This window comes from Oryctolagus cuniculus, chromosome X (assembly GCF_051225735.1).
Source record: "Oryctolagus cuniculus isolate XC-2025 breed Fujian yellow rabbit chromosome X, ASM5122573v1, whole genome shotgun sequence".
Classification (NCBI taxonomy): domain Eukaryota; kingdom Metazoa; phylum Chordata; class Mammalia; order Lagomorpha; family Leporidae; genus Oryctolagus; species Oryctolagus cuniculus.
Window position 1 is genome coordinate 90,760,310 of NC_142888.1, and position 71,122 is coordinate 90,831,431.

At 46.0% G+C, this 71,122-nt stretch overlaps 3 protein-coding genes and 1 pseudogene across 34 annotated transcripts; 1 reads left to right on the plus strand and 3 right to left on the minus strand.

Moving 5' to 3' along the window:
- Positions 1 to 6,367: 6,367 nt before the first annotated feature.
- ARMCX1 (armadillo repeat containing X-linked 1) lies at positions 6,368 to 10,630 on the minus strand. 2 transcript variants are annotated; one of them, XM_002720363.6, is made up of 5 exons: positions 10,315 to 10,630; positions 9,947 to 9,998; positions 9,379 to 9,524; positions 8,565 to 8,680; positions 6,368 to 8,304 (listed from the first exon to the last, which is right to left on the minus strand). In XM_002720363.6, the coding sequence occupies exon 5, from the start codon at positions 8,147 to 8,149 to the stop codon at positions 6,788 to 6,790; it is 1,362 nt and encodes a 453-aa protein (XP_002720409.1). In that variant the 5' UTR covers positions 8,150 to 8,304; positions 8,565 to 8,680; positions 9,379 to 9,524; positions 9,947 to 9,998; positions 10,315 to 10,630; the 3' UTR covers positions 6,368 to 6,787. The 2 variants fall into 2 exon arrangements, with proteins under 2 accessions (XP_002720409.1, XP_017205141.1); XM_017349652.4 differs by having other exon boundaries at positions 8,565 to 8,695; positions 10,315 to 10,479.
- Positions 10,631 to 12,082: 1,452 nt separating this feature from the next.
- Positions 12,083 to 40,671, minus strand: ARMCX4 (armadillo repeat containing X-linked 4). Of its 31 annotated transcripts, none has more exons than XR_011385522.2 (9): positions 40,394 to 40,671; positions 39,858 to 39,943; positions 39,274 to 39,364; positions 38,872 to 38,955; positions 38,482 to 38,534; positions 38,032 to 38,130; positions 27,681 to 27,871; positions 13,379 to 13,475; positions 12,083 to 12,653 (listed from the first exon to the last, which is right to left on the minus strand). XR_011385522.2 is itself a non-coding variant. In XM_070066900.2 (6 exons), exon 6 carries the CDS (start codon positions 37,986 to 37,988, stop codon positions 30,147 to 30,149), a length of 7,842 nt encoding a protein of 2,613 aa, XP_069923001.2. In that variant the 5' UTR covers positions 37,989 to 38,130; positions 38,482 to 38,534; positions 38,872 to 38,955; positions 39,274 to 39,364; positions 39,858 to 39,943; positions 40,394 to 40,671; the 3' UTR covers positions 29,806 to 30,146. The 31 variants fall into 31 exon arrangements, 6 of the variants coding, with proteins under 6 accessions (XP_069923001.2, XP_069922998.2, XP_089181053.1 ...); XR_011385505.2 differs by having other exon boundaries at positions 38,482 to 38,570; XR_016228507.1 differs by having other exon boundaries at positions 37,997 to 38,130; positions 38,482 to 38,570.
- Positions 40,672 to 47,005: 6,334 nt separating this feature from the next.
- LOC100343847 (chorion-specific transcription factor GCMa pseudogene) lies at positions 47,006 to 48,007 on the minus strand (annotated as a pseudogene).
- A 7,726-nt stretch (positions 48,008 to 55,733) lies between these two features.
- Positions 55,734 to 57,394, plus strand: LOC100344357 (ubiquitin carboxyl-terminal hydrolase 17-like protein 6). Its single transcript, XM_002720348.2, has one exon. The coding sequence runs from the start codon at positions 55,799 to 55,801 to the stop codon at positions 57,308 to 57,310; it is 1,512 nt and encodes a 503-aa protein (XP_002720394.2). The 5' UTR covers positions 55,734 to 55,798; the 3' UTR covers positions 57,311 to 57,394.
- Positions 57,395 to 71,122: the final 13,728 nt, after the last annotated feature.

Sequence of the window (71,122 nt, forward strand, 5' to 3'; positions counted from 1 at the left end):
GCTATGGCCTGGGATAGCAGTGGAAGATGGCCCAAGTCCTTGGAGCCTCTGCACTCACGTGGGAGACCCAGAAGAAGGTTCTGAATCCTGGCTTCAGATTGGTGCAGCTCTGGCCATTGTGGCCATCTGGGGAGTGAACCAGAGGATGGAAGACCTCTCTCTCTGCCTCTGCCTCTGCCTCTGCCTCTGCCTCTGCCTCTGCCTCTGCCTCTCTATAGCTCTGCCTTTCAAATGAATACATAAATCTTAAAAAAAAAGCTTGAAGGGAATATGAGTCTATTTTATAACTATTTCCTCAGCATGAGATGAGCACAAGCCATGCAGGAAAAATATGGAAAATTTGATCATTGACAGGCACTCAACTCTAAAGGAAAAAACACGAGCAAAGCTACATGAATTAGATGAGCTGTCTACCAGGTTCCTCTACTTTGATGGCACCAATGTCTAAGCTGGCTAAGTTCTCTGAGCACTGAATAAACAACCACCTATGACAATTTTGTTTCTGATGTAGACTGATCTTAGGGAGAGAATGTTCTGAGCAGCAAACAGAAGAATCTGGTCTGCTTGATACTTGCCTTTCTTACGGTAACAGAAACTGCCATCCTGTTTTGTTTTTTTTTTTTCCAGAAGGAAATCTCACCCCATTTGATAACATGCTAACTCAGAAGTGTTCAGTAAAGGGGGAGCTTTGCCCAAGCAAAGCTACTGCACCCCCTTCCCTTCCTTTTCCCCTCTTCTCACACGCATGCTCCAACACACACATGGCCCAAGCCCTTAACACGAAGCCAGAGAGGGGCCCATGTAGGGGGTCGGGGCGCAGAGATGTACCACTGAAAAGGGACCATTCCTCCTCCTGCTTAGCGCCACAGCCTCGGCGCAGGGAAGGCCCCAGGATGGTGGGGAGACAGCTCTGGGTCAAAGGCAAAGAGAGTCCCAGCTCTGCTGCTGGCTTCAGCCTGACACAGCATGGATGTTGTGGGCATTGAAGGAGTGAACCAGCAGATGGGGACTCTCCTCCTCCTCCTCCTCCTCCTCCTCCTTCTTCTCTCCCCCCCCCCATTTCAATTAAATAAAATAAATAAACAATATTTTAAAAGCTACCACTGAAAATAGTTATATCCTTAAATATCCGGTCTCAAGGGAAGTTAGAGCAATGAATCAAAGAAAGCTATAAGCATAAAATGTGCCTGACCTACATCCGTTTGCCAAGCCTACACTTGGCTAAGAATCTCTTTTGAAACAAAGCTGGTAAAATGCAAATTAAGAAAAAAGAAAACCCATTTCCTGAGCCTTGAAATGTGATGCTTTATAACACATCTGCACTCCATCATCATAAAATCGCCTTTCATTTCTAATTTCCTCAGTTTACCGGCAGCCGCCACCCTCCCTAAAAAGAGGACACTGCTTCTTCCCTGTCGCCTCCAGTGGGCTCAGTCATGGCCACCATCCTGGAACTCTGCCCTTCGCCAGAGGACTGAGAGTGACAACCTCCTGTGTGACAGCGCCAGGACACCAGCGTGTGGCCTGGCCGTGTCTCACCTGGCACTGTCCCCAAGTCCGAGTTGATTGGTGTAAGCGATGCCCGGTGTGGAGCACCGAAGTCCAGGCCGCACACTGGGCTGCGCTGAGCTGAGCGGAGCCCCTCAGTCCTGGCTCTGTTCAACAGGGGATCTGAAACATCTGTGCATCCTGTCACATCCCGGGTCTCCTTCTGACCACCAGGGTGACAACCACCATTTTCTATGAAGCGCACAGCATGTGGTCACGGGAATTAAATGCTCACCGGAAAGGCACAGAGGGACAGAACACCTATGCTGATCCTCTCCCAGAAGGAGGAGCTAAAGACAGAAGGGGGGGGGAGGGAGGGAGAGGAGAACGGGAGGAAAGAGGGGCCGGGAAGAGGAGCTGTGCCTGCCTCACCGTGCCAGGTTAACCTCATCTTTTTAGGATTTATTTTATTTATTTGAAAGGCAGAGTTACAGAGAAGGAGAGACAAAGAGAGATCTTCCATCCACTGGTTCACTCACCAAATGGTCGCAGCCCTGGCCAAAGCCAGGAGCTTCTTATGTGTCTCCCACGTGGTTGCAGGGGCCCAAGGACTTGGGTCGTCTTCCATTGCTTTGCCATACACGTTAGCAGGGAGCTGAACTGGAAGTAGAGCAGCCAAGATCTGAACCACCCCACAAGATGTTGGTGCTGCAGATGGCTGCTTAACCTACTAGGCCACCACGCCAGCCCCAGTTAACCTCACTTTCACCTCAAGTTAACCTCATTTTTACCCCAGAAATAAAAGTCATTTAAGAACTCAAGTTCAATATATACTAATGCTATTATTTGTTCAAGGCCAAACTGCTGGTCTTACCAGGCATGTGGAAGCACAGTTTCTCCATGCCTCAACTAAGCCTCAGTTTTAGGAACCCCTGAGACTTTGCTCTTTCCTCTATACTTTACTGTGTGGGTATCCACAAAGTTATTAGGCTCAACCTACAGAATGTCATCTGCATCTCTATCTTAATCAAGGGCTGGTTTTGTGCTGAGTATCTGTAGAGGCATTTTACAAGTGTTCAGCTCCATAACAGGCAATTTCAAAGCAACCCAAGTGTGGCCCAAGTGTGGAAGGCCACTAGCCCTGCCTCTTACTAGTAGAAGGAGCTTGAAGTTTTACCCACTTTCTCCAAGTCTCATTTCTTCTGAAATGAAAGTACAATAATACCTGCTTCACAGAATTACTGAAGGGATTAGTGGAGGGAACATTATGTAAAGGGCTGAACAGATTCTGACAAATATTAGGCACCACCCACCTCTTTCCTTCTATGATATACATGTCTTTGACATACGTGCATTACTTATCAAATTTGAATATTGTAACATTATTCTAAAAAGGATAAAATTCCTCAAAGGCCCCTAGCATTATTTGAAATCATTCTTATGGCAATGTAACTTAAATATTTATATACCTAAAAGCAGGCATAAATGCCTTTTCTTGTAGCTCTCATACAAAGTATGAAGCAAGCCAACTTCACAAATTAAAAATAAACTAAGCTACAAAGCCAAGCAAATTGAAATTAATATTAATTCCATGACATTGACCATGTCGCTTTGGTAGCCCTAAGTCATGATTTGGGCCATAGATATGGTACTGATGATAATACAGAATCTCTTGATTTAAACATTCCCTTCAGTAGGGAGAACATAATGACCCAATCTCAACCCTCTGCTTCTTTCCTAACTCAAAATTCTAAGTACAGAATGATGTATTATTGAACAAATGCAATCTTTGTGTATTAGATATGTTTTCTATTTTTTCTCATTGACCAGAAACCGAATTTTGTTGATCCATGCTGCTTTTATTATTAAATACATCATTATTTTATAGACCACTGTTACAGTCTGAACATAATTTGGCTCCCCAACTCATGAAGATGCTGAATTCCCAAGGATCTAAGTTACTGGTGCTGAGAGGGTGAGGACTTTGTCCAATTACAGGGTCTTGGAGGTGGGCCCAATTGGAAGTCCTTTGGTCATCAGAAGCAAGGCCTCAAAAGGGCACTTCTTGGGAGAGTATCGGTTATAAAAGCTGAGAATCAGGCCTAGCTGCTTTCTCTACTCCCTGGATTGACATGTGATCCTTCCTCTACATGTGTTCTGCCATACGTTGCTCTCATCAGGAGTCAAACTAATGGGGCTGCCTGATTTTTGCCTGTAAACCATAAAAATAAACCCCTTTCCTTCATAAAAATTTTGTCATGTGTATTCAATTATAAAAAAAAAAAAGCTGATGAATACAACCACCAGAAAAAAAATACTTCAAATTTAACTATGACACAATGCTAAGGTGATCTCAAGTGTAAGGTGCATCACAACTTTTTAGATATTAAATTGTGGGGGGGGAAATGTCCCTATTACAATCAGTTAATTACAGTAATTCTACTTGGTACCATGACAATATTTAACATAAGCCCAAAATTGAGGCCTCACCAGGTAACACATGAAAATACAACACATATTTATAATAAATGCATTTATCTCACTAAAATGAACACACAACATTTAAAATGCATTTCTAGGTCATTTGTGAGACACAGAAACATGTACATGTATTCCCGCAACTCCACCAACCTTCCTTTGAGAACCATTGACTTAGACTTCTAGACCACAAGAACATCACCTAGACACCAAGAAGGCTGTAAAACTTGAAGAACATGAAGGAACCACTTTGTAATTCTTCGAAGGAACAAATACCTTAACTCAGAGAAATTATTTTTCAAATGTATTTATTAAATAACATTAGTGAATGAGAAAATGATGACACCTTAAAAAAGATAAACTAAATATTATCAACACTGTGTTTTAGTGAACTAAGGGTGTTCACTTTTAGTAATTGACTGCTATGCTCCAACAATATTTTAGTATTTTGTATATATTTTCTCATTAATTCATTAATATGATATTAGTCGCAGCTTCATAATGTTTTTATCATGTTAACACATTTCCCATTTAGGTTTAAATATTTTCCACTCATTATGTGCTTTAAACATATCCATATAAATACCTCCTATTCTCCCATTCTATGCTAACCCTCATTTCCAACCTTACCTGTATTCAACATTGTTCTTTCTGAACAATTACACAAAAATTCACATAGATTGCACATAAGAAAACATAATTGAGAAAAAAGATTAAAATATTAAATTCATATATCATTATTTTACTCACAAATACCTTGCTTCACATTTTAAGATACAGTCTTTCAGAAGTGGTAATACAAATAAATATTTTATACTTTTATTTATTTTTTAAAAAATATTTATTTATTTTATTTGAAAGGCAGAATTAGAGAGAGAGAGAGGGAGAGTCAGAGAGAGAGAGATCTTCATCCACTGGTTCACTCCCCGAATGGCTGCAACGGCCAGAGTTGGGCCAGTCCAAAGCCTGGAGCTTCTTCTGGGTCTCCCACAGGGGTGCAGGTATCCAAGCACTTGGGCCATCCTTCCCTGTTTTCCCAGGCACATTAGCAGGGAGCTGGATTGGAAGTGGAGCAGCGGGGAGTCAAACTGGCACCATATGGCATACTGGCACTAAAGACAGTGGTTTTATCTGTTTTGCCACACTGCTGACCCCAATATTTTCTACTTAAAAAAATGGTATATACTTTGTATACAATCCTTTAACCAGCTTTGTCACTTAAGATTATATGCTGAATTTTTCCAAGTATATATTTGTAGATGCTCACCAATATTTCAATGTGTAGACATCTCTTAAATTGTTTAGCCAATTACTTATTTTGAGACACTTGGATTGCTTACTCTCCATCACCCTTCCAAACCTCCCGAAGATGCACAGCTCTGCACAGCCAATTATCTGCCATTTCCTAGGGGTTAACCGTCTGCAAGGGCAATTACTGGGTCAAAGGACGTGTCCATCATGAACGCTTCTGAAATGCGTACGCCAGTGGACCTTGTACCAACGTCCTAGATGGTTCCATAAAAGTCTCACTCCAACCAGCCTTGTAAAACAAATCTGATTCAAGTGCTACAAGTTGTTGTTTCTTCTACTATACGTTCCTATTATTTCAAGAGGATAACCACCCATTCACTCTCACACACCCCAGAGTTGGACAAGACACAGGAGGTCTTCCTGTCAAATGCCCCCCAGGACCCTGAAATCAAATTGGCCCTGCCCACGCGTCCCCAGAGCAGGTTCCAGCACCAGCTGTTCCAAGGGGCTCTCGCTTCTGTCCTGTCCTTCCCACGCCCACAGCCACCAGTGACATTTTATGCCTGTATCATATAGTGCCGGATGACAGGGCTAACTTGCAACTGATTTCCCCATCTCTAGTCACGTGGGGTGGGCTAGTCCCCACCCCAGCTCGGACCCATCCTGCTCACAAACCAGCCACTTCGGTTTCCTTTCATCCTGTCATTCCTCTGATCACAAAAGGCCGTGGTGTCTCTCAGGGGTGCGTGGGCAACAGCCAGACACCGCAGTTTAGCAGGCAGGGCTGTTGCATGGATGGGACTCACTCCCGACTCTGTCTCCTGTCACTCCCCTCCCCCACTCTGCACTCCAGGCAGGCCAGCCGCCTCCCTGGAGGAGGACTCCCATGGCTACAACCTTTCTTCCCACTCCTCCCTCCCCGAGTGCCCTCCTGAAGCCTCTCCTGACCCTTTCGTATCCCCCTGCTCTGCACAACTTGCCCTGGCACTGCTGTGCACGAGAGCTTCTGCCGCCTCTGAGCACTGATGGGAAGTACTGACAGGGAGCATCTGCCATGATGGGAGGCTCCCAGCTCCACTACTGTCTCCTCGCTGGCACACAGCTGGCCTTTCCAAGCAGAACACAAAGTCAAGGACGAGGACGGTGTCTGTTTTTCTGCTGCTTAAAACACACAACTTTATTGATGACACACAAGCCTTATATTAAGAAACTTAAACCAATACAAAATGTAGCTTTTTCAAGAGGTATAATTGGTTCACTGTTAAACTTTAAGTACAGGAGAGAGTAAAAATATCTCAATCTAGGTAGCAAGATCAACATCATTAAATGATTTATTTCTACAAGCCATAATATTCTTTTAGCATCCTCAAAATGGGTCCAGCCTAACTCTCCACCATCAGAAATAGCATCAATCACTGTTGATGATGTGTGATATTCATTATTCCAAAATAGCAGTTCAAAGCATCTCTTCGCCATATCAGCACAGTGAAAAACAAAGCATGTACAAAATATATGGATCCCAAGTGCAAACTAAGAAATTACCCTAGCACTGCCTGGGATGCATCCAAAATTACAGTTTGGTTAACACTTTCAGGACTTTGACTTTCACCACAAGATCACTGTGATTTGCTAAGGCTCTGATTTTCTTCACACACACTCCAGACTCTTTGAATAAGAAGAAAAGTGAATTTCTGCTGAATTCTTTCCTGGATGATGCAAGCCCTTCACTTTTTATATTGTCATTTATATTCTCGAAAAGAGTAAGGATATTAAGAAGAATCTCTCGATCCCACTCCTTATTAAAGAGGGAAATCAGTTCTGATGGAACTTTACAACTGACCAGCTCTCTTGTCATGGCTGGATTTTCAGTAAAGTTTATAATTAGTTTCATTATCTGTATCTTGGTGAAGTGATTTCCCAGGAATAACAAAGCAAAAAAGTCGGGAAAGGAATAGGAAAGTAAATGTTGGTAATGATTGGTCACAGTCATATTGGTTAGCAGTCTTAATCCAGCCATCTGCACAGCTGAGTCCAAGCGACAGACCATGGTGTCATCGCACACTTGACTGATATACGTCTTAATCTTGCCCTGATTTTCGGCATTCACACTCAGGTTATTAAGGGCATTGTAAGTCTTTTCCCTAATGATGGGGTCTTTCGTTTTTATCAGTTTTGCAATAATTGGGACACCACCCAATTCGCGGATTGCATTTTGGTTAAATGAATATGCTGCATTGTTACCCAGAGTGACCAAGGCGACTTCTTGAATAAAAGGATCATTTGTTCTCTCCAGGATGTTGAGGACCTTTTGAAGGTCAGGAGTACTCAGAATATCATCGATTTTATAGGGAAAGTTGAACTTGCCTCTACGGACAGGCCAAGTTGTAGCTGGAGCCTTGGTGCTCTTACTTCGGGTCTTTCCTTTGGATTTTCCACTTGCTCTGCTCCCAGATCTACCTCCACTCTTGGGAGGGTGGCAGCCTCCACCCCTGCCACCTGGACAGGGCAAACTCGGTGCAAGGGTCCTATTCCCAGAGATGCTACCCACCCGGGCCCCTTTGCCCAGCTTTGCACTTGCCTGTTCCTTTAGGGTGTTGAAAAGAGCCTTGGCCTTGGCTTCTAGGCCACCTCCGCTCTGGGATCCCAACTGTGCCTCCTTCTTTACAGCTGGGCCACTCTCGAGTTCAAGGCTCACCTCGGCCTCAGCCTTTGACTCACCCTGAAGTTTGGCTACAGGCTCCTCCCCAACGGCATCGCTGGCTACTATCTCAGGCTCAACCCCAGTCTCTGACGTGTCACTACACTCCTCATCGTCATCCCAGGCTTTCTCATATTCATCTTTTCCCCAGGTCAGTTTGTATACACAGTAGCAGGCACCAGCCCCGATGACCACACCCGCGGCCACGCAGCCAGCTTCCCGAGTGCGGCCCATGGTAGAGCTGGGGTGAGTCTCTTAACGCTGGCACAGAGCACGTTTGCTCTGGCCCAGAAGAATGAGCTCACGTTGGGGGACGGGGTGGGTGGGGCGCGGGGCAGAGTCCTCAGCTACCGCTGTCGGGCTCTGCTGCAGCTGCGATACAGCAGGACCTAGGAATAAAGGAAAGACTTCAGGCTTCAGGCTCCTCCTACTTTTGTGCCTTTACAAGCAGACAGAATGAACTAGTGACCTATAAACATGTGGGGATGCTGGCAGGGACCCAGGGTGTCTTTGGTATCTGGATCACTGGCTCCTTCCCTCCAATGAGAAGCTAATTGTGGAAATTCTCCCCACCTTCAGATTCTCCAACCTCATGCCCCACTGCCCCACCCCAGCATGGTACATTTAAAGCATCTGATCAGCTCCTTACCACTGCAGGTCTTCCAGATGTCCTGGGGGCAGTGATACCCTCATATGCACTAGCAAAGGTCCAAGCGGTTTCTTTCTTCTCTTTGGTGTCTCCAAGTGCACGGTTGTCCAGCAGACCTACAAACAAGAGGACTGCAAGGCAGTGCTGAGCTCAAGGAAAAGATAGACCTCACCCAGGACTGGGACACACAATCCCTTTTTCTGAATCCCTCGCCTTTGTCCCCGCGTTGCACCATGTTTCCTACCTTCTGTTATCCTCCTCTCCCCCACAGAACGTCTTCTCCTTGAAGGAGCCTCTCCTCCCACCCCCACCCCCTCCGAATGTGACGCCACACCTGTTTCCTTGCAACAAACTGGATGGTGGTGGAGCAGAGCAGTATCTAGAAACCGCACAGGCATGAAATACATTAAAGTCTCAAACTTCGACACCCCCACATTCCGAAAGGTACCAAGACAGCTTCCTCCCCGCCAGCAATTACACCAACTTCACTGCTCGCAAGCAATTTCCTTTCTTTCTCATCCTGGCGCCCGGCTCCACCAAACCTAAACACTCACAAACTCTGGGACTGAGTGCTGGGCTGACAGACCAAGGCCCCTGGCACTATAGCTATACAACTGGAGTAACATCCTGCCCCCCACAGCCCAAGACGTCCTTGACAATCGCCCCCTCCCAACCATTTCCTTCCTGGTCTTGTGCCTGCACAGCGCTTTCCTTTGCAAGCTGCGAGACAGGGTAGAGAGGAGAGGAGGGAGATGCGGCCCATCCTCCACCCCAGGGGTCCCCAAACTGTGCCACCACCCTGACTCGGACCTACTTGGTTCTGCACAACGTTGGTCTCCTTCCGTCTCCGGGGGTTGCTTTGGCCTTCAGGCGCAAGAATGCGGACACAGGGGACGCCGCGGCGACGAGCGGTTCAGCTGGACCGAACAGCCCTTCGGAGAATCCCGGTACCAGCTTTTCCTAATGGAAAACCCGGTTGTCAAACAGATTTCGCCGTTTTGTCTCTCACTCTACCCCGACTTGCCTAGACTCCTCAGACACAAGTCCTTCTGCTACACGGCGTCTACCCGCGCCGACCCGCTTCCCTAGTTCCAGAGATCGGCCATTTTCCCAGAAAAAAAAAAAAAACAAAACACCCCTTTGGAACCACTGGAAAGAGGAGGGGCGGGGCGAGGGAGCAGGGAAAGCCAGAGGAGCGAAAGATCAAATGATCTCTTCAGTCGCCCTGCCTGAGGAACTGCTCCCCCTGTGACAACGGTTCTTCCTGTAGGGAAGAACCTTTTTCGTGCAGCCGGGACGTTGCTAGCGAGTCAGTAATGAGAACTCTAGGTAAGGTAAGGCCCACAGCCATCCCGACCCTCCGGAAACCGCGGGGCACTGACCTGCGAGACTCGAAGTAGATTATTCCTTTGCCCTGAACGGCACAGCCCCCGACTGAAAGACAAGGGGGAATGCCAGTCAGACGGTCGCACGGCCCCGAGATGAGCGCAGGGGAACCAGCACGTAGGACACGCATCCCGCTGCTGGCCCTTCCCGATTCAATGCCCTTAATGCCAAAGGTTCCCCCCTCCTAGTATGGGTTTCCTGCTGGCATCCAGTCCCCGAAGCACGCCGCAACTTTTATTCTAGGAAGGGCCGGGGAGAGTGCAAAGGTGTGGAGGAAGCAACAGCACATCGTGTCCCGCTTCGGTCTCCACCCTCGGTGGCCGCACCGCTGGGATCCCGGGCGGCGCCCCATCCACACACAGACCTGCTGGGATCCAGGCAGCGACCTCCTCTTCCTTCCCCTTGCCACAAATCCGGCCGCCCTCCAGGCGATGGGGAGACAGCAACGGGAGCAAACGAAGACCAGGACCAGAAGGCGGCGGCACTCGTCGGCTCCGGCTCACGTGAGGGCCACGTCACCCATGAGATCAGGACCCCAGTTACCACTCCCACCAGCAGTGCGGCAGGAGCCCTCCCCATTCTTTCCCTGCCACACCAGGTCCTGCCACTCATTTCCCCCAGAAGTCACTTCTTGAGGTTGCAATCTGCCTTTCTTTGCATGATAGGAACAGACTGCATCTGCTCCCACCTCCTTCAGTCTTTCCTTCCTCTTAGAGGAATTACTTTTTTTTTTTTTTTGCTTCTCTACTCCCAGTCCAACTGCCTCTCTTCACTTCTCTAGCCCCTCACTCCCAGCCCTCAACGGCCAACATTTCCCCCTGAACTCCCATCCCAATGGGAGGGTTGATCTCAGAAAAAGAGACAAGCAGTGAGGATGTCTGACTTCCTTAAACTTTTCTGTTCACTTTTTGAAAAAAATCAGCAATGTATTACTTAAATAATGGGAAAATAAAACTGGTGCTATTCTCATTTGACTGGGAAGAATTCAGGAGGGAGGGGAAACCCAAAAGGTCTCATTCATTTCATTATATTTATTTGTGAAAACAAGGACACTATTTCTACTGGGTTAATAGCCAAGCAGCAGCTTTCAAACATATGAACTTCTTTTAAAAAAATTGAAAACTGGAATTTTTTACAGGGTCTATGAATTAGTTCACAAAGAGATGGTCAATTGTCTAATCTTTGCCTTTTTTCACAAGTGATCCATTACCTTTTCTACTTTGGACCAACTTGTAATTTGATAAAATAAAAACAACAGAATCCTGTCTTGTTCATTCAAAGAAAAACATGTATGAGAGCACTTTTACAAATTCATGGAAATTGAACGAAAAGATGTTAATTTGGGTGCACAAAACTGAAATCCATGCACAGGCTTTTCATAAAATGTGAACTTTTTGAAGACGCCTGGTATTTAATGTCCCAAAGGCGTGGGTGACTACTTGCTCTGTGAATTGCATGTGATTTGATAGCTTCTCTGAACACTTGTCCTGGGTTAGATTCCATTTTACTAAGGCTCACACAGCTGAGGAAGGGAGGGATGCAAAGATGTTCTGATCCCTAATGAGACGTGCAGAAAGGGCTGCCCTTCCACCCCTCCCACTTCCCACAGCCTCCCATCCCCTGGAGTCAAGCACCTACCCATTATGCCCTCCAGAAACATGCACAGATGTGTGACCAACATGATAAATGCCGCCTTTACTCAGGCGGCCAACCTAAGGAAATACTCTCGGCTCCTTTCCTCCCTCCTTCAGTCCCACTAAGCTAACCCAGCAGTGCCTGGGTGCACGTTGCTCTGAACAATGTCTGCTGCTACCACTTGGCTGACCTGTACAGCCTGCTGGGCTTCTAACTCCTGGTTCTTTAATTCCAGGGCCCCCAGGAAGACTGAGCTTGTGGCCATATCACTGTCTGCCACTCCATATTCACTTTGTTGCCCCTCAGTCAAACAGCCAATCCCTATTGGCCACACTGTTTAACCTAGAGTGGGCATTCTCACTTGGCCAACTCTGTGGATCGCCTAAGACTGCATCAAACTTGTGTGCAAATACATGTTAGTTTTAGTGGGAGAGGAATCATAGCTCGCATCAGATTCTCATGGGCATTTATGTCTTTAAAAAACAACTAAGAACTACTTTCTTTTTTAAAAATTTATTTTATTTATTTGAAAGAGAGAGAGAGAGAGAGAGAATCTTCCATTCTGTTGGTTCACTCCCCAAATGATCGCAACAGCCAGAGCTGAGCTGATCCGAAGCCAGGAGCTTCCTCCAGGTCTTCCCATGCAGGCTCAGGGACCCAAGGACTTGGGCCATCTTCTACTGCTTTCTCAGACCATAGCAGAGAGCTGGATCGGAAGAGGAGCAGCCAGGACTCAAACGGGCACACATATGGGATGCCAGCCAGCACTGCAGGCTGGGGCTTTAACCCGCCATGCCACAGCGCCAGCTCCCTTCCATAGAATCAGTCTCTCTCTCTCTCTCCCTCTCTCTCTCTCTCTCTCCACATTCTTTTGAGGAAACCAGTGCAAACAATGTGAAAAATGTATACAATAGCATGTGAAAGTGCACTGCAATGGCTGTTCTACCACCAACCACTTTTAACAATTTCCAGTTTTCCTCGTGCAAGTGTAACGAGTATACACATGCAAACTTGTCGAGTTACTTGTTGAACAACACTATATAAGGGGACAGGAACTTCTTGATGTATCTGCATACAGAAAAAAAAATCGACATTCAGTGATGTATTTGTAATAAATCTGTACTTTAACCTGAGAACTGACATCTTATTTGAAAGGCAGTGTGTTTGTGTGCCCATGTGTGTGTGTGTATGTGTGTGTATGACAGAGAGAGAGAGAGAGATCTTCCATCCACCGGTTCATTCCCCGAATGCCCTCAACAGCCAGGGCTAGCCAAAGCCATGAGCTCAGAACTCCATCCGGTTCTCCTATGTGGGTGACAGCGACCCAAGCACATTAACAGGAAGCTGGATCTGAAGCATTGAGTAGTTGGCATGTGAACCAGGTATGTGGGCATTCCAAGTGGTGGCTTAACCCACTGTGCCATAATACCCACTCCCATAAGAACATTCTTTAAGGAAATGAGTCCTTTGATTGTCATAAGAATTATAAAATTTTTCCCACTTCATAATTTTCTTTAGACTTCTATTATGTAGTTTCTTTCATTTTTATGGCACAACATCTATCAATATTGTTCTCTACTTTTTTGGCTTATAGTTTCTTCTAATTTTACTGTTTTGTTTCATATCTAAATTTTTGGTTCACATGAAATTATTTTTTCACCAATGGTCATAAATTTTTTCAAAACATTAAAGAGAAGGGAATAAACACTCCCAAATTCATTCTACAAGGCTAGATACCAAAGCCAGATAAAAGACACAACAAGAAAGGAAAACAACTGATCAATATTACTTACAAATACAGACACAGAAATCCTCAAAAAATGCTTGCACATGTAAAAAGGATTATACACGACGGCCAAGGACCCCAGGAATATAAGGTTGGTTTAACATCTGAAAATTAATATAACATATTTGTAAAAATAAATATCAGATAATACAGTATCATCTTCATAGATACAGATCTGACAAAGCATCATGATAAAGATGCTTTATAAACAAAGAAGGAAAGTGAATTTCCTCAACTTGATAAAGGCGATCTATGGAAAACCCACAGCTAACACTAAACTTCACAGTGAAAGATAAAACAAGGATGTATGGCCTCACTACTTTCATTCACTAGTTTACTAGACTTTCTATCCAGGACAACTGGGGAAGAAATACTCATAAAACGCATCCTGATTGGAAAGGGGGAAAAAATCAAATGATCTTTATTTGCAGATAATGTAATCTTATATGTAGAAAATTCTAAAGAATCCAGAAAAAGCAATTAGAGCAAATAAACAACTTGAGCAAAGTTACAGGATGCTAGGATTAATGTATAACAATTATAGGGGGTGGTGCTGTGGCACAGTAAGTTAAGGCTCTGCCTGCAGTGCCTGCATCCCATATGGACACCGGTTTGAGTCCCGGCTGTTCCACTTCCCATCTAGCTCTCTGCTATGGTCTGGGAAAGCAGTAGAAGATGGCCCAGGCACTTGGGTCTCAGCACCTGTGTGGGAGACCCGAAGAAGCTCCCAGCTCCTGGCTTCAGATTGGCGCAGCTCCAGCCGTTGCAGCCATTTGAGGAGTAAACCAGCAGATGGAAGACCTCTCTCTCTCTGTCTCTCCCTCTCACTGTCTGCAACTCTACCTCTCAAATACATAAATAAAATATTTTTAAAAATCAACTATAATTCTATAGACTAGCAATGAGCAATCAAAATATAGAATTAGGGAAAAAATTCCATTTAAAACAGCATCATATGTATATATGATGGGCAGTTAATCTCCAAAATATATAAAGAGATCCTACAACTCAGTAGGAAAAAACACACACAACCTGATTTTAAATGGGTAGAAAACTTAACAGACATTTCTTCAAAGAAGACATACAAATGGAAAAACAAGTATACGATAAGGTGCTCAACATCACTGATCATTGGGGAAATACAAATCAAAGCCACAATTAAGTTTTTAAAAGATGTATTTATTTGAAAGTCAGAGTTACACAGATAGAGAAGGAGAGGAAGAGAGAGAGAGAGAGGTCTTCCATCGATGGTTCACTCCCCAGTTGGCCGCAATGCTGTGCCGATCCGAAGTCAGAAGCCAGGAGCTTCTCCGGGTCTCCCATGCGGGTGCAGGGGCCCAAGCACTTGGGCCATCTTCTACTGCTTTCCCAGGCCATAGCAGAGAGCCGGATGGGAAGTGGAGCAGCTGGGACTCGAACCGGCGCCCATATGGGTTGCTGGCACTGCAGGCGGTAGCTTTACCCGCTATGCCACAGTGCCAGCCCCAAAGCCACAATTAGATATCACCTCATACCTGTTAAGATGTCTACTATCGGAGCTGGTGCTGTGGCTCAGTGGGTTAAACCTTCGCCTACAGCGCCGGCATCCCATGTGGGTACTGGTTGTAGTCCCGGCTGCTCCTCTTCCAATCTAGCTCTCTGCTGGGCCTGGGAAAGCAGAGTGCTTGGGCCCCTGTACCCACGTGGGAGACCAGGAGGAAGCATCAACAGAAAGCAGGCCTTTCTTCTCTGTCTCTCCCTCTCACTGTCTGCAACTCTACCTCTCAAATACATAAATAAAATCTTTAAAAAAATATGGCTACTATCAAAAAGCAAAAGGATAAGAACTTTTTCTTCTTAGGGCCTATCTTTTATACCCTAATATTTTGTGCCTCTAATGTTTAGAGGTTCTTTGGTTTTTGACCATATTTATACTTAAAGTTCTTATTGGTAAGTATTGGTGGCTAGTGTGGTCTTCCACAACAGTTATGAAATTCAGTCTTCTCCTTTAAGTCTCATCCTTAAATATGATGGATCACTTCAGAACTCCATGAAAAGTTTTTTCTCTGGTTGAGGTGTATAGGTGGAAATGTATCCATGTGTGGAATAAGGTCTTTAATGGGGAACAAGCCCCCTCCCAATCTGCCAATTTGCTAAGTTTGGAAAGAGTTGTAAGACATTCTACATCTTCTTCGGGTCTATTTCTCTTCCCTACTCTGCTGAACTACAAGTCTCCTTTACTTTCCATTTATGAAGTATTAATACGCATCATTTTCCCTGTATCTGTAGGGCAGTCCCTGCAAAGAAATAAATGAGAAATGCAGATGAGGAAAAGGTAGGACTTTTTATTTTCTTCTTAACATTTTCTGAATTGTTCCTGTTGTACCTGAGCGAGTGTAAACAAAGAGCACCACACATTGATAAAATTTGACGGTCCTTTATTGCCAGCAGTGGTGAGTGGGCTCATGCCCTAAAGAACTCTCGATCCTGAAGCCTAAAGCAACAGGGTTTATAAAGGCAAAAACTGCAAAATCGGGAGAGGAATACATGGTTGCTAGGATCAGGGGGAATACATGGTTACTGGGGTCAAGCTGACCTAAAACCTATGCGAAACTAGTATCAATTATAATCTTGACAATACCAGTCACAATCTTAACAATATTAATTATAATCTTGACATTGATCCAGGTATTGGTTTTAATCGTATGTAGAACATAGACAAATTACATTTTTATTATTAACCTAGGTGCAGCCTATCCACTTCCAAGCTTGAGCGATCATGCTGGGGGTTTCTATGCTCTGCCAAGTGTGATGTAGTGGACTGCTATTGTTCAACTGTTTTAGATCATAGTTTCAGACCAGAGTCTCACGGTGTCGGGGGGCACCTTCCCTGAATGCAGTCTCAGGTTCTTCAAAATGGAGTCCACTGTCAAGGTGTTACTCCATTCCAATTATTGTTTTCATTCTACTTCATTCTTTTGGTGGATGAGTGCATTTGTACTGTATTATATTATGCAGAGAACACACCAAATTCCTGTATAACCTTTAAATTTATTTCTGTTTTTATTAAAGTGATACAAGCATATGATCAAACAATAAAAGTAGTATAGAAAGGCTGCAATATTTTTAAAGTTTTATTTATTTATTTGAAAGTCAGAGTTACAAAGAGAGAGAAGGGGGTGGGTTCTTCCATCCACTGGTTCACTCCCCAATTGGCCGCAATGGCCAGAGCTGCGCTGATCTGAAGCCAGGAGCCAGGAGCTTCTTCTGGGTCTTCCTCATGGGTGCAGGGGCACAAGGACCTAGGCCATCTTCTACTGCTTTCCCGGGCCATGGCGGAGAGCTGGATCGGAAGTAGAGCAGCCGGGACTAGAACTGGCGCCCATATGGGATGCCGGCGCTGCAGGCGTTGGCTTTATCTACCACGACACAGCACCAGCCCCTATTTTTTTCCAGCCTTCCTCAAAGGCACCTACGGCCTTTTCCCAAGGTAATGGTGCATTGGATTAAGGGAAATAAACAGATCTTACAGAGAATACTGGATACTGGCTCTTAATTAACACTAATTCCAGGAGACCAAAACATCACTGTGGTCTACCAGCTAAAAGACAATAGAACAGAGGCCAGCGCTGTGGTGCAGCAAGTTAAAGCCCCAGCCTGCAGCACTGGCATCCCATTTGGGCACTGGTTCAAGTCCCAGCTGCTCCACTTCTGTTCCAGCTCTCTGCTATGGCCTGGGAAAGCAGTAGAACAAGTCCTTGGGCCCCTGCACCCACGTGGGAGACCCAGAAGAAGCTCCTGGCTCCTGGCTTCGGATCAGCTCAGCTCTGGCCATGTGGTCATTTGGGGAGTGAACCAGCAGAATGGAAAACCTCTTTCTCTCTCTCTGGCTCTACCTCTCTCTGTAACTGTCCTTCAAATAAATAAAATAATTATTTAAAAAAAAAAGACAAGTCTTCCTAATTCTTACAGAATTTCCAATTCAAAATTCTATTCCCAATCAAGATATCAATCAAATGTTGGAGTAGGACAATGACATTTTCATATGTGAAAAGTCTCAAAGGCATGCTTTGCATGTACACTTTTCCAGGAAGCCATAGGAAGATTTGCTCTGCCAAAAGAAGACATAAAGAAATCAAAATGGGGGAGACATGAGGGCCAGGAAACTGAATCCAATACAATAGTGAGCAAAGAGAATCACTTGGGTTATTTTCTCAAAAAGAGATCCCCAAACGAAAGTTGTGTTTGGTCACCTGGAGTGCCACATGTCCAATTTGGAGCAAGTGAGAATATTCCCAAGAGAAATTATGCCAAGAAGATGAAATTTATAGAATACTATCTTTTAACATAATGGGATAATATTTACATAATAGGGACAAAATTTGGGTGATAAATACATAGGAAAACAGAGGCAGAGATTAACAAGTTGAAAAAAGAGGAAGAGATTAACAATAAGAGAAAACAAGATGTTGGAGAGGACAGGGGAAAAATCCTAATGTCCTATGTGATTCAGCTGTCAATAATAGGTCAAAATAGTACTGTCAATATAACCAAAATAAGAACATAACAATTGGGAGCCAGCCTCCTGGTGCACCAGGTTAAGCCATCGCCTGCAACCAGCACTGCATATGAGTGCTGGTTCAATGGAGCTCCAGACTCCTAACTTTAGCTTGGCCCAGTTCAGACCATTGAGACCATTTAAGAAGCAAGCCAGCATATAGAACATCTCCCCGTCCCCCATAATTCTGCCCTTCAAATAAATCTTTTGAAAAATATATATTGGAGCTGGTGTTGTGGCATAGTGGGTTAAGCTGCCTTCTGCAACACCAGCATCCATTATGGGAGATGGTTCATGTCTCAGCTGCTCCACTTCTGATGCAGTTCCCTACTAATGAGCCTGGGAAATCAGCAGAAGATGGCCCAAGTGCTTGGGCCTCTGCACCGATGTAGGAGACTCAGATGGAGTTCCTGGCTCCTGGCCTCAACCTGGCCCAGTGCTGGCCATTGTTGGCAAGTGTACCAGCAGATGGAAGATTCATTCTCTCTCTCTCTTCTCTCTCTCTCTCCTTCCCTCCTGCCCTCCCTCCCTCTGTGTAACTGCCTTTAAAATAAATAAGCAAATCTTTTAAAAAATAATAATATAGGGGCTGGCACTCTAACATAGCGGGTAAAGCCACCACCTGCAGCGTCAGCATCCCATATGGGCACTGGTTCGAGTCCCGGCTGCTCCACTTCCAGTCGAGCTCTCTGCTGTGGCCTGGGAAAGCAGTAGAGGATGGACGAAGGCTTGGGCCCCTGCACCCGCATGGGAGACCGGGAAGAAGCTCCTGGCTCCTGGCCAGGATCGGTGCAGCTCTGGCCATTGCAGCCATTTCAGGAGTGAACCAACAGATGGAAGACCTCTCTCTCATTCTCTCTGCCTCTGCTTCTCTGTAACTCTGCCTTTCAAATAATAAACAAATAAATCTTTAAAAAATAATATAACAATTGGGAGGGAATGGTATAAAAATATGGAAGTATATGATGAAAATAGGCAGGATGAGTAAAATAAAAAGAGCTAAACTCTCATCTCCCGTAGTGGGAAGTCAGTGACTACAATTCAAAAATCAGAGAGGGTGTTGAAGCACAGAATGTTAAGCTGCTATGTTGGATACCTGCATTCCATACTGCAAGGCCTGAATTCAAGTCTTGCCACTGTTTCTAATATAGCTTCCTGCTAATGTGCATCGTGGAAGGCAAAAGTGATTATTCAAGTACTAGGATCCCTGCCAACCACATGGGGGACCCAGACGGGGGTCCTGATTCCTGGCTTTGGCCGGACCCAGCTCTGGTTGTTGCAGGCATTTGGGAGTACAAGCAGATGCAAGGTTCTCTCTCTCTCCCTCTCTCTGCCCTTCAAATAAATAAGTTAGCATTTTTAAAAGAAAATAAAAAGCAACATAAGCATGTTATTTAGGCATAGGTAGTTAGTACCAAAATAAGCAGTTAATAGTCAAGACTGTTTCTGGGAGTGGAAAATACAGGTGAGATATGGGGATATTGCTATTTTTCATATCAAGCTGTTATGGACTCAATTGTGTCTCTCCAAGTCAACATGTTGAAATCCTAACTCTCAATGTAACTGTATTCTGAGATATGGTCTTTAGGGAGGTCATTAAGGATAAATTATGTCATAAGGGTGGGGCCCTAATCTGATGGAATTGAAATCCTTATAAGAGGAAGAAACACCAGAGAGCTCTCTCTAGAGACACACAGAGACTAGGCCATCGGAGGATACAGTGAGAAGGTGGCAGCCTCCAAGACATAGAGGTTACATCAGAAACCAATTGCAGGGGGCCGGCGCTGTGGCAGAGTGGGTAAAGTCACCGCCTGCAGTGCCGGCATCCCATGTGGGAGCTGGTTCAAGTCGCAGCTGCTCCACTTTCGGTCCAGCTCTTTGCTATGGCCTGGGAGAGCTGTGGAGGATGGCCCAAGTCCTTGGGCCCCTGCGCCCGTGTAGGAGACTTGGAGGAAGCTCCTGGCTCCTGGATCCGGATTGGCCCAGCTCCAGCCATTGCAGCCATTTGAGGAGTGAACCAGCAGATGGAAGACCTCTCTCTCTCTCTCTCTCTCTCTCTCTGCCTCTGCCTCTCTGTGGCACTGCCTTTCAAATAAATAAATAAGTCTTAAAAAAAAAAAAGAAACCAATTGCAATGGCACCTTCATCGTGGACTTTTAGCATCCAGGCTATGAGAAAATAAATTTCTGCTGCTTAATTCACCCGTTCTGTGGTACTTTGTGGCAACTCAAGCAGAATAATATGCTATTGGCTTTGTTTAATTATTTTACTTTTAAAAAATGCTTTATTTACTTACTCATTTGAAAGGCAGCGTGACAGAGAGGGAGCGACAGAGACAAAGACAGAGCCATAGAGAGAGAGAATCTCCCATCTGCTGGCTCACTCTCCAAATGACTTCAACAGCTGGGACTGAGCCAGGCCGAAGCCAGGAGCCTGGAGCTTCATCCAGGTCTTCCAGGTCGCTGAGTACACAGTGAGTATATGTGCTGCGGAAGCGAGCACGAGAGTACACAGTGAGAAAGCAGCTGCCTGCAAACCATGAGGAGAGCTCGTGCCAGAAACTGCTGGCATCTTGATCTTGGACTTCCCAACCTCCAGGGAAAAAAAGTCATTTATTTAAGCCACCAAGCTGTGGTGTTCTGTGACAGCAGCCTGAGTAAGCTAATACAAGGACATCATACTGGTGAAATGAGTCAGTCACAAAAGGACAAATGCCATGCTTCCACTTCTACGAGGTCCCTTGAGTACTGAGATTCATAGAAAGTAGAATGATGGTCTCTAGGGACTGGAGGAAGAGAATATGGGGAGTTACTGTTTAATGAATACATGTACCAGTTTGGAAAGATGGAAAGAGTTCTGGAGATAGATGTGGATAATGGTTGACAATAATCTGAATGTACACCTAAAAATGGTGACGAGGGCAAGTATTATGTGTGTTTACCACAACTTTAAAATTTATTTATTTCATTTGAGAGACAGAAAAATAGCCCTATCTGCTGATGGACTCTCCAAATGCCCACAAGCTGGGCCAGGCCAAAGCCAGGAGCCTGGGACTCCATCCAGATCTCCCAAGTGGGATACAGGGACCCAAACTCTTAAGCCATCACCTGCTGCATCCCAGAGTGCACATGCTGGGACTCAAACGCAGGCACTCAGATATGGGATTCAGGGATTTCAAGTGGTGTCTTACCCATTGTGTCAAATGCCTGCCCCCACAATTATTTCAAAGAGAGAAGGAATGTGAGAGATACGCATTGTAATATTGTTGAGAGGTTGAACCCTTTGAGTTCTGCAGTCTGCTCTGCCAAAGTCCCACACACATGGAGCTTCCTCAGTGTTCTGTCCTCTGGTTTTCCACCTGCACCCCTTGCTGAGGCTATCTGCCTTACTCCCCTGCTTCTGTTACCGTCTACAATATGTGCCTTTAGCCGAGATTCTTCTTCCGTACTCTAAACAATACCTTTCTTTTTAAATATTTATTTATTTGGAAGGCAAAATAACAGTGAGAGGGCAAGACACACAAACACACACACACACACAGAGAGAGAGAGAGAGAGAGAGAGAGAGAGAGAGAATGTTCCATCTACTGGTTCACTCTCCAAATGGCTGCAACAGCCAGGGCTGGACCAGGGCAAAACCAGGAGCCAGGAACTCCATCCAGATTTCCCACATGGGTGGCAGGGGCCAAGCATTTGGGTCATCATCCACTGCCTTCCCAGGTGCATTAGCAGAGAGCTCGATGAGAACCAAAGCAGCCAGGACTTAAACTAGCACTCCAGATATGGGACGCAGGCATCCGGTGTCACAAGCGTGGCTTAACCCACTGTGCTACAACACACCTCCTAGACAAATACCTTTCTGATGAACACTTAGTATATTGTCCAGTGACATCTTAGCTTCAGTGTTGCCCTTAGAACTGAACCTGAGGGTCCCCTCCAAGTCTCATGCTATAGGGAGGTTCTCCTTCTCTCTCTCTCTCTCTCTCTCTCTCTCACACACACACACACATGCACACACACACATGCACACACACATACATTAAGGATACAGCGGTGCATGTGACATATTGGATCTGGTGCTCATTGTCAGCACAGTGCAACTCGTGTGACCCTAGATACCTGCACTTTCACTAACACTGTTCAGGCTCCAGGGAAATGCTTTTCTACATCTGTTTCTCTGTGTCCTCCAAACAAAGGCAACTTTGTCCAAATGCCATGAAGATTTGTGAATTGTGTTACTGCTCACATAAGAGATAGACATGATCTCAAGCTGCTGAGAACACTCTGAACAGTGTAAGACTTTGGGAATTATATTTAAAAAAAAAAAACAGCAGACTTGTTATAGCCTTCTCAGATACATGAATGTAACAGATTTTTGTTCAATAAACTACCATTTCCCAGTGTCCTCTCTTGCTTGTCTGTATTTTCTAGTTCCAGGAGTCATGAAAATTAGTGTAGTATTTGTAACAGTTGGAGGCTGAAAAACAATTTTCAGTACAAAACAACTCATGTTATTCCTGATTTGAGGATAGATAGACAGACAAATATGTAACATATGGAAAGCACTGCGTAACCCAGGAAGCAGATTCTGAGATAAAAGTTTATTAATGGCCGGCACCGCGGCTCACTAGGCTAATCCTCCCCCTGCGGCACCGGCACACCGGGTTCTAGTCCTGGTTGGGGCACCGGTTCTGTCCCGGTTGCTCCTCTTCCAGTCCAGCTCTCTGCTGTGGCCTGGAAAGGCCCTGTACCTGCAATGGGAGACCAGGAGGAAGCACCTGGCTCCTGGCTTTAGATCGGCACAGCGTGCCCGCCATAGCAGCCATTTGGGGGGTGAACCAATGGAAGGCAGACCTTTCTCTCTGTCTCTCTCTCTCACACTGTATAACTCTGCCTGTCAAAAAAAAAGTTTATTAGTGAGAGCTCCTGAAATTAACAGCAGTGGAAGGAAAGAGAGGAAGGAAGCAGGAATGAACAGAGGGAAAACTCGAATTTCAATTCACGGTCAGTGGAAGGCTTCAGCATATGTAGAGAATTCTGAAAATAAGATGAAATTCAGAGCTGCACTTATGAGTCATCAGATATGAGCCCCCTTAGGAACATGGTGTGGTTTTGAACACCACCACTCTCCACGGCTCAGGCAATCCCCGCAGGGAGCTGAGAGTCGAGGGCTCTCTGACAGCAGTATTCCTGACAACTGAAGTCAGTTCCTTTTTGCTAAGGGGTTGCTGAACAGGACACCACAGTGTTCACTATAGCCCCTGGTGTTCCAGATCCACTTCTTCATATAATTAATAGGATTAATTAATATAGGATTAATGAATAGCTCCTCCAGGAATCTGGGCCTCTCTTCCTGGGAGAAACTTGAGCCAAACCACAGCCCCCAATACTGCAGCTGCTCTCAAAGCTGCAAATGGTCATCTCCCTCCTCCACTATCAACTATAGATGCCTACCACTCTTAAGGGACTGGTGATTTACCTGATGATAGGACCCAGATCTCATTCCTGGTCATTATAACCCTCTCAGCTGATACCCATGTACCAAGCCCATCAATCTATGAACAATGCTTGCTTTCTCCCCTCCTCAGTCAGTCACGAGGCCATGTGTATAAGGGTGAGGGAAAGGTGCTAGTGCAACAGTGACAGATATGGAGGATCTGCTTGTGCAATACGCTTGTGCCCGCTAGTCCTGCCTGTGCTTGATCCTGTATGTACAACTGCCATCTTGTTACTGAGCTTGCTTATACCGAGGCGGATCTGCTGGAACTCAGTGCACGCTGGGCAGTCACTGCTGCAGTCACTTGGTGTCTTACATAGCCAGGCATTTCATCTCTAGCAGGGTGCAGTCGCGTGTCGGGAACTGTTTTTAAAAGGTATCTAATTCTCCACTACATGAGACGTGGCTTTGCTCCAGAACTCTAGCTCACTACTGATTTCACACAAAAACTCCACATAGCATCCCTTACCAACACAGGCATCTCTAACATCATAGGGTTGTCTTTTATATGGGCCACTGGCAGGACTGTTTGAAACTACATCTGGACCATAGGGCCTTCTGCTCTAGGCCCCACTCAAAGCTAACAGTTTTTGTGTCACCTGGTATATGGTTGAAACAGTAACTCCAGGTGTGAAATGCTTCCAGAATCTGAAAAAGGCCTACCAGGTGGTGAAGTCACTTCTTTGTGAGAGGTGAAAATGTCTTCATTTGTCCTTTACTTTGGAAGAAACTGCTTGAAGGTATTCTTCAGACCATTAAATTCTTGAAAATGTCACTTAATGTGGCTGGGCCCCTGGGTCTTTGTAAGGTTTGTCACCTATCTGCTGTAGTGCATGTATCTTACCATGCTCTCCAACGTGCTACTCCTTCTTGCTGACTTGGTTCCAATTAACATGATGTCATCAACATAGTAAATTAGTACTATATTCTAAAGGGAGTCTAGATGGTTCCAGATCTCTTTAGACTATCTTTTGACAGAGGGCATGACAATCCAGTAGAGCCTTGAGGGAAAACTGGAAATGCATAGCATTGTCCATTCTATGAATATGAACTTTTTCTGATGATCCATTTTTTTATAAAATTATCTTTTAATTCCATTTTTCATGACTTTTTTTTTTGACAGGCAGAGTTAGACAGTGAGAGACAGAGAGAAAGGTCTTTCTTCTGTTGGTTTACCCCCAAAATGGCCACTACAGCTGACGCTGCACCAATCCAAAGCCAGTAGCCAGGTGCTTCCTCCTGGTCTCCCATGTAGGTGCAGGGCCTAAGCACTTGGGCCATCCTCCACTGCCTTCCTGGGCCACAGCAGACAGCTAGACTGGAAGAGGAGCTATGGGGACAGAACCGGCGCCCCAACTGGAACTAGAACCCAGAGTACTGGTGCCACAGGTGGAGGATTAGCCTAGTGAGCTGCGGCACCAGCTGATGATCCATTTTGATACACACAGAAAAAAACACATTTGCCAAATCAGTGACTGAATACCAGGTACCTAAGGCCATGTTAATCTGGCCAAGCAAGGATATTTTATCTGGCAAGCCATTCCAATTATCTTACTACTTGGTTGAGTTTCTAATAGGCTATCACCCATCAGGCCCCATCCACATTTTTCAAGGAACCAAACTAGTGTATTCAATGAAGACAGGATGGAGACCACAACCCTGCATTCTCTAGGTCTTTAAAAGCAGCACTAATTTCTGCCACTTTCTCTCTCCTCAGTGTCCTATATGTTTTCATTTACCATCTTGACCAAGGAAGGGGAGAACAGTTTCAGAAGCATCCAATTGGCCTTCTCATCTACAAGTATACTTGGCTCCACAGGCCAAGAAACACTAAGGATTTCTACCAAATAACTACTCTGTCTATTCCCATTATACGTTCAGTGATCAGGAAGGTAGCCACTGGGTGGGTCTGTGGATCCAGTGGATCCACTGTAAACCATACCTAACTCAGGATCTCAGTTAATAACTGGCTCCCATACAACCCCATTCTAACTGGAAGTGGGGTAGAGGGTAAAGGGGGGCTGTGATGACGCTTTGGGTCTTTGGGTATCAGTATCAACTCAGAACCAGTGTCCATCTGTCTTCAAAATATTTCAGTGTCCCTCTTTCCGAGGTCTATAGTTATCTGAGTAAATGGAAGGACTGCAAGAATCATTATTATGCATGTGTTCTAGGGTCCAGGAGACCCAGCCTCTCCTTCAAACAATGTGGTCTGTATCAAAAACTGGCTTATGACCAGAAGTTGAGTGAGGAATTGCAACTTTTTATTGAAACATTGACCCTCAGAGTCCCAATCACCTTTGATTTATTTTGATTGTACAGACTGAGTGCAAATTGTTAGCTGCCTCTTTTCCCCAGGGCACTGTGTTATACTGGCTGTCCAGGAGGATTGTGTTCTATTAACCATCCCTTCAATGCATCATGGTATTTACATACACCTGATTTTCGTCAGTTAAGGGAGGCCATCCTGCCTCTATTGTCTTGGAGTCATCACCATTTCTATCACTAAACCTCCTTCCATAACATCCTCTCCTACACTGAACCCTGTCCTGCACAGGAGAGCCACCACTGAACTTGGTGATGCTGGTTCTCCTCTCACCCATGCACTTCTTACAGCTTTGTAAATGGTGCAGCCTTTGGGTGCTCTGGAGGGTTTTCTGGCCTGACATATGAGGGCACTTCAGAAAGTTCGTGAAGGGGCGGAAATTTGGCATGCCATTTACCCGCCACTTGGGATGTTCACATCCCATATAAAAGAACCTGGTTTGACTCCCAGCTCTACTCTTCATTCCAGCTTCCTGCGAATGCACACTCTGGGAGGGAGCAGATAATGGTTTCAGTGGTTGGGTCTCTACCATTCCAGGTAGGAATCCTGGATTGAATTCTGGGACCCTGGCTTCTTCCTGGCCCACCTGTAGTTGTCTTAGGCATTTGCAGAGTGAATCAATGGATGGGAGATCTCTCTTTCTCTCTTGCTCTCTCTCTCTCTCTTTCTCTGTGTATCTGCCATTCAAATAAATAATTTTTTCAAGTTAATGGAAATGTAATTTAAAAATAAGTTTATTTGGGTGCAAAAAATTAAATTCATGCATTTTTTTCATAATACACATTTCCATGACCATTTTAAAAAAAAACTTCAAACATTTGTACCAAAATAAACTTATTTTCTAATTCCATTTTCCACAGACCTTTTGGAGTAATATATCTATTCTATAATTCCCACTTCTCTGAGTCATTAATCCTTTCTTCTACCATCTGCTATAGCAACTGTAGCATTTGTACCTCATTTAATGTGAGTCATTATTTTTTTCATACTTTCAGGAACCACCCAGTACTGACTTCACATCATCTCCTGGGATCCTTGCCAAGATATTAAATCCTGCATTCTGGGGGTGTACTCTCAGATTGATTCATTCTTTTGATTTGATTTTATACTGCAGCTGCCCTTAATCTAATGCTTCAGAATTCAGTTCCATGCTTACTCCCTCTGCATCTACTAGTACATATTGGTTAGGGCAGATCCTGAAGCTTCTTGTTGGAACATACGCTTTCCTTATGAGGACTGGTACATTTCCATCTAGGTTATGCCATAACTTAACCCTAGTTACAGGTTCAGTGGCCAGGATGGAAGATGGAGGCAGATGGGAATTTCCAGGGAAATCAATGTTATCTTACAGGGAACAGGGCTCTGCATGTTCAAGCATGGTGGAGTGCTAGTCCTTAACAGGGAGAAGTCAGTCACTTATGAACACTGAAGGACTTAGGGGAAACTGGAGATACAGGATTTTTTAGGGACATCAATCAAGAGGTTCCCATCCCATGAGTCAGGGCCCCATTCCTTCCTAACGAGGCCCCCAATTTTGGCATAGAATACTTGTCTTGGTTGGGGTCTCAACTCTCTTACAAACTTTCTTTCAGTAAGTCAATAAATCCTGGGCCCAACCTCAGAATTCTCTATCCTCTACCTGGAAAAGATGAGAGTCTCTTTATACGCTATGAATGAAATTCTCTGATGTTCAAACATAGCTTTTAATTGTTGATTGAATTTAACTCAACTTTTCATTAATTTTCCTAGAGGTCAATCAAGCTTAGCAGTAGCAACCCACCTTTCTAGCCTTCCTTATAGTTATCATTTCCTGTCTATTTCTAAAAGACTTGATACCTGGCACCAGATAATGCATGCCCTTCTGCCAGTAGGCCATCCCAGTTCACCACCAGTGAGAGCTCTAACAATTCCTCTGTCACTTTGTTCTAGGGACCTAGCTACTCCACCTACCACCATTGATGGGGTCCTCATTGCCAGCTGACCAGCAGGTGATCCATCTCCAAAAAGTCATCACAGTGTTTGCTTTCGTGAACCACTTCTTATACCAACTGTTGCAGGTTGGCTTCCCGGGGAGCACACTCAGAGACACTCAGAGTTCAGCAGGAAGGGCTTTTATTAGGGAATGCTCTTGGGATCAACACCTGTGGAAGGGAAAAGAAGGAAGCAGGATTGGACAGAGGGAGAAGTTAAGCTGTCCTAACCTGGAGCAAGATGGTCATGTCCATCAATCACTGGATATGCAGTACCCCTAGGAATCGGGTGTGACCTTGGGGAAGGTGGCTCTCTTCAGCTGGCAGCTGAGCACTGTGTCCTGGCAGCACTCTTAGCAACTGAAATAAGAGGCTTTTTGATCCTGAAGGGGGATCAGGGCAGCAGATGGCAGAATCCACCACAACGTGGTATCTTTTCCTTACAAAAGAGCTGGTAGTCATCAGATGCTAAAACTGAGAATAATTTTCCTTTAAAGGTGAAGTACTTAATAAGATTTGAATTTTCATTAAAGTGATATTTACATTTCACAGCTATATTTAAATAAAGTCCTAATTTATACCTTCCAAATATTTAGCCACAAATATGTAAACTTCCATTTATGCTTTTGCTCTAAGTCCCTCAAATACTATTGACAGGCCTGCCTAGCTAGAACACATCATCTTCATTCTGGGTAAATAATGCAAGAAGTTCCTAGTTACTATACAAATATCATAAAATACAGATGAGTAGGAAAACAAGATAAAATAACCCATTGGTCCAACATTCATAGGAAATTGTTAACAATCTAAGAGTATGCACTGAGAATGTATACATTATACATATATATATGCCTTTTCTTCATTAAAAAGTATGACATGGGCTTTTCCAATCTACTTTTCTCATTTAAGAGTAGATGCTAAATTTTAGGAAATTAAATGCAAATATCCATTAGCATTTTCAATAGTTGAAGAATATTTCAATGTGTAAACATCTCTTAAATTGTTTAACCAATTACTTATTTTGAGACACGTGGATTGCTTACTCTCCATCACCCTTCCAAACCTCCCGAAGATGCACAGCTCTGCACAGCCAATTATCTGGCCATTTCCTAGGGGTTAACTGTCTGCAAGGGCAATTACTGGGTCAAAGGATGTGTCCATCTTGAACGCTTCTGAAATGCGTACGCCAGTGGACCTTGTACCAACGTCCTAGATGGTTCCATAAAAGTCTCACTCCAACCAGCCTTGTAAAACAAATCTGGTTCAAGTGCTACAAGTTGTTGTTTCTTCTACTATACGTTCCTATTATTTCAAGAGGATAACCACCCATTCACTCTCACACACCCCAGAGTTGGACAAGACACAGGAGGTCTTCCTGTCAAATGCCCCCCAGGACCCTGAAATCAAATTGGCCCTGCCCACGCGTCCCCAGAGCAGGTTCCAGCACCAGCTGTTCCAAGGGGCTCTCGCTTCTGTCCTGTCCTTCCCACGCCCACAGCCACCAGTGACATTTTATGCCTGTATCATATAGTGCCGGATGACAGGGCTAACTTGCAACTGATTTCCCCATCTCTAGTCACGTGGGGTGGGCTAGTCCCCACCCCAGCTCGGACCCATCCTGCTCACAAACCAGCCACTTCGGTTTCCTTTCATCCTGTCATTCCTCTGATCACAAAAGGCCGTGGTGTCTCTCAGGGGTGCGTGGGCAACAGCCAGACACCGCAGTTTAGCAGGCAGGGCTGTTGCATGGATGGGACTCATTCCCGACTCTGTCTCCTGTCACTCCCCTCCCCCACTCTGCACTCCAGGCAGGCCAGCCGCCTCCCTGGAGGAGGACTCCCATGGCTACAACCTTTCTTCCCACTCCTCCCTCCCCGAGTGCCCTCCTGAAGCCTCTCCTGACCCTTTCGTATCCCCCTGCTCTGCACAACTTGCCCTGGCACTGCTGTGCACGAGAGCTTCTGCCGCCTCTGAGCACTGATGGGAAGTACTGACAGGGAGCATCTGCCATGATGGGAGGCTCCCAGCTCCACTACTGTCTCCTCGCTGGCACACAGCTGGCCTTTCCAAGCAGAACACAAAGTCAAGGACGAGGACGGTGTCTGTTTTTCTGCTGCTTAAAACACACAACTTTATTGATGACATAAAAATAAAATCTCAAATGTATAAACATAAGTCCACACAAAGGACCAAAGATTACCTTATTTATAAAGAATCAGATCAGTTCTGCTCATGAAGCATACTAAAAATATCTCAATCCAGACAAGATAAAAATCAACACATGTATTTTCAGTACAAGTTTGAATTCATTTGGAGTTCATTAAAATGGTCTGGCTATAGACCATCATAGGTAACATCAGTTTTGAAGTTATAATGCAGTTTACAATGTGCATCATTTCTGGCTGTAAAACCAAAATATCATTCAAATTTGAGCACACAAAGCCAATCAGAGTTTACTTATCAATATTTCAACTCTTTCTTTCACCTCAGGGTCATTGCATTCTGCCGCTAAAAGTCGAAGCTTCTTGGCACATGCTTTGGGTCGTTGGAATAGGAAATAAAGGGAATTTTTACTGAATTTGTCTTGAGTAAACACTTTTGACCTTCTTTTAAAATGGTAATTTATATTTTCAAATAATGAAAGAGCATTAAGGATATTCTCTTTTGTCTCTTTCTTGCTAAAAATGTTAATCAGTGCTGTTGGTGCATTAGCAATGAGCAAGTCTTTTGTCATAGATGGATTTTTAGAGAAGTTCACAAGCATTCCCAAAACATGGTCTTTAGTTTCTCCACTTCCCACAGTTAACAAACGAAGAAATTCTGAAATATAATTTGTAACCATATGCTGATATTCACTAGTAATAGTCAGGTGCCTTATCAGTCTTAGTCCAGCCAGCTGCACGTTTGAGTTCAAGGGATAGGTGACTGTGTCTTCACATACTTGGTTTAAGTACGTTTTAACTTTCCTATGGTTTTCAGCAGCCACTGAGATATTATTCAATGCATTTAAAGCCTTCTGCCTAACACTGGGGTATGGATTATTGAGCAAGCCTTCAATAACTGAGATTCCACCAACATTACGAACAACTTCATGGGAATATGGATAATCGGCACTGTTATACAGAGCATTATTGGCTATTTCATGGACGGAAGGGTCTTCGGTCATCTCAATCATGCAAATGAGTTTTTCAAGGTCTCGTGGATCCATATTAGCTTCACGTTTACAGCGGCAGGACCAGGGCCGAATTTTCTCCCCAGGCTTGCTCTGCTTTCTGAACTCATCTTCAGCTAGGAGGCTGGCCTCGTATTGGTGTGAAAATTTCATTTCCGACCAGATCACAGCTCCATCCCATGACCCCATTCCTGCCCCAGGGACCATGGATGGATACGTGCCTCTTGACTCAGCTGACTTTTTGGCTTTAGCCTTAGATGTGGATTTGTCCTCACTTCCAGTTTCATCACCAGTACAGAACCAAGACCTTATATCAACACCGTCAGCAACTTCAAACTTGTCATCAACGATGGCCTTAGCCTCAATTGCAGACTCAAAATCAACATCTTTCTCACTCTTGGATCTGCACTCATTACTGTTCTCACTCTCAGCCCAAAACAAAGACCTTAAACTGATCTCCTCAATATCAGGGCTGGAAGATCCACTTAGCTCATCTTCATCTAAATGCCTAGCCCAAGTCCAGGACCCTGTGCCAGTCTCTTCCCCAGCCCCAAGGCTAGACCTTTTAGTGGTTACATCTCTATCCCAAGACCAAGACCATATCCTGGCCTCTGCTCCAGCCCCAGCTCCAGCCTCAGCCCTAGCCCCAACCCCAGCTGCAGCCCCAGACAGAGCCCCAGCCACAGCCCTAGCCCCAACCCCAGCCCCAGCCCCAGCCCCAGCTCCAGCCTCAGCCCTAGCCCCAACCCCAGCCCCAGCCCCAGCCCCAGCTCCAGCCTCAGCCCTAGCCCCAACCCCAGCTGCAGCCCCAGACAGAGCCCCAGCCACAGCCCTAGCCCCAACCCCAGCCCCAGCCCCAGCCCCAGCTCCAGCCTCAGCCCTAGCCCCAACCCCAGCTGCAGCCCCAGACAGAGCCCCAGCCCCAGCTCCAGCCTCAGCTCTAACCCCAACTCCAGCTGCAGCCCCAGCCTGAGCCCCAGCCCCAGCCCCAGCTGCAGCTCCAGCCCCAGGCCCAGATACTTCTGAGATAACAGGCCCAAACCCAGCCACCGCCACGGCCTCAGCCCCAGCTGCAGCCACAGCTTCAGCCCCAACCTCAGCTGCAGCCGCAGCCTCAGTCCCAACCTCAGCTGCAGCCCCAACTGGAGTTGCAGGCACAACTGGAGCCACAGCTATAGCTGGCACCGCAGCCACAGCTGGAGCCACAGCCACAGCCGGAGCTGGAGCCACAGCTGGAGCCACAGCCACAGCCGGAGCCGGAGCCAGAGCCGGAGCCACAACTGGAGTCGCAGCCACAGCCGGAGCCACAGCCACAGCTGGAGCCACAGCCGGAGCCGGAGCCACAGCTGGAGCCGGAGCCACAGCTGGAGCCGCAGGCACAGCCGGAGCCACAGCCACAGCCACAGCTGGAGCCACAGCCACAGCTGGAGCTGCAGCCACAGCTGGAGCCACGGCCACAGCTGGAGCCACAGCCACAACTGGAGCCGCAGCTATAGTTGGAGCCGCAGCCACAACTGGAGCCACAGCTACAGCTGGAGCCATTGCCACAACCGGAGCTACTGCCACAACCGGGCCTGCAGCTATAGCTGGAGCCTCAGCCACAGCCGGAGCCACAGCCACAGCCACGACAGGAGCCGCAGCCACAGCCGGAGCTGCAACCACAGCTGCAGCTGCAGCCTCAGCTCCAACCCCAACCACAGCCTCAGCTGGAGTTGCAGACACAGCTTCAGTCAGAGCAGGAGCTACAGTTACGGACACAGCCTCAGCCACAGGTCCGGGTACAGCCCCAGCCTCAGCCTCAGCCCCAGCTGCAGCCGCAGCTGCAGACGCAGCCTCAACTCCGGCTGCAGCCACAGATGCAGGCTCAACTCCGGCCTCAGCCTCCACACGGGAACTGATAAAAGCTGCCCCCTCAGATCCGATCCAGGACCCAAGACTGGCCTTATTCTCAGTGTCAAACCTAGAACTGGTAATGGCCTCTTCCCCAGTGCCTGATCTAGATTCAGAACTGGCCCCATCCTTAATATCAGATCTAGGCACAATAATAGCCCCTTCTCCTGTCCAGCACCAAGTTCCTATAAGAGCCTCACTCCCGGGCCCAAACCAGAATCCTTCATTGGCCTCCACCTCAGCACTGACCAGGAACCTTCCACTCGTCTGGTCCTGAGATCTGTTCCAGGACCCTCCACTGGCCTGCTCCTCAGTTCCTAGCCTAGACTCTACACTGGTCTCATTCTCGGGCCTAGATCCAGCCCAGGATTCTCCATTGGCCTGGGCCCCAGTCCCAGCCCAAGATGTTCCACTGATCTGATCCCCAGTACCAACCCAGAATCCACCATTCGACTGATCTGCAGGCCCTGGCCTAGACCCTCCAATGACCTGGCCACCAGCCCCGGCCCAGGGATCTCCTCCACTGGACTGATCCTCAGGCCCTGGCCTGGACCCTCCGCCAGCCTGATTCCCAGTACCAGCCCAGAACCCTACGGCAATGGCCTGATCCTCAAATTCAGATTTGGAACAGCCACCAGCCTGATTCCCAGTCCAGGATCCTCCACTGACTTGACCCCCAATACCAGCCCAGGACCCACCACTAGACTGGTTTGTGGGCCCCAGCCTAGATCCTCCAGCATCCTGGCCAGCAGCCTCACCCCAGGGCCCTCCTCCATTGGTCTGACTCCCAGTGTAAGCACAGAACCATCCACTGGCCTGGTCCCCAGTGCCAGCCCAGGAATTTCCAGTGGGCTGGTCCACTGGGTTGGGACCAAGCCTAGATTCTACACCAGTCTGGTCTCTAGCATCAGGCCAGGATCCTCCTCCATTGGCCTGATCCTCAAACACAGGCTGTGCCCCACCAGCAGCCAAATCCTCAGTCCCAGCCTGGGACCCTCCAGTGGCCTGGTCTACAGCCGCAGCCAAGAACCCTCCACTGATTTGGTCCCCAGAGTTTGCCCAGGACTTTCCACTGGACTGATCCTCTGGTCCCGACTTAGACCCTCCAGTAGCCTGGCCACCAGTCCCAGACCAAGAACCTTCTTCGCTGGCCTGATTCTCAAATCCAGGCTTAGATTCGGCACCAGACTGCTCACTAGTCTCAGCCCAGGCCCCTCCGCCAGCCTGGTTCCCAGTGTCAGGCCAGGACACACTACTGGTCTGGTCTACAGGCCCCAACCTGGACCCTCCACTGGCCTGGCCACCAACCACAGCCCAGGGACCTTTTTCACTGGCCTGATCCTCAAACATGGGCTTGGCCCCTGCAACAGACTGATCCCCAGTCCCAACCCAGGACCCTCCACTAGATTGGTCCACAGCCCCAGCCCAGTATCCAACGCTAACCATATTCCCAGTGCTAGCCCCAGCCCAGGTCCCTCCACTGGCCTGGTTCTCGACCCCAGTCCAGGATCCTCCAATGGCCACTTCCCCAGCCCAGGACACCCCTGTAGCCTGGCACCCAGCCCAAGATGCCTCACTGGCCTGACCCACAGCCCAGGACCCTGCAACGGCCTGGTTCCCAGAGACAACCCAAGTGCCCCCACTGGCCTGGTTCTCAACCCCAGCCCAGGACCCCTCACTAGCCTGACTTGCAACCCAGAGCCCTCCACTGGCCTGGTCCCCAGCTCCCGCCCAGGACCCAACACTGACTTCATTTTCAGCCCTAGCCCCAGCCCAGGACTTAACACTAGCTTCATCACAAGCCACGGCCCAGGACCTAATAATGCCGGCCTTATCACTAGCCCCACTCCAGGACCCAATCCTGGCTTCATTCTCATCGTCAGCCCAGGACACACTATTCTCCCAGTCTCCATCCATGGCCTGAAACCTAAACTTGATCCACCGCTCAGCAGCAATCCAATCCTCGACACCAATCCCATTCCAATAGTAGTCGTGAACGCTAGGCTGAGTCTTCCTGCAGGCCTGAGCGCCTGCCCCACCCTCACTCTCAGAAGTAGCTACAGCCTCCACTTGGGGTTTCGCATGAAGCTCATCAGCTGCTGTGACTTCTGCCCCAGAACTGGCCATAGTCTTGTCTCTTGCCCCAAGCATGGCCTCATCCTGGGAACTGGCCATAGCCTGGAACTGAGCAGAGCCCCTTGTACCTGCCCTGGCCCCTGCTTTAGGTGCAGCATTGGAATTACTCCTGATCTTATTCCTGGCACCAAGCAAGGACTCACCCTGAGAATTAGCCACAGTTTGGGTCTGGGCAGAACCTGCTGTACCTGCCCCAGCCTCTGCCTTAGGCACAGCATTGGGATTGCCCCTGACCTTATTCCTGGCACCAAGCAGGTTCTCACTCTTGGAACTGACCACAACATGGAGCTGGGCAGGGCCTATTGTGTCTGCCCCAGGCTCAGACTTAGGCACAGCACTGGGATTGCCCCTGACCTTACTTCTGGCACCAGGCAAGGCCTCACTCTGGATATTGGTCATGACCTGGGACTGGGAAAAGCCGGTTGTCCCTGCCCCAGCCTCTGCCTTAGACATAGGGTTGCTCTTGACCTTACTCCTGGCACCAGCCAAGGCTTCACCTTGAGAACCGGCTGCAACCTGAGGCTGAGCAGAGCTTGTAGTACTTTTTCCAGCCTCTGCCTTGGACACAGAATTGGGATTATCTTTAACCTTATTCTTGGCACTAGGTAAGGCCTTACCCTGGGAATTAGCTGTAGCCTGAGGCTGGGCGGAGCCCATGGTATCTGGCCTAGCCCCTGCCTTAGGTACAGCATTGCGGTTGCTCCTGACTTTATTCTTGACAGTAGGCAAAGCCTCATTCTGGGAACTGGCCACAGCCTGAGGCTGAGCAGAGCCCACTGCATCTAGCCCAGCCCCTGTGTTAGACACAGCACTGGAATTGCCCCTGACCTTGCTCCTGGCACCAGGCAAGGTCTCACCTTGGGAATGAAGCACAACCTGGGGCTGGGCAGAACCCATTGTACCCACCCCAGCCTCTGCCTTAGGCACAGCATTGGGATTACCTTTGAACTTATTCCTGGCACCAGGCAAGATCTCACTCTGGGAACTGGCCACAGCCTGTGGCTGAGCAGAGCCCACTATACTTGCCCCAGTCTCCACCTTAGACATAGCATTGAGATTGACATTGCCCTTGACCTTACTCCTGGCGCCAAGTGAGGCCTCACCCTGGGAATTAGCCACAACCTGCAGCTGGGCAGAACCTGTGGCATCTGCCCCTGGCCCTGCCTTAGACATAACACTGGAATTTTCCTTGACCTTATTCTTAGAACCAGGCAAGGGCTCACCCTGGGAACTGCTCACTGACTGAGGCTGGGCAGAGCCTGTTATACCTTCCTCTGTCCCTGCCTTAGGCACAGCATTGGGGTTGCCCCTGACTCTATTCTTGGCACCAAGCAATGCTTCACCCTGGGAATTGGCCACAGCCTGAGACTGACTGCACGCTCTCTGGTCTGCCTTGGCCCCTGCTTTAGAAATGCCATTAGAATCCCCTCTACCATCAACCTTGGAGTCAGGCAAGGCCTCAGCTTGGGTCTTGATCCCAGCCTGAGGCTGTGCACAGTTTTTCACGTCTGTCTCAATCCCTGCCTTACATTTGGTTTTGGTTTTGGCTTTTCCTCTACTGCCTTTACCTCTAGTACTGGGTAAGGCTTCACCCTGGTTCGGAGTTGTAGTCTGAGTGCCTTCCTTAGACATGGTGCTGACATTGGTCACAGATTGAGGCTGTGTACAAGATACCATGACTGGCGCAGCCCCTGCCTTATCCATGACATTGGCATTAGCTCTATTCTTATCCTTGGCATCAGGCAAGGCCTCAGTTTGGGAATTGGCCTTCACGTTGGTCTTGGTCCCTGCTTTAGCACTGGCATTTGGGTTACTTCTACTCTTAGCCTTGGCATCAGGCACAGCCTCAGCCAGGGCACTGGCTATAGCTTGAGGCTGAGCAGTAGCCCTCACGTCAGCTCCAGGCATGGCCTTAGATTCAACACTGCTGTTTCCCTTGTCATCAACCCTGGAGCCAATCCCCACCTCAGCGTGTTTCTTGAACACAGTCTGAGGTTGTACACAAGCTCTCATATCTGCCCCTGCGCCTGCCTTCCATGTCACATTGGTCTTACTCCCAGCATCAATCCTTGCCTCAGGCAAGACCTCAGCCTGGGCCTTGGCAACAATTTGAGGCTGAGCACAAGCCCTTGCGTCTGCCCCAGCCCCTCCCCTGGATAGGGTTTTGAGATTTCCCTTGTCTTCAACCCCAGCACCAAGGGTGTCATCATCCTGGATCTTGGCTATAGCCTGAGACTGTGCACAGGACCGCATGTCCACTCCAGCTACTTCCCTGGATACGCCATTGGAATTTTCCCTAGCATCAGCTGTGGCACCAGACCTGGCCTCAGACTGAGTCTTCACCACACCCACAGTCTCTTCTAGGGCTGTTGCCTTGGTCTCAGCCACGATTCCAGTCTTGTTCATGGCTCCCATCTTGGCCAATTCCCTGCTCACCGCCAAGGCCTCATTCTGTGTCATCATTACTCTGTTAGTCTCTGTCTCCTTTTCAGCCAACGTACACATTTCAGCTTTGGTCTGCATTATTGCTTCTTTCTTGGCCTCTGCCTTGGCAGCCAGTGCCAAAGCCTTAGCCTTGGTCTGAGTCACTGCCTCTTTCCTGACTACTCTCCCAGCCTCAGTATCCGTTTGGGTCACTGCCTCTTTCACGGCCACTTCCCTGGCTTTCTCCTTGGCTTCGGTCAGAGTCTCTGCCTCTGTCAGAACCAGTGTTCCAGCCGCTACTTCGGCCTCACATTGAGTCTCTGCCTCTGCCCCAGTCATTGCTTTGGCCTGAGTGTTGACTTTGGGACCTGGTATATCAGTGGCCTTGGTGTCTACTTCAGTCCCAGATCCACCTCCTGCTCCAGTTTCTGCTCCGGTCTCGGCTTTCGGTCTAGCCTCAATCTCTGTCCCAGCCATGGCTTCACACACGGCCAAGGTCTGGTTCTGTACCCCAACCACGGTCTCCGTCTTGACTCGAGACCCATTTCGGTCAAGTCTCCTGACACTCTGGGCTCTTCCCTTGGTTAATTTGTAAATGTAGTAGCAGGTGCCAGCCCAGATCACCAGTCCTGCAGTCACCCAGCCCACTTCCTGAACACGGCCCATGTAATCACCCCTGCTGAAGACACCAAGGTACAGAGGGGCTCACTCGGACTGGGGAAAGAGGGTGGCAGGTCTGGGTGTAGGCCTGTGAGGGTGCTGGTCTTCAGTCACTCAAAGGCCACCACAGCTGCCACTGGAGGTAGACCTAGAAGTGGAGGAAGGAAATGGACTAAAACTTCTCTTCTAAATCTATTGCATCACACAGAAAGATACACAGAGGGATGGCAAAGGGTAGATATTATGCGCTTGGTAGAAGACTATGATTAGCAAGCTTTCCACCCTTTGTATTTCATCCTTTCCCCACCATCCCCAGTGCCCAACAATTTCCCCCCATGGTGCTTCCATACACATTACCATACACCAGATAAACAGTGAGAAGGAAGGTGGGAGGGCTGGTGATGAGTGGGAGAGAGAGAGAAAGCCTCAGATGTTGGTTTTTACTGGCCCTAGACCTACTCTGGCCACCATTCCCACAGGTCCCCACCCTCATACCAACCTTTAATGATCCAATGATTCCTCCTCTTTCCTTCTCTTGCTTGGTGATATACTCTAAAGTAGATACATAAACTCATGAGATCTGTGGACCTAGAGACAGACAGACAGACAGATGGAGGGACAGGTGGGAGTGTAGATTCTGTTCTTGATGGGACAAGCATCTAGTTAGTCTCCCCGCCACTGACCCGACTCCCCCAGGCATGATCTCACTCTTTTCCCTGGACCAGAATGAAGATGAGAGTGAGGGATAAGTGGTAGGCATGGGGAGAGAGGTGACTGAGAAAAGAAGAGGTTAGGGATCCTACAGACTGAACACTGGCCCTTACTGCATCCAGACTGGTCTCCATCAAACCACCTTGGAGGTCTACCCAGGCAGGCCCCACCCTCTTACCAGTCTACACTGATCAGGGGCAATGTCCTCCTTGGTTCTTTGCCTCTGATGACCTCACGCACTACAGCAGACGTGCAGGCAGATCTATGGACATGAAACAACAAAGAGGCAATAATGGAGACCAAGTCCTTTGTAGAACACACAAGCACCCCCAGTGCCTGCCTTGCCAGAACCCGGGGCCACTTTAGTAATGTGTCTCATCTCAAGTCTTCTGTCAATCACACTCTGGCCCATACTTACCCCAGTATTCTCAGAATTCCCCACACCACAATGGATAGAGGGTGTGGCAGCACTATGCACAGTCAGCAGTGTGAGAGGCAGGTGTGCCCTGCAATGAGACCTCCTCCTGTCTCAGCCACCTGCTATGCCCACCCTCATTTGTCATGCTCAGGCACTGCCCACCTTCACACCAGCCTCCACGGTTCCAGGGCACTCTCCCCCCTTTTCCATTGCTTCCAGGAGTAACCAACCCTGCTGTAGGCCTATGGAAGACCTAGGAACAGAGAGAGAAAAGGAGAAGGTGAGTGTTGAGTGCTTGTGATATCCCAGCAATCTAAGGCATGGGTCCCCATACATGTCCGTCTGGATTCAGACACCCATTTCCTGGCAGGCAGAACCCAGGCCTTCCCCAGCACTGAGCCAGGCAAGACAGAAATGGGAGACAGGAAAAGGAAAATGCGAGAGACAGGGCAAGTTATTTTTAAACCATCCATACAGAGTTCTAAGGCTTCCCTCCCGCAAAAGTTCATCAGTATTATTGTGAAGTACAAATAAAAGCATCTATAGGAAAGTTTGCTGTCTTTATTGATCTTCAGCCTACAATTTAAAAGCCCTAAGCCTTGCAAGTGAACACAGTTTAGGGAAAGTTTCCTAGCTACGCCACCCCACCCCCCACCCCAATCCAGCAGTGGGAGCGCCTAAGTTCCAGTGGGAGAATTCATACACGACTTGGAGGGTTCACACACACAGCCGGCGCTCCCACTCACCTCCAGGGATCCTGTGCGGCTTTCTCCTCCCCTTCGTCCCTCGCCTCAGCCACAAGCAGTGCCACCCCGAACTATTGTCCAACAGACTGGAGAGAGAGTGGAGGCGCTGAGTACCGGCCAGCCGTCAGGCCACCCCATCCCGCTACTCGCTGGCCTTCTGGGACTCAGGACCCGGTTGTCAAACGTCCCTCCTGTCATTCAACACACCACCCCTGCCAAACCCGCCGTCCACTCACTCAGGCCCACCATTTTCTCTGCAAACGCCACCGTGGCGCGCCTCTTGCACTGAAACGAGCAGGAAGGGAGCGGCTATGTGGGGTCAGAGGATGTGCATCTCAATCGGCATTTCCTCCCGGAGACACTCTCCCCACAAGCCGCCCTGTCAAAGCCCACGGCTCCCCCAGCACAGATGTAGGCGGGGGCAGGGGGCACGGGAGACTCAGAGGCGAACTTGAGCCAGCATAGACCTCCCCCCAAACCCCGCACCCGTCGCCGGGCCCGCGAGCCGCTGCCGTCCTGGCCGCCGGGGCCCTCACCTGCTCCGCTCTGCCCGGGCCCGATGCCAGCCCGCCGAGCGCAGGGCAGCGGGGAGCTGGTAGCCAGACGCGAGTGACGACTGCACCCGAGGCTGCGTCCCTCTGCAGCTCGGGGTCACGTGACGGCCGCGCGTCACCGCCGCGCTCGCCCCCCCCCTCGCTACCCCCTGCCGGACGGCGGGCGGTCCACAGGATCCCCCCTCCGCGCCCACGGCCGCCCCTTCCGTCCCTCGGTGCTCTGTGCCCCGGCGCCACGCACCGCCCTGTCACTCATCTCCGGCCTCTCCAATCTGAGGGCCCGCAAGTGGCATCACCGCCCTGCGGTTGGAGTGTGCCTCGCTCCGGTTACTAGGGAAGGTCTGTAGCCCCCTCCCACGCCCAGGCCTTACTGTGGCCTTTTCTGCTTTTTCTTTGAGGAATCCTTTCTTGCCTTCTTAGCCTTGAAGCTTAACACATCCTACCCGGTCACTCTACAACCTGTCCTCTCTGAGCATAGCTCCAAAGAGGGCGTCAGGAAGGAAAACAGAGAGGGCGACAAGAGCCTTAACTTTCTTCTATAGGTTCTATTTTTTTTTTTTTACATCACACGTTTTTTGTAATCGAGAAATACAGTAGAGCCCTTTGCATGTAACATCAACAACATTCACATTGTAGAAATAACAGAAGATTCATTTGTTTACATCGTTTTGGGTCACATTTAAAGCATGTTTTCTAGTTGTTGTAAACTCCTTCCCAGCTTTCAAACCAGACTAGTAATTCTTGACATTTTAAATACAAAACGTTCCTGAACAAAACCAGCACGCTTTCAACATGATCTATAAATGAGTCTTTGCAAATATAGTCAGTTTTCTCGTCTTGACAGTTTGACCCAGGGGATTTATAGCTTTTTGAAGTTCTGGATGAACTTATGGGTTTCCTGTCAGGTGTCAGAGAGCTTCTTCAGAGAACATTCCTGAATGTTTAATGAAGACCCAACTCCTGATGAACCCACTGCCTTAGAAACCAGTGACTGCAGATACACCTGTTTTCCACCCAGGGACCTACATTTGGATTTTACATAAGCCTGTAGTTAACTGAACCTCGTCACATCCATGACAGCATCAACTGCTGTTGTATGGTTGAAAGGGAGGCTCAGCAGGTGGAATGGTCATTCCATGATGGCACCGGATGGGGGAGGGGGAGGCACTCTCCCCAGTGTCTGCCCTCCCTGCCCTGTGTCAGCCAGGCGGTGGGGAGTGCTCAGCACTTCCTTGCAGACGGTGCTGAGGGTCTGGGGGTGACCGGGCGTCCTACAACATCCCTGACGTCCGCGCCACTTTCTCTTCACCAGTGGGAGGACGAGGGCCCGGACCCCAAGCAGTGGCCAGGAGAAAGGGACCTTTTCATCTCGTGCCTTTGGTTACAGCTGCACGGCACCGGCCGGCTGTACAAGCCCCTCCGAAGAATGCCCAGAACTCAGCGCCAAAGTATGCAGAAGTCAGTCCCCAGACATCCACCTGTCCCCGCGGGGAAGTCAGACTCTAAATATAGCCCCTCCAGGCAGCCTCCTTCTCAGAACACTGAAATGTGACACCCCAGCTGGAGGGCCCCTGAGAGGAGCCCCCCGCTGTGTGGAGGCGGCCCCTTCAGCGCCTGAGCCGGCAGCTCCTAGTACCATCCTGCTTTTCTAATGGCTTCTCACAACTCAGTTGCCAGCAACAAGCAAAGTTTCTCCATCAGAGGAAAAGATTGATGACTCAAAAATATAGAGCTTTTTTTTAAAAAAAAAATATTCAGTATCAAAGGGCTAACGTGTAATCACTTTATCACTAATGAAATGATAAACAACACAATAGAAAAACTGTGCCAGGGCCAGCACTGTGGCATAGCAGCTAAGCCACCACTTGCAGTGCCAGCATCCCATATAGGCACCAGTTCGTGTCCCAGCTGCTCCACTTCCCATCCAGCTCTCTGCTATGGCCTGGGAAAGCAGTAGAAGATGGCCCAACTCCTTGGGCCCCTGCACCCGGCTGGGAGACCTGGAGGAGTCTCCTGGCTTCAGATGGGCGCAGCTCCAGGTGTTGGGGCCATTTAGGGAGTGAACCAGCAGATGGAAGATCACACACACTCTCTCTCTCTGTGTCTGCCTCTCCTTCTCTCTGTGTGTAACTTTGACATTCAAATAAATAAATAAACCTTTTAAAAAAGAAAAACTGTGCCAAAGAATAGATTTATTCCCAGAAAAGGAATAAAAGTGATGGCCAAACATATGAAAAGATGCTCAACTTCAAAGAAATGCAAGTCAAAGCCACTACGTATTATGTTTCAGCCATGAGTTTGTCAAAATTTAGGAATTTGATATTATTGACTGGTTTGTGGGGAAATGGGGATTCTGTTCGAGGCAGATATCCTGATACAATCTTTCCTTGGACGGCAAATCTTTGACCTAGAAATTCTCCTGCTTGGAATTTAACCAATGAACATACTTACAGTTTTCAGGATATTTGTTGCAGTGCTTGTAAAGGTTAAAAAAAAAAAACCTGAAGTTACACAAAGTGGTCATCAATAGGGGAGAGAGTTAATAAACTGTCTTAGATTTGTACAGTGTTGGCCAGCGCTGTGGCTCACTAGGCTAATCCTCCACCTGCAGCGCCAGCACCCCGGGTTCTAGTTCTGGTTGGGGCGCCAGATTCTGTCCCGGTTGCTCCTCTTCCAGTCCAGCTCTCTACTGTGGCCCTGGAGTGCAGTGGATGATGGCCCAAGTGCTTGGGCCCTGCACCCCATGGGAGACCAGGAGGAAGCACCTGGCTTCTGGCTTTGGATCGGCACAGCGCCGGCCGTAGCAGCCACTTGGGGGGTGAACCAATGGAAGGAAGACCTTTCTCTCTGTCTCTCTCTCTCACTGTCCACTCTGCCTGTCAAAAAAAAAAAAAAGATTTATACAGTGTTACAGATAAAAAGGAAGAGTTAGATATTTATCCTTATGGAAAGACAATTAGGATATTGCATTATTTTGCTGCTTTTATTCTATACTTATATGCGAATTCTAGTGTAAGAGTCAAACCCAGAAAAAACACTAACACTTGCACCACTTCAGCTCCACTGAGCTCATCCAAATCGCAATGCTCTCCCCCATTTTTATAAGGCTGGTGTGTAAAATCCTTTTCTACACATTATATACACATAGATGTCTTATTCAAATATATTAATGGAATCATAATTAACATAGTGTTTTGCAATTTTTATCCATTTAAGATTATATTTTAGACAGTTACACATGCTACTTCTTTCTTTTTAACTACTGCAAACTATTCCATGGTTTGGTTATGCTACTGTTTATTTAAACATCCCTCCCTCACTGATGACATACAACTGTTCTAGATCTGAGGCTAATAAAAACAAGACTGCAATTAACAACCTGGTACACACAGCTTTGAACACTGGTGGAAGAATTTCTAGGATATCCTATTATAAATAAAATTGTTCAGTTAAAGGAAATGTGACTTTAAACATTTGATACCGCCAAAAGAAGGATGTGAGATTTTTTTTATAGTCAATGGATTTGTCACCAAACTGGCCTCCCACAAGCCTAGGCCAATTTACACCCCCGGAAAGCTCATGACAACACCTATTTCCCCACCTGGTCATGCACATAATGTATTGGGAGTTAGTGCCAGGATAAGGGGCAAATAAAGTATCTGACTGTCCATTCAAATGCATTTTCCTAAATATATATTATCTTGACCATCATTTCAGATGCTTATCGGTTGTTTGCATTTCTTCTCTGAGAATTAGTTGTTCATATCCATTGAGTATTTTTCTGCTCAATTGTATTTTTTCACTGATTTGTACTTTCTGTATGTCAATTATTTTTCTATTATATAGGTAGCATATGTATTGTCCCAATCTGCCACTAACATCTTACTTTATGGTATTTTTTTGAGATTCAGAATTTTTATATTTTAATATGGTCAAATCCAGTGGTTTCTGGGTTATCACGCACACACACACACATACACAGATAGTTCCAAAAGTTCATGGAAGGAGAATTAAAAAGTTCATTTGGTACAAAAAATTTTGAAATCCATGCATTTTCCTTTATAATATGTATTTTCCATGGATTTTTGAAGATGCCTCATATGCATGATTTTCAAAATTTTATTGTGCCAAAATGAACTTATTTTTGTAAAATTTATTTGACAGATAGTTAGTCAGTGAGAGAGACAGAGAGAAAGGTCTTCCTTCTGTTGGTTCCCCACCCCCCAAATGGCTGCCATGGCTGGAGGTATGCTGATCCGAAGCCAGGAGCCAGGTGCTTCCTCCTGATCTCCCATGTGGGTGCAGGGCCCAAGCACTTGGGCCATCCTCCGCTGCCTTCCTGGACCACAACAGAGAGCTGGACTGGAAGAGGAGCAGCTGGGACTAGAACCCGGCGCCCATATGAGCCGCGGCACTGGCCAGCAAAAATAAACTTATTTTTCCTAAGAGAATTTTATAAAAAAAAAAAAAAAAAAACTAAGAATTTTGTGATTTGGTATTTAAAAAAAAAAACATTTGTTCCATTTATTTGAAAGACAGAGTGCCAGAGAGAGAAAAACAGATCTTCCATCTACTGGTTTATTCCCCCAAATAGCCATAACAGCCGGGGTGGGCCAGGCCAAAGTCAGGAGCCTGGGACTCCATCTGGGTCTGCCACACATGGGTGGTAGGGAGCCAAGTACTTGAGCCATATTCTGCTGCTTTCCCAGGTGGATTAGCAGTGAGCTGGTTTGGAAGCAGAACAGCCAGCATGCAAACGAGTGTTTCAATACGGGATGCTGCTGTTGAAAGTAGTGGCTTAACCCACTGCACCACAACACCAACCCCAATAAACTTATTTTTAAATTCTGTTTTCCATGAAATTGTTGAAATTCCCTTATGTATCTGGTGACAATGCACACACACACACACACACACATATATATATAGCCAAATATCAGTGTCACTTATATAGCAATCCATTATCCCCCAACTAATATAAAAAGCTGACTTATGTTAAATTCTCATTTATACTCGGGTATGTTTCATGGATTGACTTTTCAATATCACATTTTTAATTTGTGTAGCTTTATAGCAGGTTTTGTTATAATTGCCCTAATTTTGAAAAAACATATATTATTATTGTATGGTTTTTTCCAGATTTTATGCCTAGACTCACCTTCAGCAGAAAAGAGGAACTGGCTTTGAAATACTGCCACCCTCCAATAACCATGTTGATTACACAAAGACTTCTCTAAACGCGCGTTGCTCCCCATATTATGAACCTGGTACTGAGTTTGGAGCCACGAAGAGTAAAGATAAAGAGGACGGAATCCAAGCCCTTGTGGAAGAAGCTACTGACCAAGGAGAAGGAAAGGAGACAGAGGAGGCCAGTGGAATTTGTCTTCATGCGACCACTTATTTTGCTGCTCTTTATCTTTATGAAACAGGATTAGGTCATGCTCCTGTTTAACAAGTGTTCAAAATCAAGTAGGAACACACTTCTTTACACACTAATCCCAGGACTAGACAAGTATGGAATATCTCAGCAGCAGAATCTTCAGCTCTTCCACCCAGCTTCTGTTCCTTCCTAATCAGTGCCTAAGAAGGCATAGGAGGCCGGCGCCGCGGCTCACTAGGCTAATCCTCCGCCTAGCGGCGCCGGCACACTGGGTTCTAGTCCCGGTCGGGGCGCCGGATTCTGTCCTGGTTGCCCCTCTTCCAGGCCAGCCCTCTGCTGTGGCCAGGGAGTGCAGTGGAGGATGGCCCAGGTGCTTGGGCCCTGCACCCCATGGGAGACCAGGAAAAGCACCTGGCTCCTGGCTCCTGCCATCGGATCAGCGCGGTGCGCCGGCCGCAGCGCACTGGCCACGGCGGCCATTGGAGGGTGAACCAACGGCTAAAGGAAGACCTTTCTCTCTGTCTCTCTCTCTCACTGTCCACTCTGCCTGTCAAAAAAAAAAAAAAAAAAAAAAAAAAGAAGAAAAAGGCATAGGTAAGGCCCTAGCAGGTGGGATTTTCGCATCTCTGTTCTGATCGAGATGCATCTGTGACAATGAAAACTCAAGGGATAACTGAGGTGCTGAGAGTCCCCAAGCAACTCTGTGTGCTTCGGTGTGTGTGTGTGTGTGTGTGTGTGTGTGTGTGTGTTTAACAAATGGAATTTCAACCTGATTGGAGAAGTTTCCAATGCTTACTAAGGAAGGAGGTACCACGGTAGAGAAGGAGGAGTCAAAAAAACTATTTGTGGGGCTGTCACTGTGGCATAGTGGGTAAAGCTGCTGCCTGCAGTGCCTGCATCCCATATGGGTGCTGGTTCGAGTCCCGGCTGCTCCACTTCCCATCCAGCTCTCTGCTATGGCCTGGGAAAGCAGTAGAAGATGGCCCAAGTCCTTGGACCCCTGCGCCCACGTGGGAGACCCGGAAGAGGTTCCTGGCTCCTGGCTCCTGGCTCCTGGCTTCGGATCAGCACAGCTCTGGACATTGCAAACATTTGGGGAGTGAAACAGTGGATGGAAGATCTCTCTCTCTCTCTCTCTCTCTCTCTCTCTCTCTCTGCCTCTGCTTCTCTGTAACTCTTTCAAATAAATAAATAAATCTTTTTTTAAAAAAATCCTAGTTGTTGCCCTTAACTGCTGGTGAATATTGCCAATGAGGACAGGATGAATGGTACACGAAGGAAGGGACATAGCTATTAAAATCCATAGGCGCTTTCTCTTCATAAAGAGCTCCTGGATTTGTCCATAGCAGGCAGCAGCCAGAGTTGGCTGCAGATGGTTCCAATGGGATCTGCTGGGAACTGGGTTCAGAAGCATTTGGAGAAGGAAAGAAGTCACAAGGCCAGCTGGTCAGAGGAAAAAGGTCACTGGGACAACAATTGTCATTAAGAGGCTTTCTCCCCCAAAGCAGCATTCTTGCTCCATCTTTGCAGAGCACCGTAATCTGGGTAGACTCCAGAGGCAGAAGGCCGAAGCTGTTCTCCACTATTGTACATCCTATGGGTAGAAAATCTGCATTTTTCATAGAGCTTGGTGGGGTTCAGCATGGAAACTAGGACTGCAAATTGGCGGTTTCCTCCGGGACTGTAACTTTTGGAGAAGTTACAGGGAGGTGTGCTGGGAGCGTTAAATGTCCACTGTAACTACCAGGCAACTGGATATCCTCCCGGAAAGACCAAGTTAAAAGCAAACTTCCCTGGACCCTGGAAGAGGCCTTGTCTTGGCTCCTCTTCAGCTTTTTTTTTTTTTTTTAAAGATTCATTTGTTCATTCGAAAGGCAGAGTTACAGAGAGGCAGATGGAGAGACAGAGAGCTCTTCCATCCACTGGTTCACTCCCCAGACGGCTACAACTGCCAGAGCTGGGCCGATCCAAGGCCAGGAACTTCTTCCAGGTCTCCCACGTGGGTGCAGGGGCCCAAGGACTTGGGCCATCTTCTACTGCTTTCCCAGGCCACAGCAGAGAGCTGGATTGGAAGCGGAGCAGCCAGGACTCGAACTGGCACCTATATGGGATGCTGGCACTGGAGGTAGCAGCTTTACCCACTATGCCACAGCGCCACCTGCCACCCGCCACCCCCCCACACCCTTCAGCTTTAACAACATAGAAGAAGACTCCATGCACGCTTTCTTCATTGCTCTTCTTGCTTCAGCTTCCAGCTTGGTTTGTGGTTATGGATGACTGGAAAATGACAAAGCAGCCATCTTGCCTCCGGAAACTGAAGACCGGGAAGCCCCCACGGCCTGGGCAAGGAATGAGTTTGAGAGGCCCATCAAAGTTGGGACAGTGCTTCCGCTACTGCTTCTACCTGGCTTTGGCACAGTGGCAGGACTCAGGTAGATCTTGCACGGCTCCTCTGTAGAGCAGTTGTGGCCACACAGCGCCACGCCCAGGCAGGATTTCTTAAGGATGCAGGAGTTGTGGTTGTTGGTATTGTGCGTGGCCCAGCTGCTTAGGTGCCATTGTGCACTTTTGTCCTTGGAGCTCCACACAGGAACCGGGCAGCTCCTGGAACAAGTCAGTCTTTTGCACATTTGGCAGCAGTTGAATATCGTTAATATCTCAGCTCAAAATCTCTTTGTCTTCAAAGTCATGAGGTTCCATTTGACTCCCTCAGGTGTGCTTGAGAATTTTTGCTCACAAAGGTTGTCAATATAGTTGAATCTGTTCATTCAAGCAGCTTGGAGTAGCAGACTGTTTTCTGGGGCTCTCTGAACAGAAACAACAGTATCTCTGATAGCCCCAATTTTGTTGTAACTAACTAGAATAGATTTTTTTTTTTAATCTTGGCACTGTGGCACAGTATGTTAAGCTGCTGCCTGTGATGCTGGTACCCAGGTGCCAGTTCAAGCCCTAGCTGCACCACTTCTGATCCAACACCCTGCCAATGTGTCTGGGAAAGTAGCAGGTGACGACTCAAGTGCTTGGGTCCCTTGCCACTCATGTGAGAGACCTACATGGAGTTCCGGGTTCCTGGTTTCTACTTGGCCGAGCCCTGGCTCTTGCGGCCATTTGCAGAGTGGATAAGTAGATGGGAGATTTCTTTCTCTCTGTCTCTCCCTCTCTGTACCACTCTTCTGATCTCTTGAAGCCAATATTGTGACATAAAAATCTCTTCTCTGGTTCAGGTCCCAGCAGGCTCTGGTCATTCTCTGAGCAGACACTGTTCTCTATTCCAGTTCACAGCACATTATGCTAATGAGCCCTGGCAACAGTCCAATCACAGTGCAGATGCTCACAGTTCGGGAAAGGTAAGAGCAGCCTGCAAGTCACTTACCCAGCCTGATTTTTCTCCGAATGCCACATTGCTCTGCTTTTAAAAACTGTTTGGGGGGATATGCTTGGGCATTTTAAGTGAAGTTCCAAGTTTCATTTTTTAAAAATCCTGTTGGACTTTTTTTATTAGGATTGAATTGAATTTATAGATTAACTTGGGGGATTATTAATCTTAGCAACAGGTAATTTTCATCCAGGGTTATGTATTATTTTTGAAAATGTATTCATGTACTGTGTTGTGCTCTTCAAGAAAAATGTATCGTTTTCTTCAAGTAGACTTTGCACATTTCTTATTAGCTGTATTCCCAGATATTTCAGTCTTTGTTAATATTGTGAATGGTGGCTTTTTATACACAATATTGCTCTTTCACCTTTTAGGAAAATAGTTTCATTGTTTTTATAAAAAATTATGCATGCTTATTACAAAGAAGCAGTGCAGTACAATGAAGTACAAAGAAGAAAGATAAAATATCACTCATATTCTAGCACTGTGACATGACAATCAAACCTTCAATCAAACCTCCTAGAACATGATGTGTTCTTTAGATCTGAACACTTCATTCTTCTTAAGAAGGTACAGACTCCTACAGTTGGTCTTGTGTGTCTGTAGGTTCTGCATCCTTGGATTCAACCAACGGCAGATCAGAAATACTTAGGAAAAAATTTATTTCTGTACCAAACACGTGCAGATGTTTTGTTCTTGTCCTATTCCCTAAACAATACAGTATAATAACTATTTACATAGCATTTACGTTGTATAGGTATATAAGTAATCGAGAGGTAATTTAAACTATACAGCAGGATGTGCCCAGGTTCTATGCCAATACTACAGCATTTTATATCAGTGACTTGAGGATTGGAGGATTTTGGCATCCTAGACCCAGTCTCCCACAGGTGCTGAGGAATGACTATACATGTGGGTGTGTATCGTTAGTTCCCTTAATTTTTTCTTTTTCACCTGCAGTCAGTGTGATTATCTCAAACCCTTCCTCTACTCATAATCTAATTTTAGCCACCTTTTTCTATTTCATGCCATTTGTAATTTAATTCTTTTTCTAAAGGTAAATTTATTTTCTTAGAGACAGAGAGAGAGATCGTCCATCCAACTGGTTCATTCTTCTAATGGCTGCAACAGCAGAGGGTGGACTAGGCCAAAGCCAGGAGCCAGGAACTCCATCCTGGTGTCCCACATGGGTGGCAGGGACCCAAATACTTGGGCCATCATCTGCTGCCTTCCCAGGCACATTAACAGGGAGCTGGATTGGAAGCAGAGCAGCCAGGACTCAAACCGGCACTCATATGTGATGCCAGAGTCACAGGCGGCAGTTCAACCGCTTCACCGGGATGTGAACCCCTGTAATTTATTACTTCTACAAGGATGCTGTTTGGCTGTAATGAATTCCTTAGTTTGCAATCTTTCTTCTTATCTAATTCTGCTATTTTAATATCTTATCTTTGAACTCTTATTTTGTTCAATCCATATCCTTACTGAGTTGTCCTATAGCTTAAAGCACCTGTTGGAAATTTCCTTCTGTCCTTCAGAGTATGCTTTATTCTTAGATTCTTCATCTTTTGTGTATTGTATCTTACATAGGGCTTCGGAGAGGTGGGGCCTGGGTTAAGATGCAGCCACACTGTATCACAATGCTCAGCCCTGGAATCTTCTGGGCTCCTTACGCAACTGTGAGTTTGTGATGTTTATCTCATGGGACTGCATCCTTTTCTGTGCTTGGTTGTGGATCATGATCTCACCTCCACTCCTGCTGAGTGCTTTTACTTTTTTCCCCTGCACTTTGTTAAGTATTAGGAGAGAGTCTGTGAGGCAGTGTCGTTCCTCTGTTCTAACACAAAGCTTCTTCTAATCCATTTCCTCCTCATTTATTACCGGTGCAAGGTCAAGCTACACTTTCAGAATGATCTGGCGTCAAGCTGTTCCTCTAATGAACCTTTAGCATTAGATCTAAAATCTGTCAGCTGATTTTTTTCAATTTTCTAGAGAAATAGAAAATTGTTCTATTGTCTGTAAGTGACAGTTTAATGTTTTATCTTCCTAACATTTCATGCTGTTTTTACTTTTCCTCTTTGTCTTATTGCATGGAACAAGAACTTCAGAATAATATTGAATAGTACAGGTGATAACGGGCATTGATAGCCAATGTAGCTCCTGACTATAATGGGAGTGATTTTTTTTTGAATGTTCACTTGCTTATTTTTATCCATTTGAAAGGCAAAACAACAGAAAGAGACACAAGTGGAGACAGAGCTTCCATCCTCTGGTTCACTCCCTCCAAATGCCTGCCACACCCAGGGCTGGGCTAGGCAGAAACCAGGAGCCAAGAACAACATCCAGGCCAGTGCCACAGCTCACTAGGCTAATCCTCCGCCTTGCGGCGCCGGCACACCAGGTTCTAGTCCCGGTTGCCCCTCTTCCAGGCCAGCTCTCTGCTGTGGCCAGGGAGTGCAGTGGAGGATGGCCCAAGCCCTTGGGTCCTACACCTGCATGGGAGACCAGGAGGAAGCACCTGGCTCCTGGCTTCGGATCAGCGTGGTGCACGCCGACCGCAGCGGCCATTGGAGGGTGAACCAACGGTAAAGGAAGACCTTTCTCTTGTCTCTCTCTCTCATTGTCCACTCTGCCTGTCAAAAAAAAAAAAAAAAAAAAAAAAACACCACCCTGGTATCCCACATGGGTGGCAGGGAGCCAACTACTTGAGCCATCCTCTGCTGCCTCCCAGGAAGCAGGATTGGAAGAAGAGATGGGACTCAAATCCAGGCACTCCAACATGGGGTGCAGGAGGCCCTGCTCCTGGGAATGCTTTTAATGGCTCATCATTGAATACAGCATTTCTTTATAATTCCTGAACAAACTCTTTGCCAAATTAAGAAAATTTTCTCTATACCTAGAATTCTAATAGTTGTTTTCAGGAATGGATGTTTAATTTCAACAAAAAGTTTTATGGTTTTATGATTCTCATAATGTTAATATGATTTTAATGTAGATTACAAGAAAATGTTCAAACAGTGATCTGCACTTGAATTCTTGGGATAAATCACACGTGGTAATGATTTCAATTTGCTAATATTTGATTTCACATATCTGACAGGTGTGTGTTCATGACATCAGTTCATAGATTTCTTTCTTTGTGCAACATCTTTTTCCAGTTTGGGTGTTAAAATTATACTAGACTTGTAAAAATAAATTGGTAAGTTTTCTATGTTCTGGAAATAGTTTATATAGCAAGAGAATTTTCCACTCTTCTTTGAAGGGTGGGAGAAGGTCCCAATTAGTCTGAGCATGGTAATCCCCACTTTTTTCCTTTTGTTCGGCATTTTTTTTCTTTTTTTTTAGGTAGAATGGATTTATTCACATTTCAAATTTTGATACACATGCTTCATTTTGTACTCCAATAATGATCACAATAGCACTTGATTTTGTTAGGTGTAATCTGAAGTTTAGTCGGCTAAAATTTTTTTTTACAGATAAATGAATTTTTAACTTAACACTTTATTTGTTATTTTTGTGATAACGTATTTTTGATTCATATTATAGTCAAAGATTTGCTGCTCTAGTACATAAAGAGCTGAACAAATGAAAAGTAAAATGGCCCTATTTCAGCAGGAATATAGGCAAGGACTGTTATATGGAATGTGGGTGTCCCAAGCAGTTTAAACTTCTGCCCCACAACTTCCACCCGTTTGTTTGCTTTTCAAGTAATGTATCTTTAACCAACATTTTGGCATTCTTTGTTATTATCTTATTCAGATTTATACCCTCATTAAGCCAATTTGATTACTGATATTTTCCTATTACCCATTTAATTTGAAATGTCAAATTGATTGATATAAAAGTGTAACTTGTAAAAGAGAGCATCAAAAAGTTCATGGAGGGGGCAAGCACTTGGTACAATGGTTAAGATGCCAATTGGGATGCCTGCTTCCCACACTGGAGGGCCTGGGTTCAATTTTCACCTCCACTTCCAATTCGAGCTTCCTGCTAATACACATTCCGAGAGGCAGCACGTGATGACTCAAGTACATGTGATCCAAGGCCGGCACTGTGGCCTAGTAGGTTAAGCATCAGCCTGCAGCGCTGGCATCCTATATAGGTGCTGGTTCAAGTCCTGGCTGCTCCACTTCTGATCCAGCATCCTTGCTGTTGGTCTGGGAAAGCAGTAGAAGATGGTCCAAGTCTTTGGGCCCTTGCACCCACATGAGAGACCCCGAGGAAAATTCTGGCTCCTGGCTTCGGATCAGTGCAGCTCTGGCCATTGTAGGCATTTGGAGAGTGAACCAGCAAATGAAAGACCTCTCTCTCACGCTCCCTCTCTTTCTCTCTCTCAATCCCCGCCACCCATTCCCCCACCCCTGTCTGCAACTCTGCCTTTCAAGTAAATAAATCTTTAGAAAAAAAAAAAAAAAAGTAGGGACCGGCACTGTGGCGCAGCAGATTAAGCTGCTGTCTGGATGCTGGTCAAGTCTCAGCTGCTCCACTTCCGATTCAGCTCTCTGCTATGGCCCGGGAAAGCAGTGGAAGATGGCCCAAGTCCTTGGGCCCCTGCACCCACCTGAGAGACCCAGAAGAGGCTCCTGGCTCCTGGCTTTGGATCAGCTCAGCTCCGGCCATTGCAGCCATTTGGAGAAGTGAACCAGTTTTAAGGTTTGGATTTAGTGCTTAGTTAATCTGTCTTAAATCTTTCTTTTTTTCAAATACATATATGAGTGTATAAATGACTCTGTTGATAGCTCTAACTTCATCCCACAGATTTTATAGATTTTTTTTTAAAGATTTATTTATTTGAAAGTCAGAGTTACACAGAGAGAGGAGAGGCAGAGAGAGAGAGAGAGAGAGAGAGAGAGGTTTTCATCTGCTGGTTCACTCTCCAATTGGCTGCAACAGCTGTAGCTGTGCCGATCTGAAGCCAGGAGCCAGGAGCTTCTTCCAGGTCTCCCACGCAGGTGCAGGGACCCAAGGACTTGGGCCATCTTCTACTCCTTTCCCAGGTCATAGCAGAGAGCTGGATGGGAAGTGGAGCAGCCGGGACTAGAACCGGTGCCCATATGGGATGTCGGCGCTTCAGGCCAGGGCATTAACCTGCTGCACCACAGCACTGGCCCAGATTTTATAGATTTTATATCTAATGTTCTCATTTTCATTCTCATCTACACAATTTGAAGTGATGATTTTTATTTCCTCTTTAACATAAGTGTCATTTTTTAATTGGATGGGGTTTTTGTATTAATGTCTAATTTTATTTCATCATATCCTGACACCGTCTCTTTAAGGTCTTTCTTAATAATACAATCTAAAATCTCCTTCCCATCTCTATGGCATCATCCAGTTTGATTCTCCTTATAGGATTTATCACTTGTTTATTTGTGTTCATTTGATTCCTTTCTCTAGGATGGAAGCTCCTCGGGAACAGGGACATTGTCTCCTGGTTGCTACTACATTTTTTTAAAAGATGTATTTATTTACTTGAGACACACACACAAAGAGAGAGAGAGAGAGAGAGAGAGAGAGAGAGGTTGTTCATCTGCTGGTTCACTCCCCAAATGGCCACAATGGCCGGAGCTGGGCAGATACAAAGCCAGGAGCCAGGAGCCTCCTCCGGGTCTCCTACATGGGTGCAGGGGTTCAAGCACTTGGGCCATCTTCGACTGCTTTCCCAGGTCACAGCAGAGAGCTGGATCAGAAGTGGAGCAGCCGGGACTAGAACTGGCACCCATATGGGATGCTGGCATTGCAGGCCAATGCTTAACCTACTACGCCACAGCACTGGCCCCTGCCACCACATTTTCAGTACCTAAAAGAGAGTCTAGAACATAGTATGTATTGCTGAATAAATTGTGAATAATAAATATATCTCTATGATTATAATTTCTACTTTGCTTTAGAAACTGGTGGGGTTTAACCCATGAAAGAGCATGTTCCAGCATGTAGGCAAATTTTTTAAACTAAGTATCTTTGAAAAGAATTTTTTTTTGAGATTTAGTTATTTATTTGAAAATCAGAATTACACAGAGAGGGGAAAGGCAGAGAGAGAAAGAGAGAGAGGTGTTCCATCCGATGGTTCACTTCCCAATTGGCCATAATGGCCAGAGCTGCGCCAATCCGAAGCCAGGAACCAGGAACTTCATCCAGGTCCTCCACGTGCGTGCAGGGGCCCAGGGACTTGGACCATCTTCCACTGCTATCCCAGGCCATAGCAGAGAGCTGGATGGGAAGTGGAGCAGCCGGGACTTGAAGCAGCACCCATATGGGATGCCGATGCTTCAGGCCAGGGCGTTAACCCGCTGCGCCACAGCCCCAGCCCCTGAAAAGAATCTTAAAAAGTTGTTTATATTAAAGAGATGAAGGCTCGTTAATTGCATAATTCAAATCCTCTCCATACTTGCTAATCTGTGGCTTACTGAAAAAGGTATATTAAGCCTTCCAACTGGGATTGTAAATGTAACCATTTTTCATTGTATTTATACTCAGCCCTCAGTATCCATGAGTTCTGCAAGTGTGGAATCAACCAACAACAAATAAAAAATATTTGGAGCGAAAAATTATGCCCAATCATTGGAAGACAGTCTCTGACAAGAAAGCATCTTCCTGTCGCTTGAAGTCCAAGGAGGGAAGCCTTGTCACAATGGCTCCTGGAGACATGGTGGCTGCTTCCCTTCACAAACAGAGGAAGCCATTGCCTTCATCTCAGAAAGAGCTCCAATTGAAAAATGACCTGGCTTCTGCGGCAACAGATCCGGCTCCCAGTGGGGAAGCTAGTCTGATCTGGAAGAGACCTTATGGCATTGGGGCTGGTCTGCAGAATATGGGGAACACCTGCTACATGAATGCAACCCTGCAGTGTCTCACATACACACCACCCCTTGCCAACTACATGCTGTCTCAGGCGCACTCTCAAACCTGTCGTCCGTCAGGCTTCTGCATGCTGTGTGCTGTGGAAACTCACTTTCTTTGGGCCCTCCACAGTCCTGGTGACGTGATCCAGCCCTGTCAGGCATTGGCTGCTGCCTTTCATAGAAACAGGCAGGAAGACGCCCATGAATTTCTGGTGTTCACTGTGGATGCCCTCAAGGCAGCAGGTCTGCCTGGGCTCATGAATGTGGTTGGGCCCAAAGAGGACAAGTCTCTAAGCCATCAGATATTTGGAGGCTACTGGAAGTCCCAAATCAAATGTCTCCAGTGCCAAGGCGTTTCAGACACATTGGACCCTTACCTGGACATCGCCCTGGATATCAAGACAGCAGACAGTGTTCAGCAGGCTTTGGAACAATTGGTGAAACCTGAAGAGCTGGATGGAGAAAACGCCTATGAGTGTGGTATCTGCCTAAAGAAGACAGTTGCTTCCAAGACACTCGTCTTGCAATCTTCTGGCAATGTTCTTATCTTTGTTTTGAAGCGGTTTTCTGATTTCACAGGCGAGAAAATTGCTAGACAAGTGCAATATCCTGAGTGCCTGGATATGAGACCTTATATGTCTCAGCAAAGCGGGAGGCCACTTGAATATGTTCTGTATGCTGCTCTCGTCCACGTTGGATTAAGGTGTCAAAAGGGACATTACTTCTGCTATGTCAAAGCTGGGAATGGTCACTGGTATAAAATGGATGATGCAAAGGTAACGGCCTGTGACATTACTTCTGTCCTGAATCAAAGTGCCTATGTCCTATTTTATGTCCAGAAGAGTGGATTTGGGGGAGAAAATGGGACTGTGTCTCCAGGCAGGGGACCATCAGTCTTTAAGGCTGAAGACAGACCCGGCAATACACCAAGGCAGCTTGAAAGGCATTGCAGCGTTAAAGCTGTAGAGTCTGAGGAGCGCCCGGAGAAAACAACTCAGGAATTCACCTTAGATCAGTGGAAATCCCTGCAAGACCAGAACCGCCCAAAGTGTGCATTCACCCTCAGGAAAGTGGAGCCCTCCCTGCCTTGCAATGAGATCTTAATTCACCAGTCAAGATCCACAGGGAGGCTGAGGAAGCAGCATCCTGAACTGGAAAGCTCCCTGCAGCACAGGTCAGCTGGGCCCAGCGGTGATCAGGTTACCACGAATCCTAGCAACCGCCCTTGTCCAGGAGGGAGGACCAGACCTCCCAAGAGGAAGAATAAACACGGAAAGAGGCCCCTGCTAGTGTTCCAGTGATTTTAGTACAAGAGTATTTCACATGTAAGCGGTTGGGTGAAAGTGCACGCTTTAAGTGTGTAGATTTGCAAGTACAAAGTGTTTGTATTTACTGGCTGTCCTAGGTGTGAATTGGAATCTTATAATTGAATAAAATTTATACTTCCTAAGCATTAAAAAAAGGAAAAATTACGCCCATACTGAGTATGTTCAGTCTTTGTTTTCTTGTCATTATTCTCTAAACAATACAATAACTACTTACATAGCATTTACATTATATTATGTGTTTATAGGTAATAATAAGTAATCTAGATATGACGTAAATTATATGGGAAGATTGCATAGGTCATATGCAAATGTTCTGTCACTTTATTTAAGGAACTGGAGTATCCCCAGATTTTAGTAACCTGAAACCAATTCCCTGCGCATATGAAGAGACGACTAAATGTCATATTTTTCCATTGTATATTTACAAGTTATGCTATAATACACACACAAAGAAAGGATTGTATTTTGTAGGTAATAGAGCCATGCTTATTAATGTTAAATCTTTGTCCCTTTCAGTACCTTTAAAAAAAGATTTGTTTTTTATTTGAAAGGCAGAGTGATAGAGGGAGAGAGGGAGAGACAGCAATCACCCATGGGTTCACTCCCTAAATGGCCACAACAGCCAGGGCTAGGCCAGGCTGAAGCCAGGAGCCAGGAGCTTCTTCCAGGTCTTCCATGTGGGTGCAGAGACCCAAGCACTTGGGTCTTGTTCCACTGCCTTCCCAGTTGCATTAGCAGGGAGCTGGATCAGAAGCAGAGAAGCTGGGACTGAGGCTGGCACTGTAATAAGGGATTCCAGTGGCCAGTGCTGTGACGTAGTAAGTAAAGCTGCTGCCTACAGTGCTGGCATCCCATATGAGTGCTGGTTCGAGTCCCAGCTGCTCCACTTCCCATCTAGCTCTCTGCTCTGGCCTGGGAAAGCAATAGAGGATGGGCCAAGTCCTTGGGCCCCTGCACCCATGTGGGAGATCTGAAGAAGCTCCTGGCTTTAGATCGGCTCAGCTCTGGCTGTTATGGCCATCTATAGTGAACTAGAGGATGGAAGACCCATCTCTCTCCCCCCCCTCTCTCTGTAACTCTGCCTTTCAAATGCATACATACATACATACATAAGGGATTCCAGCGTCACCAGCTGTGGCTTAACCTGCTGTACCACAACACTGGCCCCCGTTTCAGTACTTGCTGTCTGAAATTCTAATCTGTCTTATATTGGTAAGATGGCATCTTTTTTTAGTTTTTACCTTGCTCATTTTTTTCTATTTTCTTATTTACTACAATATAGAGGTGGATTTTTCCTTCTATTTTTAACAGTCTGAGAGTCTCTGTTTTAAGCCAATTTAATTAATCCACTTGGTAACTATGGTATGTTTGGACTTGTTCCTACCACTTAGTTACATATTTTCTATTTACTGTGCTTTTGTAGTCCTTTTCCCATCTGCTTTGTGCTGTATTAATTTACTTTCCTTAGTCTAGAGTTATGCATTCTATTTTTATTTCTATGTATTTATCTACTTCTATGCATTTTATTTTTATTTTACCCTCCTTCTCAGATCTGATTTTTTTCTTTGATGATAGCTATCATGAAGTCTTGATTTCCACTAGCCATTCTCTGTAAATCTGATAGCCTGTTCCATAACATTGCTTTCAGAGGGACCCATGCTCCTTCCATGTTCCCAGCACACCAACTATCACAGCTGCATTGTTCCTACATAAAGCACAAGGAAATAACTTCATGACCCTGCATTATACAGGAACCAGAGAGAGCAGTAAAAGAAAAATAACTTGGACTTTCTCAAAATTTAAATTTTCTGTTCACTCATAGGCATGATTGACAAAATGAATAGGTAAGCTGCAGACTTGGAAAAAACATCTGGGCAGTATATATTTCTGACAAAGCACTGGAACCCAAAAATACAAAGAACTTTTATAAATCAGGAAAAGAAGAATCCAGTGGGGAAAAGACACAAACTTAAAAGGAGACTTCACAGAGGAAGCTCCTGGGTCTTCAAGTTTAGTAAACAGAGAAATGCAAACAAACCACAGTCTATTAGGATGGCTAACCACCTTCCCCAAACTAACATTAACAAATGTGTGTAAGAATGTGGACAAACCAGAACAGCCATGCCATCAGATGCCTAAAATGCTACAACCACTTTGGAGAACTCTTTTATCTGTTTTTTTTTTAAGGTATTTATTTATGGGGCCAGTGCTGTGGCATAGTGGGTAAAGCCGCTGCCTGTAGTGCCCGCATCCCATATGGGCGCCGGTTCTAGTCCCGGCTGCTCCACCTCCCATCCAGCTCTCTGCTATGGCCTGGGAAAGCAGTAGAAGATGGCCCATCTTCAAAAAAAAAAAAGTCACAGGCAGCAGCTTAATCTGCTATGCCACAGCACCCGCCCTGATGTATAATTCACACACAGTAAAACCGGCTTTTTTGAAATAGAAGATTTTATGAGTAACTACCACCACATTCAAGAAATACTTTATTCCTCACTCCACCAAATCTCATTTGTGCCTTTTATAGTTAACCCTCAGCCCCTGAAAACCGCTGATCTCATTTCTGTCCCTACAACTTTGCTTTTCTCAAACTGTCACGTAAACAAAACCAGCGCCATTTGCTGAGAAGCCTGTTCTTTCTCCACTGAATTACTTTGGCCCCTTTGCTGAAAAGTCAGCTGACCCAGTGTGTGGCTCTGTCTCTAGACTGCATTCTGTTTCACTGCTCTGTGTGTCCGCACTCGTGCCCAAACCGCTCTCCATCACTGCTCTTAACAGCAAGTCCCCAAGTCAGGAAGTGTGGCCCCCCTCATTGTGTTCTTTTTCCAAATTGGGTTTGGCTCTCCAGGTCCTTTGTTTTTCCAGGCGCATTGTAGAATCAGTTCACACATTTCTATCCCAGGAAAAGGTGAAGTGAGCTACGGCCTGACCTAAGTCACTCTGTTTTGTCTCTGGATAATCTCTAGTCACTCTGCTGGTCCTCTATTTTTCTGACCAGTTGCACAACTGACTCAAAAACTAGCCTTCTAAGAATGTTATCTGTAAGGATTGTTTACATTGAGTGCTGGGAAAATGTGGTTCAATGCCCTCTGAGATAAGCGAAACCTTGCTGGTTCTGGCTTCTGTAACAGATGCTTGGCTTTGTAATTAACTCCCAACAGGATGTGGGTTTTGCCTTTAAAAGCTTATCCCTGAGCTCCATCGGGGCTGCATAATTCAGAAAACACATACCCGGGGCAGCTGCTGGCTTTGCCGGCTTTCACAAATAAAGGCTCCATAATTCAGCCCTGAGACTTCCAGCATCTTGTGTCTTGTGCAACTCATTGTTCAGAATGTAACAAAGGCCTGATGGGATTTCATACTCCACAAACACGCCATAGTTTCATTATCATTGTTTAAAATCTTTTCTAATTTCCATCTTTCTTCTTCTCTGACCCATAGGTTATTTAGAAATTCATTGCTTTATTTCAACACATGTAGCCATTTCTGACTTTTCTTTCATTAATTTCTAGCTTTATTGTCAGAGAATATTTGTGTTATTCCAGTCTTCACAATGTTTTGAGACTTGATTTGTGGCCTTCATGTAAACAAATGTTTAGATGTTCCATTTGTACCCAAAAAGAAAATGTATCCTGCAATTTTATACTATTGGACTCTACATTTGTTAATTATGATAATTAAGATTATTGTGCTATTCAAATATTTTATACTCACACTGATTTTTGTCTTATAATTTTACCAATTCTGAGAAAAGACCATTAAAATCTCTCTATATGGGGCCCACCTTGTGGCACAGCAGGTGCAGCCATCTCCTGCAATGCAGGCATCCCATGTGGGCACTGGTTCAAGACCCAGATGTTTCACTTACAATCCAGCTCCCTGCTAATGTGCCTGGGAAAGCAGCAGAAGGTGTCTTAACTACTTGGGACCCTGCACCTGTTAGGTAGGAAGTCAGAAATTGAGCCTATGTGTGTATGAGAAAGGCCTGAAGACCAGTACCTACTGTGGAAGCTCCAGAAGCCCAGTATCTGCACGTCAAAGTCTCACCCGCCCGGATCCTGATGACCTTCCAAAGGGTCCTGCCCCTTCTACCTGGCCTGATAAACATCCTTCCTCTAAGGCTGGTGACGCCAGACTTCCCCTGTTTCATAACTTCAGGGGGAAAAAATTCAGAAAGGAATTTTTCGTATTTACATCAACAAGTCCTTTGTTCGGGAGAAGAAGGAGAGGGGGAGGGAAGGTAAGACCTTAAAAGCCCCAGCCTAAATGCAAACTACACATTCTCCCTCAGGTTCTGTCTGGAGAGGTGCCCATCCGTTCTTACGGATGGCCCTACCCTAATAAACCTTGCTATGTTGCTTTCCCCTGCTCTCTGTCTCATGCCTGAATTCTTTCTTGGGCGGAGACAAACACCCTTTGCTTCTCCGGTAACACACCCACATGGAGACCTGGATGGAGTTCCAGGCTACTGGCTTCAGCCTGGTCCAGGCCAGGCTGTTGTGGCTATTTGGGAATGAATCAGTGGATGGAAGATCTGTCTCCCTGTGTCTCTCTTCTCTCTCTGTAATTCTTATTTATTTGAGAGGCACAGTAACAGACAGAGGGAGAGACAGAGAGAAAGGTTTTCCATCCACTGGTTCACTCCCCAAATGGCTGCAATAGCCAGAGCTGAGCCGATCTAAAGCCAGGAACCAGGAGCTTCTTCCAGGTTTCCCACGCAGGTGCAGGGGCCCAAGGACTTGGGCCATCTTCTACTGCTTTCCCAGGCCATAGCAGAGAGCTGGATCGGAAGAGGAACAGCCTAGACAGGAACTGGCAGAGGCTTAACCTACTACACCACAGTGCCAGCCCCAATAAATAAGTCTTTAAAAAAAATCTACAAATTCAAGTAGTGGTGAAATATATTTTCTCACAAGAATTGTCATTCTCCATATTTGTGTAGAGATAAAGAAATGAAAAGTATTTCGCATGATTATTAGGAGTATTAAATGGTAAAATTTTTGAATGTCAACATCAAGACATATATAAGAAAATTTTTAAAATAATGCATTCCTTTGAATTCAAGAATTTCTATGAAACTATCCCAAGGAAATATAAGACAAATGCACAAAGATATATACATTTGGTTCAAAGTTATATACATTTATATATATATATACACACACACACATTTGGTTCAAATATATATGCATATACCTATAGACTTCACACAAATATACAGGAAATATTTATTTGTATTGAATAGATATAATAAAATGTTAACAGCTTTCTATAAGTAGTAGGGGTTCCAACTGTGAGAGTATTTTCCTCTGATTTCCTTTTATTTTCCAATTTTTATTCTGCATATGCTTGTATAATAAAAATAGCTTTTAAAACTCACCCACTATGACTGAGTTTTTCTATTTCTCCTTAAATGCTATAAAATTTTACTTACCATACTTTGAAACCAAATTATTAGATACATGCAAATTTGGAACTATTTTATCTTCCTGACAAATCGACTCTTTTACCATTATGAAATGTCCCTTTTTGCCTGTACCACTGCTTTGTGCTTTAAAATCTCCTTTCCCTGATACGAATACAGCTGCATCAGCTCTACTTTGTCAATATTTGCATGGCACACACCTTTCCTTCCTTTTACTTTCAGCCTTCTGTCACTGTATGTCAAAGGTAGATCTCTTCTTTTTTTTTTTTTTGACAGGCAGAGTGGACAGTGAGAGAGACAGAGAAAAAGGTCTTCCTTTGCCGTTGGTTCACCCTCCAATGGCCGCTGCGGCCAGCGGGCTGCGGCTGGCGCACCGCGCTGATCCGATGGCAGGAGCCAGGTACTTATCCTGGTCTCCCATGGGGTGCAGGGCCCAAGCACTTGGGCCATCCTCCACTGCACTCCCGGGCCACAGCAGAGAGCTGGCCTGGAAGAGGGGCAACCGGAACAGAATCCGGAGCCCCGACCGGGACTAGAACCCGGTGTGCCGGCGCTGCAAGGCGGAGGATTAGCCTAGTGAGCCGCGGCGCCAGCCGGTAGATCTCTTCTATGCAACAGATAGCTATTTATCAATCCAGTGTGACAACTTTTGTCTTTTAATTTGAATGTGTAGGCTGTGTTACCTATAATGCAATCGCTGGTATATTTGGGCTTAAATTTACCACTTTACTATTTGCTTTATTTTTAAGACTTACTTATTTATTTGTTTATTTGAAAGGCAGAGTGATAGATTGAGCGAAGGAGACAGAGCGAAAGAGTGAGAGAAATGTTCCTTCTGCTGGGTCACTCCCCAAATGGCCACAACTCCAGGTCTGGACCAGGCTGAAGCCAGGAGCCAAGTACTCCTATGCGGGTGGCAGCGGTCAAAGTCCTCAGGCCATTTCCACTGCCTTCCCAGGTACATTAGCAGGAAGCAGAGCGGCCAGGATTTGATCTGACTCTCCAATATGGGATGCCGGCATCGCAAGTGGCAGTTGGTTGTCTGCACCACAACACAGGCCTGTTCTATGACGCTTTTCCTCTTGCCCTCTTTTGTATTGCTTGATGATTTTTTTATAATTCCATTTCCCTATCACTTTGTAAATTATACATTCTATTGCTATTTATGTAGTGGTTACCCCATGGATACAAAATAATCCTAGACAATACTTAAACCAAATATAAATCACTTCACTGTACTGACTATATAGAGTGTTCCTAAATGAATATTAGGCCCCTTGCCTGTATTTTCTACTCTCATCTGTGAATCCAAAGCCTGCGTATTTTCTTCTAGATATCACTGCCTTAGGAGACCAAGTGATGTTGGTCCTAGGCAGCCAACTGGGGAGTGAACCAGCAGATGAAAGTGCGCGCGTGCTCGCTCGCGCGCTCTCTCTCTCTCCATCCCTCTCCTCTCCCTCCCGCTAACTCTGCCTTTCAAATAAAATAAATAACCTTGGCCCTTTAACACAAGAAAGGGATTTTATTTCCATCAAGATAAGTTGAGGACCTGGTACCTCCTCTGCCAAGTCTGAGCACCATGTGCCATATGTATGCACTTTATTCAGAACAAATGTAACACAGCCATATCCTGGATCCTAGAAGCCATCACTAAAAAGGGAAAAGGATGCTGTAAAATTGCAAAGTCGTACATATTGAAGCCAGGATAATAAGGAACCTGGAAATGTTTTTATGCTATCTTGACCTGTCTTTATTCGTAGGTACAATTTGACATTCTTGAATCTACCACAAGATGGCAGTAAATCCCTGAAAGGGATGGGCTGTTCCAGTTGTACCATAGGAATTCATTCCCATTGCATTCCTGTTTTTGCTTTGTTTTCATTTTATTTGAAAGGCAGAGAGACAGAGACAGAGTGAGAGAGATCTCCTATCTTCTAGTTTTCTCCCCAAATGCCTGCAACAGCCAGGGCCAGGCAAGGCTGAAACCAGGAGCATAGAATTCAATCTAGGTCTCCCTTGTAGATGGCAAGGACCCATCTACATGAACTATTACCTTCTGCCTCACAGGGTGCACACAAGCAAGGAGCTGGATTAGAAGCAGGCACTCTGATACAGGATGCAGGTATCCCAAAGTGGTAACTTAACCTGGGCACCAAATGCCTACCTCTGTCTTGTTTTAATGTTATTTTTCCAAATGTTCTACAAAGGACATGAAAATCCTAGAAAAAGGGACTGGCATTGTGGCAGTGAGTTAAGTCACCACCTGCAACACTGGCATCCCATATCAGAGTGCAAGTTCGAGTCCCAGCTGTTTTTCTTCTGACCCAGCTCCCTGCTAATACCCTTGGGAAAGCAGCAGAAGATGGCCCAAATGCTTGGTCCCCTGCCACCCACATGGGAGATCCCCATGGGATGGAGTTCCAGGCTCCTGGTTTTGACCTGGCCCAGCCTGGGCCATTGCAGCCTTTTAGGGAGTGGACTGGGTGGATAGATGATCTCTCCCTCTCCTCTCTGTTATTCTGCCTTTCAAATAAACAAAATAAATCTTTAAAAATAAATCCTAGAAAAAATAAATGTTACACATAGTAGGCACTTCATAGTGATGAGTACATTATCCATTCCACTTTGTTATGGAACAAAATAACAGTTCATTATCACTACCAAGCTATCCCTGAGTCTCTTACTTCTAGAACCCCAATGTCTTTCCCAAAGACAAGACTGGCTGTTACCCTGTGTGACATTTGGTTTCCAACATCATTGGAAGGACAATAGCAATGCTCCCTCAAGGGGCTGATCTGAATATGTAATGTCACCACGTTAGTGCACATTGATCCCCACCTGGTAGGGAACCCTACCAGAACCATGGGAGCCCCTCAAGGGAGAAGCTAAGAGCATGGAGTACTTGGGAGACAGGGCTAGAAACGCAGTCTAAATCCACAGGGTGGGTGGCCTTGAACACCAGCCAGAGAAGTGGTTTTGTAGTTAGTCCTCTTGGTAGGTAATGGACTGCCACTGGGGGTGTGATGCTATCAGAGCCAGCTTCAGGGACACTGTTCTGGGCAGCTGTGTGCAAAGTGGCATGGAGTGAGGTGAATGGAACCAAGTTTGGAAAGTCATTATAGAGGTATGATGCCTGGGGCTTGAACCACCTGCTCTCTCCAGGAAGTCCTCTACAGAAAGGACAGGCAACCAACCTTGATAAAGGGGGGAGGGGGCCTGGGATAAGTTGTAAAGAGGTACTTCAAAAACTTAGTGACAAATAGAATTAAAAGATAAATGTATTTTGGTGCAAAAAATTGAAATCCATGCATAGTTTTTTCACAACATGCATTTTCCATGTACTTTATTTCATTTTTTAAATTTTAATTAATTTTAATTAATTTTAGCAGATTCAATGTGCTTTGTAGATACAAGTCTAAGAACATAATGGCATTCCTTCCCTTCCTCCCTCCCATCCTCCTTCTTTCTACCTTTCTTTCCTTTTTCTTTAGTCTTTTTTCTTTAGTTTTTGAGATAATATATTTTAAATTTGCATTACAGTAAAAAGGCTTAATACTTCACCAAATAAGCAAGTAAAAAGCCAAAAGACCCTAGTTTAGTGGAAATATAGACAATGTCTATAAACAATAATTGAATGGGAAAATGACCATATAACAGAGTACAAAAAATGTGATGTATAATTATTTGCATTGCAATCTGCATAAAATTATTCCTGTGCTTAAACTGTTGAGAGGAAATGGCTTAAAGTGGAAATGAACTTAATCATTACCTTGTAACCACACAAGAAACATTTAGATGTTACATTGTATTTCCTTGAAATTATGAATGACTAACTGACCAAAAAAAGGGGGGAAAAAGTGTCTATAGATAAAATGACCATTTTTCCATGCACTTTTGAAGATCCCTCCTATATGAAACTAAATAGATATCCTTTTAATCTTTGTAAGAAACATTTAAAAACACAATTTTTGATTATTCTATGTATACTGTTGCGCAAACAACTTGAAATACGTTTCTTAAGAAAGAAATAACCCTTTCCAATAGAGGAGGAAAAAATGGAGACAGATGCCGCCTGGTGATCAGAAGCAGAGTTGCAGTTCGGAGGCTTGGCAAGGGGAGGAGGAATCCAAAGAGGGACTGGGGGTATCATCAACCAGATCTTTCTGGAATCTGCCACTCAGTGGAAGCAATCTTCTGAATATAAGGCCTTGTGGGCTCTAAGCCTTAAAGCTAAATCTCCACTTCCTGCCTGAGTTGAAAAAAAAGCTGTATATGTGATTATTTAGGATGAATAAATTTGAGATAGAGAAGCATACACAAAAACATCTAGACTGCCAAATCAATCATTTTACTCTGCTCTTTTCCAACAAACCAGCATATTGTGGACATATTTTCAAAACATAATAAATGTAACATGCAATTTTTGGCAGCTGGGGTGCATATTTTTGCCTTTTACAAATGTTTACCTTAATAAACTTTTCTGACTATAAAATTTCAAAGAAAACTGAAAGGTGTATATGTAAGTCAACTTTATGCTGCCCATCCCATCTGCCTGGCCCTCACTCTCTGACCCAAAGATTTCCTGAAAATAGACAGGTGCATGTTCTGCAGATGTGTTTCTGTGGATGTAATTGACAAATGCATAGTTACATACGAAGAAAACTATTTACCTAACATATAAAGTGCACTTATTCTGCAAAACTGTAACCATTCTTGTGCACTTTGTCTTTTTGACTTAACATGCTGTCTCCAATTTTCACTGACATTTCATTAGCTAATGTTTACTGGGCACACACATTCTCTTTAAGTGGACTTCTTATTGACATCACTGACCCACTGATCTGTTGGTCAGTCCACCTAACATATCACAAATATGAACCCTATATGATTTGCAAATATTCACTTCACTTTGCAAATAACTTTAACCTTTTTGCCATAGGTATTTTAAATTTTTTCAATAATTTTGATAATTAAAACTGTACAGTATTATAAATCTAAAATTATTATAAAATGAAGCTTATTTTTTAAGATTTTATTTATTTGAGAGGTAGAGTTATGGAAAGAGGGAGAGACAGAGAGAAAGGTCTTCCATCCCCTGGTTCATTCCCCAAATGGCTACAATGGCCAGAGCTTCCAAACCAGGAGCCAGGTGCTTCTTCCAGGTCCCCCACATGGTGAGGGGCCCCAGGACTTGGGCCATATTCCACTGTTTCCCAGGCCACAGCAGAGAACTGGATCAGAAGAGGAGTAGCTGGGACATGAACCGGCACCCATATGGGATGCCAGTGCCACAGGTGGAGGCTTAGCCTACTATGCCACAGTGCCAGCTCCCAAATGAAGTTTATTTTAATAGTAAATAATACTGGGGCCGGTGCTGTGGCGCAGTGGGTTAATGCCCTGGCCTGAAGTGCTGGCATCCCATATGGGCGTCAGTTTGAGGTCCGGCTGCTCCACTTCCAATCCAGCTCTCTGCTATGGCCTGGGAAAGCAGTAGAAGATGGCCCAACTCCTTGGGCCCCTGCGCCCACGTGGGAGACCCAGAGGAGGTTCCTGGCTCTTGGCTTCAGATCGGCGCAGCTCCGGCCATTGCAGCCATCTGAGGAGTGAACCAACGGATAGAAGACCTCTCTCTCTCTCTCTCTCTCTCTCTCTCTCTCTATCTCTATCTCTATCTCTCCTCTCTCTGTGTAATTCTGACTTTCAAATAAATAAATAAATCTTTAAAAAATAATAATAATAAATAATACCTATTAGAATGACTATTATCTTTTTAAAAAACAGAAAATCCCAAGTGCTGGTAAGGATGAGGAGAAATTGAGCACTGTGTGTTGTTGGAGGGAAAGTAAAATAGTACAGTTTCTGTAGAAGAGAATACAGTGGTTCCTCGAAACAATGATGCAGAGCATAACCACATCATAAAGCAGTTCCTCTTCTCCATACACAAAGGTGCATCAAAAAAGCTCAAAGAAAATGCAATTAAAACATATATACTTTGGTGCAAAAATTTGGAAATCCATGCAAATACAGAGTCTTCAAAAAGCTAAGGAGAAATGTCTATTATGATAAAAACTATGTATAGTCTCAAATGAATATTTGCCTGTCCATGCCCATAGCAACAATATCTCTTTCTTCTCTTTCTTTTTTATTTGACAGATAGAATTAGACAGTGAGAGAGAGAGAGAGACAGAGAGAAAGGTCTTCCTTTGCCGTTGGTTCACCCTCCAATGGCCGCTGCGGCCAGAGCTATGCCGATCTGAAGCCAGGAGCCAGGTGCTTCCCTCCTGGTCTCCCATGTGGGTACAGGTGCCCATGCACTTGGGCCATCCTTCACTGCCCTCCCAGGCCACAGCAGAGAGCCGGACTGGAAGAGGAGCAATCAGGACTAGAACCCAGCACCCATATGGAATGCCAGCGCCGCAGGTGGAGGATTAACCAAGTGAGCCATGGTGCCGGCCCCAGCAGCAGTATTTCTAATAGGCAAATGGTGGAAACAACCCAGATGTCTAGAGCTGGATGAACAGAGAAATATGATATAGTCACACAATTCAATATTATTCAACCTTAACAAGAAAGGAAAGTCAGGGAACTAGTCTAGGGAAACTAATGTTGTGGCATAGCAGGTAAAGCTGCTGCCTAAAACACCAGCATCCCACCTGAGCTCTGGTTCATGTCCTGGCTGCTCCACTTCTGATCCAGCTCCCTGCTAATGTACCTGGGAAGGCAGCAGAAAATGGCCCAAGTACTTGGTCCCCTGTCACCCATGTGGGAGACCTAGATGAAGTGCCTGGCTCCTGGCTTTGGCCTAGCCCAATCCTGGGGAGTGAACTAGTGAGTGGAAGATCTCTCTCTCTCTCTCTCTCTCTAACTCTCTCTCTCTCTCTAACTCTGACTCTGACTTTCAAATAAATAAATCTTAAAAAAAAATCTGCTGTATGCTACAATAGTCAAAGTGTCATGAGCCTTGAAAACAGTGTGCTAGGTGAAATAAGCCAGATGTAATAGGATAAAACTGTATGATCCCACTTATATAAATTATCTGAAATAGTCAAATTTAGATTTAGAAGTGAAATTGTGGGCCCAGCATTGTGGCCCAGTATGTTAAGCCACCACTTGCAACACCTGACACTGACATCTCAAATCAGAATGCCAGTTGGAGTCCCTGCTGCTCTGCTTCTCATCCAGCTCCTTGCTAATGTGCCTGGAAAAGCAATGGAAGATGGCCTGAGTGCTTGGGCCCTGCCACCCACATGGGAGACCCGGATAGAGCTCCTGGCTCTTGGCCATTTGTAAAGTGAACCAGTGGATGGAAGATAACACCCCCTACCATTGCTTTTCTCTCTCTTCTACTTTCTCTGTCACTCTTTCAAATAAATAAAATCTTAAGATTCATCTATTTAGTTGAAAGAGTTACAGAGAGAGAGAGAGGAAGAGACAGAGAGAAAGATCTTCCATCTGCTGGTTCACTCCCCAAATGGCCACAATGGCCAGAGCTGGGCTGATCCAAAGCCAGGAGATTCATTCGGTTCTCCCACGTGGGTACAGGAGCCCAAGCACTTGGGCATCCTCTGCTGCTTTTCCCAGGCTATTAGCAGGAAGCTGGATCAGAAGTGGAGCAGCCAGGTCTCGAACTAGCACCGCTATGAGATGCTGGTGTCAAAGGCAATGCCTCATTATAATGTTGGGCCCCAAAATAAAATCTTAAAAAAAGCATGCAATGGTTGTTGCCAGGGGCTGGGAGAAGGAGAAGCAAAAGTTATTAGTATAGATCTTCCATTCTGTAAAATGAAGAATTCTAGTAGTGATGGCTGCACAACCATGTGAGTATACGTAATGCCACTGAACTGTACACTTCAAATGGCCAATTCTAGGTTAAGTATATTTTATAAATAACACAGTTTACTATAGCAGAAATTGAGCAACACCCTTGGGAGCATCAAGGGCCAGCACACAGGGAGATCAGAGCACTCAGAGCCCTGAAGCTTTCAGGACACAAAGGGAACAACTTCAGAGAAATTCCAGCTTGAACTCCCAGCTGTACTCAGGGTAATGAGTAGCCAAGTCCATGGATATTAGAAGGCATGGCTCGTTAAGGCCCAGTCTCAGAGGCTGCCTGCCTCATTTACCTCTTTCTCCACATTGGCTACTGGGTGTGCTTCATGCATCACGCCACACACTAGTATCATTTACAAATATCCGCAGCAATCTTTTCTGATAGGTCTTACTGGTTTTTTTTTTCCATAGATGTTGCTTTAAAATTGCCAGGGATATGATAGCTTAAAAGTAATACGGGTAACTATTTCACAAATGCAGGCAATAGCCTGGCCAGCATCAACTGCTAAGGGAGATTGGAGCACTCAGCACCC

Bases quoted from the DNA above. Each gene is read 5' to 3' on its own strand.
- ARMCX1 (XM_002720363.6), bottom strand. From the start codon at position 8,149: ATGGGCCGCACTCGGGAAGCTGGCTGCGTGGCCGCGGGTGTGGTCATC.
- ARMCX4 (XM_070066901.2), bottom strand. From the start codon at position 37,988: ATGGGCCGTGTTCAGGAAGTGGGCTGGGTGACTGCAGGACTGGTGATC.
- LOC100344357 (XM_002720348.2), top strand. From the start codon at position 55,799: ATGGCTCCTGGAGACATGGTGGCTGCTTCCCTTCACAAACAGAGGAAG.